The sequence below is a fragment of the Lampetra planeri genome, chromosome 19, assembly GCF_965212315.1.
Source record: "Lampetra planeri chromosome 19, kcLamPlan1.2.h2, whole genome shotgun sequence".
Taxonomy (NCBI): Eukaryota; Metazoa; Chordata; class Hyperoartia; order Petromyzontiformes; family Petromyzontidae; genus Lampetra; species Lampetra planeri.
In genome coordinates this window covers 12,504,472-12,569,689 of record NC_136125.1, presented here as the reverse complement: position 1 = coordinate 12,569,689, position 65,218 = coordinate 12,504,472, and the positions used below count along the sequence as shown (strand labels likewise).

The window sequence follows — 65,218 nt, the reverse complement described above, 5'->3', positions numbered from 1 at the left end:
GTGGAGCACTTCTGCTACACACCTATAAAAACACAAATAGAAAGAAAGGAATTAGGTCAAACATACAATATGTTCAATGCAATTATTTTTTTTACTTTGATCTTACTAAACTATTCATGTTTGTATGTGCAAAGGGGGTTAACTGATGAAGAAAAGGAAGTGTTAATTGTATTGAGGAATTATGTGAAGGAAGTTTTTACCTCGATTTCCATCTCTATGAACTCCTTGTATAGTCCAAAGTGCTGTGCGTGGTACTGCACTGCAGAGAACCAGGAGTTCCAGCGTGTTGCACAGGGGTTTGGAAGCATGACCGCCTTTTTCTAGGCAGCTTGTTTGACAAGAAGCAGAGGTATCTTCTCTTGCGTGATCCAGCATTGAAGAACATCTGGGAGAAACTTAGCATGAAGCTGTTCAACTGAACAAAAGGTTTGCGGAAGGCATTGCCAATGAGATTCATTATGTGTGCCATGCATGTGATGTGTATCGAGTTGGGGAACAACGACTGCAGGGCTGCTGTGAATGCCTTCTTCATGTAGGCTGCATTATCAGTGTCGAACACAATCACATCCTCGTTGTTAATGCTGTATTCTTGAAGGCACCTTACGACAGACATGGACACAGTGGAATGATTGCATTGCTCAAGGAAAACAGTATCTGCAAGGTAGGCCAAGATCCTCCCAGAATGATCCTTCTCAAGTGGTGCAAGGAGGATATTCAGGACACATCTCCCCTCGACATCTGGAGTCTCATCAAATATCACAGCAAGAGGTTTTCTGGCAAGAAGTGTCTTCAGCTCCTCTTTTTCCTTCTCATATACCGCTCCCAAGTACATATCTTGAAGCTGGTGAAACCCTGGAATGGCGCCGCCATTGATGACTTTCTCATTCAGAAATTTCCTCAGTGCAGGGTGGTCAGTCTTAGACAGTGGGATGTTGATGGCAGTGCAGGTGGCAACCCAGGTTTCACAAATCTACAAACAGAAACATACTTTTGTATCATTGGGCTGTATTACACACACACAAAGTCCAGTGTAACCTACAGAAAACTGCTGTATAAAACTGAATCATTTACAGTAAGCCTTTCACAGAACAGTAGTGTTTCTGCAAATAAAACATAATTCTTTCATGCCAAAATCAATCATCTTGCATGGGAAATTACACTACTGTTAGTCTATCTAACCCTAACGTTAACTTACATCCACACACAACATACTTGGAAATCTCATTCACACACACCTCTCTCTGTTTCAATTTAACTATCAGCCTTTCATAATTTTACAAGCTTTAATCTAATAGGCTACTGACCTTGATTCTTTCAGCCCTAGCAACTGTTTTGGAAGTTGACGCCTCGGTGTAGGTGAGCTGCTTCATCTTGGCTGATTCCGCTGCTGCTTTAACCATCCTCGAATGTTTGTCGGTTGAAAAGTGACTGTCCAGCGTCGACTTCCGCCTGTGGTCCAACACGCAGTTGCACGGAGTGCAAAATAATTTGCCCCCACTGTCATGTAACACACTGGGAAACTGCTTTGCGCGGTCTTTTGCGCTTATGTTTGTTGGCAAATGAGAAAGATTTGCGGGCTTCATCATGGTTTCATTGGCATCGCGGGGTTTGCAGCTTTTCAATGATGTCGCGTAATGAGTGACGTCACTTCATAACGTTCCCATGGCAACAGGGGAAATGGCTGCGCTTGTGTGAAGTAAACGCAAAATTTTTCAACTTTCTGCTAAGATATATGTGACTTTTTGCAACGAAAATGCGGGGATTATGAAATCATGCAAGCCCGCATATTTTGCGCGCGGAAATCTGCAATTTATGCGGCGAAAGTGCGGCGTATTTGAAAAAACGCGCCCCCCGCATAAATATGCGGACTTTGGCTGATTTTGCATGGAATCATGCGATCGCATAATCGCGTTTTTCTGGAGGGACTGAGCCTTACAACATTTATTGACAATTGCTATTATCTTCTTGGTTCTTTCGGTAAAGTCACGTAGAAGGGAAGTAATAAAATAATAAAAATAAAACATAATAAAATCAAATAATTCTCACGACGTTTCGGCTACAACGCAAGCAGCCGTCTTCAGGTGAAGAATGAGACACTGCCAAGCTAGGAGCTTATATATAAGCTGAGTTGGAGGTGGAAGAAGAAGAGAGCCTTAACAAAAGAATGTGCATATCAAGAGGAATTTAGCATATTCATGGGAAATGCATAGGAGGTGGGCGGGGGGGTTTCAAAGTCATATTATGCCCATGCATTATGCAGGATCAGCAGCACCAAAGGGAGGGGGGTAGCATTAACAAAGGGAGGGCATGTTAATAGTATGTAGAAGCAATGAAACATGTGAATGGGAAAACGGTGGCAGGAGATCCGCAGCGGAGCAAATAATGCATTCCCTGTGGAGAACACAAGATACACAGTTAATGCCAGTGAGTGGACTGCGGTCTGAAAGTCAACATAAACGTGAACAACAATCAGTTAAGATCCGAAATGGTTTATTACGTCCTTCCAATGATTGCTGAGCCAGAATCCATCTTCTCGGTTGAAATTGTCTCTGTGTTTGTATATGTGGATCGCCTCATGAACGAATCTCTCATGGTAGCCAGATGGCTTGCAGAGAACCTCTGTCTTGGAGAAGTCAATGTCATGTGAGCCCACTGAATTGTAACAGTGATCTGCCACGGCTGAGGTGTTTGTCCTACCGTGTTTCAGGTCTGCTTTATGTTCACGGATGCGGTCCGAGACATGTCGTTTGGTTTCTCCAATGTAACTGATACCACAGAGGCAACTTAGTTTGTAGACGCAAGGGTACTGCATGTCTGGAACCACGTCCTTCACAGACGGAACCAGATCACGGATCTTATGTACCGCGCTGAATCGTACCTGAATCTTGTGTTTAATCAGGATTTTGGAGATCTTTTTTGTGACCCCAGCAATGTAGGGTAAGGTGATGGTTTTGAAAGGCTCCTCAGCAGGATCCTTCTTGACGGTTGGAGTGATGGCCTTGCGGATTGTGTAGTCGGAGTAACCATTAGCCTTAAGAGCTTGGCGTACGTGTTTGAGTTCACTGCCAATGTGTTCCTGGTCGGAGATGCATTGGGCTCTATGGTATAGAGTCTTGATGAGCGAGTTCTTCTGGGATGGATGGTGGTGGGAATCCGGTTTTAGGTAGGCATCCGTATGGGTGGCTTTCCTGTAGAATTATTTGATTTTATTATGTTTTATTTTAATTATTTTATTACTTCCCTTCTACGTGACTTTACCGAAAGAACCAAGAAGATGAATCCCTGCAGTCACGAAAGCTTTAAATCAAAATTGCTATTATGATTACTCAGTGTACCCGAGACAGCCACACTGAGTCAAACCACTGCTTTTCAAGGAGGGCCCCTTCATTGGGCTGTTTGGCCACAACAAAGTTGACATTGCGGCTCGGGGAGGAAACGGGAGGAAACCCGCGCGGAACAGGCAAACGACACAGCAAGGCGCCCGAATCAGGAATTGAACCCAGGTCCTTCTTGCTGTCAGGCAACATTTGCTACTCCTACACCAACGCTGCCACCCTCTGCTACGCCATGTTGCTGGACTACTCGTCTGCGTGTAAGTTCTTGACAGGGTCTTATAAAACATGTTTCAATTATTATCACACAAGGTTTTTCTTTGAATAAACTTCACTCGGCATGCAATCATTGTCCTGGCAGGGCAATTATGACATCCGAATTTTAGCATTAAATGTGCGAAAGTTTCAGTGACATGGGATAAAACCTCACACTTTACTAAACAAAAAAAGCAATTTTTACTTAAAACTTTCGTGACTGCAGGAATTCTTATTGTTTTGTCCTTTCGGTAAAGTCACATAGATGGAAAATAATAATAATAACAAATAATAAAAATTAAAATAATAAAAATTAAATTCAGAAAAAACAAAAAACTCACGATGTTTCGATCGCAACACAATCGGTCGTCATCAGGCGGAGAGATGACGACCGTCTGATGACGACCGCTTGTGTTGCGATTGAAACGTCGCGAGTTTTTGTTTTTAATGCATTTTTTTTATTTTTTTTATTTTTTATTTTCCATCTACCTGACTTTACCGAATGAACCAAAGAATAAAAAAAGCATTTATTTTTCTTATGTAGGACAGTATATTAGAAGATAAAAGTGTAACATTTAATCATTAACACAAACAATTGTGGTGACATGGCCTAGTTGTAAAGCTGCTTGTTGCAGAGGTTCATGGTTTGGGCAGGCAGGCCACCCTGCTTATTACCGGGAGTGGACATTAAATATTAAAATAATTTGACATCTTTCAAAAAGAGTGAGCAATTTGGTCCCAGTGTTACGGTCCAAATATGCCACATTTGAAAAGTATCCGCAAATTACCCAACTGGGATTACAGTTGGGCAATCTGGGGTTACAGACTACAATCTGGGATTTCAGTTGGATAATCGCGAAACTACTGCAGACTGTGTGAAAGAGACCACCTACATGGAAAGAGACCACCTTCATGAGAGCAGTGTACTATCAGAATTACGCAAATACCAAATATACAAAATTTGAGTTTCATGGCAGTTTCAAAAATGCCTTCGCAAATAAATAAATAAATAAACACACTGTCACGTTATAGCTGTGCAGCTATGTTCTTATATTTTTTCTTACATTTATTTGAACCTGACCTGGTAATTCTTAGTTACTCATGCACCATGAAAGCAATCTCAATTTGAAACCTACACGGCAAATGTTTTTCCAATGTCGTTATACGTGCTCCTTTCAATGCAAGTCGTTCGTGCTGAGAAGAAGCCTTTCACATTCAGCAATAACTTCTTCGGCAAGATCCGCAGCAAAATATCATAAATTCGTTCATTATCTTCACATGAATGCTGGTGCTGCATGATAAAACAAGTGACTGATGTTTTCGACAAAAATCCTTTCAAGGTTCGTCACACACGGAGACACCGTTTCTCTGAGATAATACAAACGTTCGTCTTATTTCTCCTAAATCACTGTTGGCAAAGCGTATAAAATTTGACACACTATGCAGACGTGATTTTTGCCGTCTAGTCGTACAACAGTAACTTATCCATATATAAAACACATTATATTGTGATACTGAGTTAGCGATGGTGCACAAGCACAATCAATATAAACACTCAACACTATGAAGATGGACCATTGCCCGAAACGTGAAATTTAATATTTTCTATTACGTCAGAGAAATTGACGATTTTTTTGGGTGTTGTCAATTGTGCTTACGCAACATTGTCAATGCAGTATCACAAAATAATGTTATAGCTGGTCACAAAGACAGAGATGCCTATGCAGCGATTAACAGACTGCTGGCAAATGCACTTAGCAAGCACCTATGAAGGCCGGCACGGAGTGGGTGGTGTGGTCAAGACCAAGTCTAGCCATCGCTTTCTTCATTTAAAGGCGGAATTGGCCTACATCAGACCCAGGACCAGTTCAGATATTCATCATCCATAAGCAGGAATCAAACTCAGATTCCTAGGTACAGAGTGCATAACAGTAACTACTACACCGCCACTTCCCACCACACAAATATGCACAATATTATGGACGTCTGTCACTCTAAAAGGAAATCGCAAACAAAAGTTGTGCCAATTGTCATTGCTTATATACCCCATAGCTTCTCGACTCCCTAGAGCCCCCTCTCTATATGCACGGCTAAATCCAAGAGATCATCATTCCGCTGAGACGGGAAGGTATAACAAGTTATGTAACACCACAACAACACCACACATTTATTTGTTTACGTTCCTGGCATCCAAATACATTTTCTATATTTGACATTTGATATGACATTTCCAGTTGTACATGGCTCCAGGTGGTTTCCCACACACACACACACACAACAAAGCAATCTTGAATATGTATTTAACGAGAAAACTTCAAATAGCCGCACATCAAGGCACATTTTGGAAAGCGACTTGGTAATGCTCACCGCATTGCAGTACCCTGGAGTCGACAAACTGAGTTGCATTAGTGGTGATTGTTGTATTGGGGAAACGAAACGACACGTATCTGACCGCATTCGCGAGCACAAGTCAGATTTGAAACACGGTACGACGAATTCTTCTGCCGTGGCTGATCACTGCTACAACGCTGTGGGCTCTCACGATATTGTTTTCTCCGATATCAAAGTGCTCTGCAAGCCGTCTGGATACCACCAAAGATTTGTCCATGAAGCCATCCAGATATGCAAACATAAACATAACTTAAACCGAGAGCATGGATTCAAATTGAGCAATCATTGGAAGGATGTTATTAACCAAGTTAAACTTTAGTTTCCTTATAGTTTATATTCATATCCACATCTCCAGTATTTTACTCCCAGCCTTGCACACGACCATCACTAGGAAATTTGACGTGCAGTGTTTCAATCGTGCAAATTTGTCCCCCCCATCCGATGTACATGAGCAGCATGCCCAGGAGCATTAGGTCCACCCTGAGGATTGGCCTCTCCAGCGCACGCCCCGCCCCCACACTCACCCCGCCCTCGTCCCCCCCCCACACTCCTCAGCTATAAACACCCTTGCCAAAGCCATCTCTTTGGCATACCTCAGCAACTGTTTTCGCTGTGGTGGTCCGCACCTGATGATGGACGCTTGTGTTGCGCCCGAAACGTCGTGATTTAATTTAGTTGTTTTCACTTTTTTATTTTATTATTATTATTTTCACCTACGTGACTTTACCGAAAAAACCAAAGAGTATAGGTGTCATCATGTCACTACATATGTGTATCTCACGTGGCATGTGTAAATAGTGTTTAGCACACTGTGGTAAGATCCCTCCCACTGCTTATTGTTGTGTTTAGTTTGTTGTCCTTCCCCGCACGGTTGCCTACGTACGGTGCCAAAGAGGTTCAACATACATACATGACGTCAGCAGTAAACAGCCATCGTACAGCTATTGTATACACCACAACATTAATGCACTGCAATGTCAGGGTGTAGATTTAAAACAGATGCGCTCATAAAAAGTGTACCAAATGTGGCAACGACTTCCCACTGCCTGTTAACATGATGCATATACCACACTAATTGTACGAGCATTACGAATTATGTGCTGTGTTCTTGCTTTCACTAAGAATTTGCTATTACAACTGTGGTTGTCAAAATGTGTACGCTGAACCTAAATAGGTTGTTTAGCGTCTGGGACAGAATGATTTCCTTCACAGGCAAGCTCACTTTCATGCAGTGGCACACAACTCAATTTAACCCTTGCACAAGGTAACAAATGGCTTAACCAATATTTACTGAATACACGTTTCCGAAGTTTGTGAAGCGAAATATATATTAAGGAGGCTGTACCAAATGAATACTCTATATATTGTAACTGTGTGCTCGAATTTCACATCAGTCATATAAAAAGAGGATAATGACACTGCATTGAAACCGGAATATAAATGTAACGTGGGAAATGCTGTGGCTGGCTGCTCTCCATGCGAAGCGATATAGATCTACCAATTTAAATGGCGACTCTACCTTGTAGCTTTGCTTTTAACGCAGTTTCAATTACCTTGCATTCATGGATGAATCGCTCCTCTGCCAGCAAAACCTGACGAGTTCCGCGATAAAGAAGGTCTCTGATGTCGGAACTCTTTGATGTGGTGCATTTAAATGATTTATAACACTCTCATTATAATCTGCAGCTCCATTGCGAGTAATTTCACAGATGGCATCGACAAGCGAATCAATTCTGACGCAGTTCATTGCCGATATATATATTTATTTCCACCGGTGTTTAAAGTTAAGAAACTACAGACAGGGTCAAAGATATACAGCACGACGAACATCTCAAATTGTTGACTGCCTGTGATCAAATTCAGGGTGAAGCATTTTTCCCCCTTTGTTTGCTTGGCCTTACCTGTCTGGCACAGATTTGATCCTCAGCGTGCCCTGTCCAGGGCTATGTAAATCATCAATGTGTCTCCTCTACGACGCTCACACTTTTGCACAAGGTTGGGCCGCACTCGGGATTTCTGTGGCCATGAAAGATCTTTCAAGCTCAGCATGTGAATGTCAGAATTCTTGCAAAAATTGTGTCTAGAGTTTATGTAATTCTCTGTCATGTGCCACTAGAATGTTAAATGCTTCTATAACTTTGGGGAATGTAAACGTATTTTTTGCTTTTACCAAACAAATATGTCCCAAAGGAAGGTCTTAAATTAAGAGACTATATGCAAAAAACATGCACTCTCATGAAAACACATGTTTTATACGCTTGGGAATGTGACATGAATTATGTACAAGTAAAAATAATATAATTAAACTATATTGCCCAAGTGACATCCTCAAATGTGTCGAACAATAATGGATATCCACTATTTTGTGAGTATAAACATCTATACTATACAATACAAAGCAATACCACTGTTCTATTTTTGGCGTATTGATTAAATTGCCATCTGATTCATATGCATATTCACAAGCAGATTGTGAAGTTAACTGTCGATCAAAAATATATTGGAATTTAAGCTGATAACTACATTTATATACAATTCATAACAAATATGTGTTTTTAAGGATGACTTCTCAAACATTAATGGAAACATCTAATATGATTGCTGTGGGTAGTTACTGCATGGGGAGAACAAAATTTTAGCCGCTGAAATTTACATTCTGAAGCTGATTGGTATTAGTCGTAGGGAAAGATGAGTCTAAAGTTCTAAATAGATTAATGCTCATGTTAAAAAGTGTTTGTCTACACGTATATGATCCCCAGCATCAGTGAGCCAAGTACTTCAAACTCCCATGCAGTGCGATGTTAAAAGCTTACTCTTTATAGCCCAGAATGAGGGCCACTAACACAATCATCATACTCTCTATACAGTTAAACGTCAACAATCCGCGGATCCTGTGATCTGTAGCACACCGCGAAATGACTTGTTACAAATTATTCATATTCTTAGGTTTTTTGATCTGACTTGTGCTCGCGGACACGATCAGAAACATGACGTTTCGTTTCTCCAATGTAGCAATCACCACAAATGCAACTCAATTTGTAGACTCCTTCACAGATGGAATCAAAGGATGTCGTTCCTGACTTACAGTATCCTGGAGTCTACAAATTGAGTTGCGTTTGTGGTGATTGCTACATTGGAGAAACGAAACGTCATGTTTCTGATCGTGTCCGCGAGCACAAGTCAGATCTGAAACACGGCAGAACTGATTCTTCGGCCGTTGCCGATCATTGCTACAACTCGGTGGGCTCTCATGAAATTGTATTTTCCGAGACCAAGGTTCTCTGCAAACCTCCTGGCTACCATCAAAGGTTTGTACACGAAGCCATACAAATATACACACACAGACATAATTTCAACCATGATGACGGTTACAAACTGAGTAATCATTGGAAAGATGTGATTAACCATGCAAAAAAGATTTAACTACACTTATTTGCCAATCTTATTTGACAGACAACCATTACTGTTTTACCATGTTTAGTGGTGGCCTTCTTGTTACAGGTTGAGTCACAAACCGCACCTCTCCATAACAAAGGCTCAGCCTTTGTTATGCAGTCTGTTCTTAGTCTCAGACCTCACCTTACCATATTATTAATAAGTATGCGGCCCTTGCCCCACCACCTTCTCCAACCATTATATAAACGCAGTGGTAACTCCTGCAATCTCTCATTTACTTGATACAGCTGTCGTGGCTGTGACGGTACCACCTGAAGACGGAAGCTTGTGTTGCCTCCGAAACGTCGTGATTTTTATTTTTTATTTTATTTTACTTTTTAATGTTTTTACCTACGTGACTTTACCGAAAAAACCTAAGAATATGAATCATTGCAGTCACGAAAGCTTCAAATCTAGAATTGTTACAAATGAATTGTTACAAATGAATAGTTACAAATTCATTGTTACAAATGCATTGTTACAAATGCATTGTTACAAATGCATTGTTACAAATGAATTGTTACAAATGAATTGTTACAAATGCCCGACAACAAAATCGCAGATTTTAGGATTTCCCCACCCCCATGTATTTTGGGAGTTGCTGTGAACCACGTGGGCACTCCTAATCACAGACACCGCAGATCATTGGGGTGCAGGTAGAAAAGTGTCAGTACAATAGTAACGTTAATGTTTAAGCATTTCCTAGAGGACAACATGTGTCGTATTGCAGAATGTACGTCAGACTGAGATGTAAACATTCAAGATTTATACAGAATGATGGTTAATGCCGCATTGTCTCTGACATAGCTCTCTCGTGCCACGAACAATGCCATTTAAATGCTTTGTTATCTCGTTATGAGAACTTCAATGAATGATATGTAGCGCCATGATTCACCTTGAAAGGTGCGTAAATAAATGATTAGGGGACTCGAGTTTTTCCATGTAGTGTGTGTTCTGCAGGAACCCATCGCATACCAATTTGCACAAATAATTATCAAAGGCTCCAAAATATTTTTTCCATGATTACGAATTCATAAGCACAGGTCCTTAACATAACAAAACAAGCCAAATGTCCAAATATAATTCTGAGCTTAATACAATAAAAAAATCAGAGAAAATCTTCACATGACCTGAATTTAACCTCCCAGTTTTTAACCTTGGCAGGATTGTGTACGCATGGTTGCTGTGTGCATGCTCAAGGCATTCCCGTATTTGCTAAATAGTTTAATGGATCATTTACCACAATAAACAAACATTTTCATATACAAGATTAGCTATATAATACATCAGGACTTTTTCAGAGTTATTGATATATATTAGTGCTCATCTATTGGTGCGAAAACAAATACTGTTTTGAATTAAATGCAATACATTATCTACTTTTTCATATTGGTAATACTGAAGCATTAAGATTGATTATAATTTTGAAGCAATGTCACATTTTACGAATGGCATATACTGACAGGAGAATTACTCTTTTGCAGCTGACATTGTAAAAAATAAACGCAATGACCCTAAAAATGAAACGTAAGATGCGCATGTGCCCATAGACGTTCAGAAATATGTTCACGAGGAAAACAAGGGAACGGAGATTTACAAGTGCACAAGTTGTCATGTAGAGAGAGACGCGTGCTTGGAATTACGTTGGGAGACATAAAGTGTTAGACGTGGATTTGAGAGCATGCGCAGGTGAAAGACATGGTTCAGCTCATTCAGAGAAGTAAAAGTGGTCTTGGACAGAGCTTGTTGCTTGCAGGCATGGTGGCTGGTGGTCAGAATGAATCAGAGTGGTAGCCAAGCGATAGGACGCGTCAACCCAGCTCTTGTGCAGGTGCCAGGCGAATAATATGATCACATCGCAGAATTGTGATTAATAAACACGGCCTGTACATTGCTCATGGATCTCATCGTTGTGCTCTATTATGCTCTATTAAGCACCATGCATGAGAAAACTATGATCGATTATCATGCAATTGTCTTGTGTGAAGCGTGCTCAAATTTACACTTTAAAACAGGGAGACGTGAATATGGGTGAAGATGAAATTAAATTCCGCAATGCATTTTTGCTCAATATATGTAGCTGAAGGAAATATGTTGTGCATAACATTTGGGAACAGAGTTCTATTTAGGTTGCCATTCATTTTGTTTGGGATGCATATTCGTGCTTATTTCTGTCCGGTGCTTTTGAAGCAAACTGGATTCCCCATGCCTTGTTTGTGCCTGTAAATTGCAGCACGCTTGTCATGTCCACAACGCCCGCCCGCATCAATCTAGAATACAGCATCCATGCGACTGTGATGCTGGAGGGGACACCCAATCACATGTGAGTAATGATTTAGCTTTTGTATTTTCCAAACCAGCGATACATCATGCTATGTGAGACTGGCAAGCCGAACTGCACGTGCAGCATGTCATTCTTATCAGTCTAGGAAAGAGCCGATTCATGTAAAATACTTGCGTGCGTGTGGTTCGCTGCACATTTCACCACATTGTGTGATTATTACCTCGTTGTAAAGGACAACCGAAGCTGTACATTTTTAAGGTCATCATATTTTTGGATTTTTCACGATTCGTAAGCGACATTATCCTGTCAGTCTGCCATGCTTAAAACGCGGCATTGTTTCTCATCGACAAGCTTCAGTTCTTTTCAGACTAAAGCTGAACCAGTCTACTCAATTCACAAGGCAAATGTTAGCCAGTTCACGGAGCATCATTTACAATTGAGTACGACATTTCGCTGGTGATTACAACCAGCATGATCGGGCGAGTGCCACAACTCTGGCCAATGTTTAATGTTGTGCAGTTGCTCTCAAACACACCGGTGTGCTAAAGCTGTAACAGACTGGCACGTTTTGTTCACGTCCAACCCTTAACCATTGGCTGTGTCGGGTGGAGGTGGGTGCACGACACGTTTACATTCATGCGATCTAATGCAAAAACAACGATATCAATGAATGAAGATTATTGCTTGCACAGGCCTACGTGTTAAATCATCTTCATGTGATGTATGTGCTTAAAACCCCACGATAGATCCAGTATGAAAACAGAAGCAATTAGTTGGAGGTTATTTTTGTTGAAAAGTACCATACATTTAAAAGTACTTCAACAACATTTTGTGGAAGAGCTTCAATTCTGACACAAAGGGTACATTGGCTTGAAATCATCTAAGGGACTTTAAATGTCAGGACTTTTTGCAAAGAAAATGTAAATGTTACTCATTTTGCTACACTTTCGAATGGACGAGCTAGTTGATGGAATTTTTTTTTTAAATCAGGATTTTCGTGCATGGAATTACATTGAGAGATTTAAAGAATGGATATTGAATGAGCTAGGGCAGAGCATGTCGCTGGAAGCGATGAAGGCGATGGTGTTGTATAATAACAGTGGCAACCGAGGATTGGAACGCGTCCGAGAGGACATTTGCTACAGAACTGAAGCAATTAAATTAGCTCAGATGCAGGTAGTCAGTGGATCATTACATGACAGGATTGCGATGTAATATTTACCCTAAACTGACTGAATTATCCACGACTGAATGTACCATACTACGAATTGTGTGGAAGATCACACGAAACATCTATATGAACGTGAACTTAATCAAGAATAATAATTTACAATTTGATCGATCTGCACTTTAATGCTCTTTTGAGTTATTGCTCTGAAAAAAATGTGTATTTGCGAATATTAGTAACTTTTTCAAGGATGTTGCCATATGATTATAAATACAATAATACCCTACGAACGAAACTCTCCATATGCACTTCACTCGTCTGTAATGAGGAAGATGTTAAGTCTATTGTTGCTCAGTTGACTTCCAAACAGTGAAGTTACGGAGTCGGAGTTGCTCGCAGTGCCTCTCGTTAAGACGAACATCCAATGCCAGAGTGATGTACAATGAAGATGCATTCAAGTAAACTAAATAGATTGCAGATATTTTCAGAGAAGGACAAACACACGCGGGAGAGTGCGTGTCGCCACGGACCGGTGGAATGGCCACACACACACAGCTGGTGAAGGTGGCAGCTCTGGCGATGCTGGCTCACGCCACCATTGACGAACCTTCGAGAGAATTTGGCCGACTGTTGGCCAGACACGTTGGAAGAGGTGGAAGTGCCCCACACTTGACCCCGCCACACACGGCCTGCCGGTCGACCGGCTGTGGTGTCGGCACCTCCGATGAGCGCAGTTGGCTACGTGCAGTGGGGGGGAAGTTCAACACACGAACATACAACCCATTTATTACTCTGCTGCGGGATTGAGAAACTTGTTCCGTTGTTTCTGCTGCCACGCCGAAAGATGGAGTCGAAGCAATTGCACCTGTAAGTAAACAATAACAACAAAAACTACTTTCTTTGTAATTCCCAGGGAAGGCCCACTGAGCTAGAAAACTCTTTTTCAGAAATGACCTGGCCACAAAGGATAACTCAACGAAGTGGCTTATCATGTGGAAATATCAACCAAGTCAGTTCGTGCCAGCCCCCATGCACACAGATTAAACGTACTTTAAAGGGCAGAATTGCCTGATTATCATTAATACAATCACATACAGATTAGGTGTTTTATGATGCAGAGCATAGCCTCACAATTCATAATCGATTCGTGTTTATCACTTGAACGTTGACATTTTTATGTTTATAGAAAAAGCATGCCGATGAGTGAGAATAACTTCTTGTTAGTTTAACACGAAGTCTTTCGCGAACAAAATTATCCATAATACAGGTTTTTTTTTGGGTTATATCTCATACATATAAATGTGTCGTTTAACCCACTACCACCCGACACAGCCAGTTAGTAAGGTTGTCACGTCAACAGAACATGCAAATGCGTCACTAGTACAGCACACCGGTGTGTTGGAGAGTAAATCCACAACATTTACAATCTGAGTACGACGTTTTGCCAGTAATTACAACCAGAATCATCAGGCGACCACTGGATGTGTGGAGAAATCCTCCTGTTTCGTTCTTCTGTACGTCTTGTTTGTCACTTGAACATTGAACATGCTGTATCTGGAGAAAGAAATGCTGATGGGTACTTTGTGAGCAGTCAAACAGGAGATTTGTGAACAGTGATCCACCACATAGAGCACGTGACTGCCGTTGACAGCTATTTTCATTCTAAGACGAAATACGTGAATGCGTTATTGAATTTTTACTTTGTATGAAAAGGCCAGAACTAAAAATGTGTCCACGATTTCTAATCTACAGCCAAATTTTAAATAACTCAAAGCCATAATTTGCATGACAAACTTATCTGGTCTTCTGGTGTCTTACAAAGGGCAGCACAACAAAACGTGCGATATTTTAAAGTCAAATAATATAAAACATGCCCGTTATGTAGGCTTGGTGTTAAAATATTCGAAGCTTGGCACATTTTATAATGCCTCTCGCACCCACGCGAGAACGTTTGAAAAGTGATACGAATAGCATTTCCGAACGCCTCGGTTATCAAGAAATGTGGCAGACAATTCGTCAGAAATCAATGTAGGTGCAATGTTTGTAACAGACATTCACACCCCTGCAAACATCGCATGTTGAAGTGCCTCTTCTTTATCAAAGAGGATTAACACTGCACCTCCACACCAACCTGATGGTTTGAAGAACAGAGGGGTACCCTGCGCTACATCACCACAAGCAATCAACATCGACCATGGTCAATACACTGCTTGATGAGTGCTTTCTCAATCCCGATCCTTACTAAACAATTGCCTTAGATAAACATGTTCTCTGGTGGTTTCGCGAGCATGTTGGATATCACTTGTTTTTGCTCATATGTATCGTTAAACTAACCCTGTAGCCTCAAGTTGATTTGAAGCTTTCGTGACTGCTGTTTGTCTCACCTGATGACGATTGCTTGTGTTGCGATCGAAACGTCGTGATCTATTTATTTTCTATCTCCGTGACTTTACCGAAAGAACCAAAGAGTATATACTTCTTTAAGTTATTTATATTTTCTTGAGTTAATCTCCATTGATTTTTAGAATCACGATGTCATCAGAAAATATAATATGGTTCATCTTTTCTCCATTTGTTTCTCTTCACCCAAGCATGTGACAATCTATTTCAATGCTGCTGTGAATAGCCTTGGTGAAAATGTGTAGCCTTGCGTGACTCCCGATTCCTGCCTGTACCCTCTTCATGGGCATCTCCGTGCAGCCCTTTAATCTTCTTGTCGGTTTTGATGATTTCTCGATATTTTTGTGAAGGCTTTGGTAAATGAGATCTTGGATGACTGCATCAGTCTCCACTGAACCAAATAACTGTTCGTAACATAACAAAAGCTAGACATAATGGCATTTGATGTACATGCCTTTTCTTTAATTTGATTGATTGCATGTACGTAGTCAATGACACAAAACATTTTCTATACACAGCTTGCTATGTGCTTAATTGGCCTCTAACATGCCCATTATTAGATTCCCTAAAGCTTTTCGTGAACAATTTATATGAATATCGTCGGAGGCTAACAGCTCTGTAATTCGTCATATATTTTAATAAAAAAAATTACTGAGGCATCATTCCATAACTTGTCGATGTGATTACTATGTCACGAGAAACATTGGGGATTTGGTCACTGGTTGAAATCAAATTGTTTCCCCTGTTCAACAAACTTGTCTCAAACTGAGCATGAAGAAGGGCTTCTTTTTGCGTGAGTCTATACATTTGCCAACAACCGTACGAATATCTGCAGAATGCTAAACGGTTAAAGAATGTGTTGCTCGTGTATTGGAATTGGCAAGAAGGAATAACGCTACGTTGTACTCACTTTGCCACACTGTCAACAACTTTCAAGCACAGTTACACGGTGCAGGTTTCCTAATAATGTGCAGTATAAAGCTGTAAGTTACACATACCCTCATTAAAAGTGGACATAAATATTGTAAACTCAAGGTCTTGGAGGTTTAAAAGTTAAACTCCGATTATGCAGATCAGGATTTGAGAAAATTTAGAGGAATACTGACAGCTTAATAAGAACATAATCTCGTGCTATTATAATCAGCGGGCATATGCGATATGAAGTATAGTGCATGTACGACGAGGTTCTCATATTTCCTTGAAACTCAAGTGCATTAGCTTTTCTCCTGTTCAGGAGTGTCCTGACCCGATTTCCATATCCACTCTATATCTCGAGGAGTGAACACACACCATTAAGTGTGGAGTTAAGTGGTGGGCAGCAGAGGCTAGTGCAGCAAAATCAAGCATTGTGCTGTACTATACTCAAATGTCTGCGCTCCCTGCCATCGCAAATCCACACTGACGAACGTGAATTGTGGTTGAATAACCATTTTGACTGGCACGGCATGGCAGGCCTCCATCCAGCAATGTATTGAAAGAGGGGGGGGGGGTATACTTATACACGCTGGCAAACACTAAGGCATGTCGAACAGTCGTGTCGAACACATGTCTTTGATTTAAGTTTCTACCGATCCAGTTTGTCAGTTTAACATTGATATGTCCATGCGATCTAACACACAAAATCACCTCTTTCATGGCAATCCAGTTCGGTGGCTCGGCGGTCGAGCACAGCGGCTCGCCATGGGAAGGTTGCGAGTTCAAAGCTCGGTTCGGGGTTGACTCTGCTCGTCACCCCTCCGGGAATGATACAGCGAGAGCTCCTCTGCGGAGACGTCGGCGGAGGTTGTGCTATGGATAGACTCGCCCCACCATGGCAATGTGCCATTTCCACCACTGGCTCATGGCTGTAAGCCGGAGACTAGCACCGCCTCAATGCACATTTGAGCAGGAAATCACTTAGACTTTTTTTCTATTCGTAACTTTGACCTTCAAAATGATGCTCAATGACGCCAAGGCAAGATGAAATTACCAACAGCATGGGACACATTATTTAGCCTTTTCTTGTCAAAACCGGCCGTGTAGAATTAATAGAAGCCTCAGTCGTCATCCTTCACTGCAAATGACTCCCAAAACTGAACGTTCCCATGTTCGCCAATGTTTTTTTTACAAGACGGAAATTTGATTTTAAATAGTGTATGAATACTGCCAAACATTAGTGATTCTTATTCAAATGTAATTTTACAAGAGCGTAGGCTATACACAAGTGGATTTAAGAAATGTGGCAGGGAGTGCACGTGTGTTTTTTTTACCAAAGCTGGTTTGCAAAATCATAGTAAGTGGAGATTCATAACAAAAGGGATCACCGTGGACCCAATACTCTGCTAACATCACTAGATAGCATTTGACTTTTTTAAATGTAAAAACCTCGGGTAAAAACCTGGGGTAAAAACCTTTTGAAAACGCACTTTGTAATTTCAGGTAGGACATTTGCAGCTCCATTTTCATTTAAAAAATGAAATGACAGAAACTTTAAAAGCTCACAGCCATCAAATGCGCACCAAATAACCTTAATTCATTCAACAATGATGAGCAATTTTTCAATAATTTTAGAAAATTATGACCATGCTTTCAATATCGGACATTGTAATTTCACAATGTGAACATAATTATAATTTTCCCCACACATTGCACCTTGTGTTAAACCAATAATGGAAATAATACGATAAATTATTTAATGTTCATGCGGTGGCTAAAGATAGCCGAGTTAATTTTTGTTGTAGGTATTGTTACTGCTGATCCTGTATGAATACGTATGCAGATGCTGCAGTTTGAGAACAGAATGTTACAGAAAAAAGAAAGAAAGTGTGATTCGGGGCACAGTGGCATGGTTGAGTATATAATGCCATCCTTTTAAGTTATAAAAAAAATTCCCCAACTACTTCAGCTAGGTAACACTTGCACATTACACGCTACTTTTGCAATGATTTACTCTGGGTGGTTTATGACGAAAAAACATTATCTGCACTGCTTTGTTGTATTCCAAATCCCACAGCGATATCACACACGGCGAAACAATGTCATTTTTAGTAAGCGAGCTGGATTGCTGTGTCATATAATACCAATGGGTATTGGACAATAATGTTTCAATAATAATGTCTTGAATTTCCTCAAAATCCAATTTAACATTCGAAAAATCCACGTTAACAAAACACGCGTCTTCAATATATCTTTCCTATATTTTTGAAAAGAGAAATGGTTACACCAAATCAAAAAATGTTCTCTCAACTATGCAGCCTAAAGCACACGTTTGAATGGGCTGCAATATAAGTTCAACACGTTTGACTGAAGCATAGGGCACAGATCATGTGAAGTGTCCAATACCGTAAGAACAAATGCATCTGAGTAAATGCGCTCGACGTGTACATTATTGCCTGCCTAAATCATATTCCTAACTGGAAGAATTCTTCGCCTGCCACTTTAACACTTGTTAACTTTGCATCTATTGTCTTCCAGCTCATCTGGTACCTAATAGGCTGTCTCATATCTTCATGGCAATTTAGGTGTCCTTACACGGATGATTATCATGACATCCACAAATTATTTATTTCATGGTCCACTGTCCACATTTTAGAGGCTGTACATGTGCAGCCCTGTTGTCAATCCACCGGTGAATCACGGCCACATGACACCAGGAAAGTCGTGATTATTCATTTCCCCCACACTTCACTGTGCTACTCTGCAAATTGGTGAAGACGAAGAACATGAAATGTATGAGGAATAAGTACTATTTTTAAAAACTTTTTTTTAAAACAAGCTTTGTTGAAATGTACCGTACTAGTCATGAAAAAACTCCACGACTCCAGGAAGTGGCCCCGAAGCTTGCCATAACGTAAGGTGGTGATTTACAGCCAACGTTAGTTGAGCGTGGATAATTAGACCCAAGTCGAAACATAACATATAAAAAATAATGTTTACAAATATATATATATTATTATAGAATATAGTATTGTCATCAGTATGACATAAGTATACCAAGTTTGCAGTTGATACCACATTGGGAAGTGGGTAAAAATTGAGTTACAAGATTTGAGGAGACAACAGACAGTGAGAGTTAAATAAAAGCGTGTAAAATTGAGTAGAAACAATGGATTGTGTGGCACTGCTCTCTGCTGCCCACAACACGGAAGGATGTAAAGCCCAGAAAATCCTCATGGTTGCTAGCATTGCGCTTCACTGTAATACCGGGTGGCTGATGGCCTCGGTCCATACAAATGCTGCAAAGCACACTTTAAGTACACACTTTAGGTTTAAAAGTACAGCACCAATGCAGTGGTAATAAGTCGAAGATATTCCGAGGAGGTTTTTATTGTGGTTCTGCATAGCACTCCGCATGTTATTCAGCGCAATGTAAAATGTTTCGCTCTTAGTGCTGGAAGCTTTCTCATTCAGGAATACCTTACAAAATACTCTAATTGATTTCAATAATATTTGCTTTCTCAATAAGCTCCCAGCACATAAAGAGAAGCATCCGACAGTACCGAACAATGTGCAATGCAATTCAAAAACTCATTGGAGAGTTACATGGACGATGTCCTTTCTAAAGTAAAATGAAAAGCAGGCCTTCAGGGTCAATATATTGTATGAGCAATTGTAAAACATTTCATAAATGGTAAGGTCACGTGTCAATAAAAGTGATTGGCCTTCCTCTAACAAGGAGAGTCTGAATCGTTCTTAGAAACTGGTCGAATAAGTTATACAGAACATTTGTCTCCACTGCCAGTTTTTTTTATAGAATTGATTTTACTCAAACAATTTTTAGTTCTTGTTGGAAATAGGCAATTTTAGAGAACTCTCAAGAGATGTAACTGAATAGCAGATGAAATAAACAGTTGTTCTGGATTGTAAGTTAAACTGAAACTAAACTAAATTAAGTGTACAGCCTGAGCTGTATTCCCCTATACGGTTAACATAAACAGTGAAATCTGAACCGGTGGTGAACCACACCGTGATCAACTCGCATTGACCGGCATCGTGAAGTGCGGTCAAACAAACCCCGATGAGTTTCGTGGCATGATGGGGGGGGAGGCCTTTGTCGAGCAGTGGGTTGAAAAAATCAGCTATGAAAATGACGGCAAGCGTAACGTATTCACGTGAATTGTGCAGCATGTCAAATAAACAGAGGCGGCCCAACTGCGCTTGTGATTGTTATACGAGATTGTTGTCACTTGTTCGGCTTTGACTTTTGGCCTGATAGAGCCACTTATAAATTGCATCAATATCTCAATGCAGGCCAAGGGGCTTATTAAAATAAAATGAAAAGATGTGCACTCCATTTATGTAAGATGATAAAGTAACATTATAACTCCGACTAATGCAGGTAATTTATGTAATCCCATTGAGAACTTCATTTAATAACGTGCACATTAGGCGAATTGGAACATTTAGCCGAGTGATGCCACAACTGGAGGGCAATCATTTCTGTGCTTTTAGTGTTAAACGATTCGATGAACATTTGGCCAAATAGGATATTTCACGTTTAAGAGTGTGAACCACGGACATGGCAAATGTTCCTGATTCTCCACTTTGTCATGAACAGCATGGCGAAGCCTCTGTCGCGAAACGTCGGGCGATTCGCCAAGGTCATGTGCTTAAGTCACGTCCATTTGACTCTCACAGATTTGTTTGTTTGTTTGTTTTTAAGGACAGCTCATTATGCGTTACAGAAAGCAGTAATGACATAATGGAGGAGAGGCTCAACAACATCGTAACAATGAAGAGAACGTGAAAGTGATGTATGTATGTAGTCGAACAGTGGACAAAATGTATCCATTTGAAGACGACGATGAATGATACAATTACATAAGGCAGCCTGATTGTGGCTTGTTTCACTTCAGGGAGGCACAGTAAAAAACATAAATGATGGATGACTAAAATGCATTGTCCTGGGATAACACATCCAATGCTTTATCATTTTCCTCGAGGACCCTAAATGCAAAGAGCTGTACGTTGTGTGACACATGTCCCTTCACAATCGCTCGAGACTCTTCAATCCATCATGTTACTATTGAGACGTTTATGTTTACGTCTGCCAGGAGCCTCACATGACACATTATTGCAATAATTGTACCATTTGATCCGATTTATTCCCAACTAGCTTTGCTACCCGGCTTCGCCCGAGACTTGGATTCTTGTCTTGGATTAATAGACGTCCTACGTGGAGGGTGGGGGGGCAATGTGTGACGTCAGCAGGCACACTGCGTGACGCTGCCGAATGCGGGTGACATCACAGATGTGACGTCACCGCTCACTTGCCGTGAAATATATTACATCCATTATTGCCCCCCCCCCCCCCCCCAAAATACAAAAGTCTATTTTCATACTTTTTGCATTGTGTACAGTCTGGAAGCTACCCACATGCCACATTTCAATGTTGCATGTTGGGAAGTATGCTAAACATTTCGAACAGACACACATATTCACAATTTTACCTTTTATATATAGAGAGATATAAATATTTAAACATAAAACCTTTACAACATACATAGTCGGATACTGAATGCTGCTCAAATAACCACGCATGTATATATGTTTCTTAACAGCGATTTCAGATTGTCCCACTAAACAATATACATTTTTAGGACGTGTTAAAGATCTTAGTCATTTAAAAATGCACATTCTGATGTCTTGACAACCATTTTACAAGATCCCGAGGAACAATTGTTTGAAAAATGGTTCTCCATAAAATATTGAGCATTTTTAATAGTAATTCGAAGCCACTTTCTTCAACGCCTAACCCAATATGCCAAGTATTATACTTTAAGTATTCGTTTAATAATACTAATAAATTAAAGGTTATTAGATAAGTGATGCATAGACGAAACAGCTTTAATCAGGATTAGTAATCATGCAATAAAGGTGCCTTTCTATAGTTGAGAGCATTAATAGCACATCTACGCTGTGAAATACACTGCGAATGAGGAGTCACTTTAGCCACTGCTTGTGACCATGAGAGGTCAAAGTGAGTGCCTCCAGTGACAATGGAAGTTTCACTGTATGTGGCATGTACAGAATTAGCACACTTCTGGTGCCAACAGAGGACATTAAGCATCACTCGTGACAACTATTTTCCAGATTATAAGATACTCTGGAAAGTAAAACACACCTCAAATCTGTGCCTGGTGACAATAAAGTTAAACCAATCTTGTCTCACACAGAGACACCCAATCGCCCAATTATACAACGCACCCCCCCCAACTTTTGCTTAAAATCCAGATACAATAACTACAATATATTATCATTATACAAGTTCCTCTTATTAAGTTGGGTGCGTTTTGTAAATTGGTAAAAGGTTTTCAACATAACATTTAAAATGTAGAGGCCAACCACATGAACAAGCTGGGTTTGGTTAAGGTTTCCTCTCCCATCGAAAACAGAGATATCATTATCACTTTTACCATTATTATTATTATAATATTATCATGCTGCAAAATACAAATGAATAGCATACTCCATATTATAGTTAACCATTGTATACTATGTAAAGACATATGACTCAATGTAAATGTATTTCATCATAAAAGTTCTCACATTCCTAGGCCTAAATAAATATTTAAGTAAAATTAGTGACAATAAAACATATTTACACTGTGATTACATGAAGAAATTACCAACATATATATTATAAGGGGAGTTATGCAAGTAGACATGCTCTTGCATATATTCCAGCTAGACTGGAGAAATAAAGGTGTACAAACTAATGGAAACATATTAACAATCTGAGGTTTGCTGATAAAAGCTGGAAAGTGGGGGCTCAAGATGAATATGACCGGAGAAAAATTAATGCGCAGCAAATTCACGAAAGAATTGAATGTGACTTTACCGAAAAAAACAGAGTATGGACCCTTGAAGTCACGAAAACTTCAAATCTAGAATTGAATGTTTGTTAGGAAACACACGACTGGAAAACACATGAGATCATGAGTTACCATGCCAAAGCCCACATTCACTCGAGTGGCCTTGCCAACAATATGTGTGGAATGCTATAATTCCGTATGCTGGATCATGGCTCGTGATTTGTAGAGAAATTCCACAGTTCTTTATCTCCACTCCAGTTGCATTATATCCTCATCCATTCTTACCAAATCCACTTTGCCGACTGATGCATTGTGGAATTATTCCCAACTGTAATCGAATAGGACACTTCATGAATTATCATTTGCGAAACTAGGCTTACTTTCCACAAATTTAGCAGCTGTCATTTGTCCAAAAATCTGGCAGTATGATAACCAAAAGCATTTTATAAATTGGGCTCAGAGTTCTTTTAAAAGCTGGCAGTGAAGCACACTGCCAGTGATGAACATGAGACATACAACGTTGTCCCAATACAGGTTTGTCACTTTCATACGCAGGCAACGGTAAATATTTCAAATAAATGTACACGACTCAGACCAGGTTAAGCAGGGAGTGAATGCATTACGCAATAACAAGCAGCGTATTGCCCGGGGCTGAGGGTGATTGGGGCGAGATTGGGAGGCAATGAATGTACTCGAATATAAAAACACGGTAAATGTACCATATGATCGATATGACACTTGTGCTAGGGATACACATTGCCTATGTGTTTGTGTTCAGTGGCTTTGCGAAATTGGTGCTCAGTGCAATGATGCATATGCTGCCTACAATGGTGAAAGCATCATATCTCCAAACCAATTTCTTAAAATGCCATTTATAATGATAGGAGAAAGGCATTCACAACGCCTACATTCAATTTTTATTACAATCTAGATATTTAGTGACTCCATTATGCACGTGAAATATACTGTCATTCATATATAATATCAATCACCTTGCAGTATTAATGTATGTGGTTCATGTGAAATAGGCTTAGCACAACAAGAAGCAAGCAATTTAATTTTGCACCAACCATACTTGGCACGGACATTAAATATATATATACACCCAAGAGGCGTTCAAAATTTAATGTGATCAAATTCCCAAATCATAAAAACAGGAACCAAAATAGCTACAGTTCCGCATCTTACCCTTCCACAAGCTTTTAGTTGGCATGTTGTGTTCTAAACACAGCGGGCAATGAGGCATTAAATGGATTCTAAAAATGGATTGCACTCTTGAACACACGTGTGGTCATTTGAAAGTTGTTGTTTTCTTTTGTATGCATACTTTCTACAATATTAATAGAAGCCATACCAACCACAACTTATTCTTTGGTTTTTTTGGTAAAGTCACGTATAAAGATAAAATAATAAATTAAATAACAGCATACGACGTTTCGATTGCAACACAAGCAATCATCATCAGGTATAATGAAATAGCGACATAAAATCTAACCAGAAAACTATAGACAGACATATAAGCAGACAGATATCACCAAGATACATAGAGCGAGCAACACAGGTACAGAGAGGGGTGATCGTCTCTGTGGGGTGGCCTTAAATAGACAGAGGGCGGCGGAGGCAGCGAGAGGGAGGGGTTAGAGACAAAATTTACATGTCAATGAGTACGAGGAGACGCGTAGAGAAGTACGCAGGCTTAGAGGGAGAAAGAAACACACTAAAATTAAATAACCTAGCAAAGTATCGAAATGTTATGTAAAACGACACAGAGAGTCGGTCAACACACAATTAACGCATAGCCTGGTCGATTACGTATTTCAAAGATTGCTAAGTTAGAATTTAAGTGTGAAAATTCCAAAGAAAGACAAGATAAAAACAAGAGGAACCGAGACACACAGACAGAGCAGAACCTAAGACCGACAAAAAACGAGTGTAGACAGAAAAAATTACACTAAATATACAGGCAGAGAGAGAGAACAAAAAACACAGAGAGAGAGAAAAAAGGTAAACTTGGAACTTCCCCGTAGAAGTGGTTCAATCTTAATTTTGGAGCTTTCGTGACTGCAGGAATTATTCTTTGGTTCTTTCGTACTTCTCTACGGGGAAGTTCCAAGTTTACCTTTTTTCTCTCTCTCTGGGTTTTTTGTTCTCTCTCTCTGCCTGTATATTTAGTGTGATTTTTTCTGTCTACACTCGTTTTTTGTCGGTCTTAGGTTCTGCTCTGTCTGTGTGTCTCCGTTCCTCTTGTTTTTATCTTTTGTCTTTCTTTGGAATTTTCACACTTAAATTCTAACTTAGCAATCTTTGAAATACGTAATCGACCAGGCTATGCGTTAATTGTGTGTTGACCGACTCTCTGTGTCGTTTTACATAACATTTCGATACTTTGCTAGGTTATTTAATTTTAGTGTGTTTCTTTCTCCCTCTAAGCCTGCGTACTTCTCTATGCGTCTCCTCGTACTCATTGACATGTAAATTGTGTCTCTAACCCATCCCTCTCGCTGCCTCCGCCCCCCTCTGTCTATTTAAGGCCACCCCACAGAGACGATCACCCCTCTCTGTACCTGTGTTGCTCGCTCTATGTATCTTGGTGATATCTGTCTGCTTATATGTCTGTCTATAGTTTTCTGGTTAGATTTTATGTCGCTATTTCATTATACCTGATGATGATTGCTTGTGTTGCAATCGAAACGTCGTATGCTGTTATTTAATTTATTATTTTATCTTTATACGTGACTTTACCGAAAGAACCAAAGAATAATTCCTGCAGCCACGAAAGCTCCAAAATTAAGATTCAACCACAACTTTTTAAATAATACAGCAGTCATGTAGATGCTGTTTGAAGCAGTGTGATAACAATGACCTCCAGGGCAGGAAGTCTACAACACACTAGCCTCTCCCTCGTGATTGGTGATCACTCAATTAAACTGTATAGTGGTCAGAGTTATGTTTTGTGTTATTAAAGTGTAAATGTTACATTGTAAATATTGAATTAATTGCTACGACGTTATGAAGTGTTCACTAAGTGTATTGTGTGCTTAATGTAGATATAATTAATGTCGTAATTACTTGCAGTGTGTCAATAATGGGTAAACAACTCTGATTTGTTTAAACTATAAAACCGACATTGCTAGGAGGCAGCACGCGGGGACAGTCGGTAGGCCTACGAGTTGGAGCTCCACAACAAGCCAAAGGCTGGGGACCGATGCTCGCGTTACCACGCTTTCTATCCCCCTTTCGTCGTGGTATGGTAATGCATTTTCCCAACTCAGACTTCATGCAGAGGATAATAAGCGAGAAGTAACCAGGGAGATAAAAGACGAGAGAGAAACGACTCGCGAGAGAGAGGAGGCTTTGTGAAACAGGTGGCGGGGACTTCAAAGTCTGCACCAGCGCGACGAGCTCCTGAGCCCCGAGGGCTGCAGAGGCTGGGCGCCGTGCAGACAGCAGCCCGGGGGGCACCCCAGTGTGGGAGCCTGGGGCGCGGCTACGCTGAGCAGGGCACGATCGGTAGCATCTCAGAGATCTCAGTGGACGAGTGTGTGGATGAATCAGCTCCTGGATGTATCATGAAGGGAGCCCACTTAAATCAGTGGGTGACCGCTCGCGGGTGCAGTTTGTACTCTGAATTTCACAGACGACACAAGTTAGAATGATTATGTCCTGTATTCAAAGCTACTCGTAGCTGGAGAAGAATGGAGCAGGGCGATGAAGCAAGAAGCGTTTGGGGGTATGGAAATACTAGTTTGCTTATCACCTTCCATATTAAATTGTCTGAAGTTTTACACCTCTCCTGAGATTAATATGACTTCTAATTAACCAAATTTCCACTCACATTTCCATTAGACATTTTAATCTCCATTTCTATTGCCTTAAACGTGTTTTGTATTCATCCTTTTATTATCATCAGTTTAAAATTGTCTTCTATGACCAGCTGTGCGGAATTTTGATGCATTTGGTAGCATATGAACAGCACACATTTATAATTTTGTATTTTTTAAGACCCGCACGAATGACTTAATAAGAAACATATGGTTCAGGTCGAATGAAGCCCAGGTGATGGGGTTTGAATATTATCTCAAAAACAATTCGAAAACAATCCCATCCATATTTCTGTGGAACCGATTGGGATCAGTAATTTTATATAATCTGGATCAACTGCCATAACATTTTCATTATTTCGTAATAACTAGGGGTGCACGAAATAACACGTGATTCTGTGAAGCTGAAAATTAATACCACATCCTGACATTCTGCGAATCTGATTTTGAAACCAAACAGCAAAAATAATTGCCTACATCCCTGTGAGTCTGTCTCGCTGCCTGTGTCTCCCTCCGTCTCTCTGTCTCTCGCACTGTCTCTCTGTCTCTCGCACTGTCTCTCTGTCTCTCTCTGTCTCTCGCACTGTCTCTCTCTCTCTCTGTCTCTCGCACTGTCTCTCTGTCTCTCGCACTGTCTCTCTGTCTCTCTCTGTCTCTCGCACTGTCTCTCTGTCTCTCGCACTGTCTCTCTGTCTCTCGCACTGTCTCTCTGTCTCTCTCTGTCTCTCGCACTGTCTCTCTGTCTCTCTCTGTCTCTCTCTCTCTCTCTGTCTCTCGCACTGTCTCTCTGTCTCTCGCACTGTCTCTCTGTCTCTCTCTGTCTCTCTCTGTCTCTCTCTCTCTCTCTGTCTTTCGCACTGTCTCTCTGTCTCTCGCACTGTCTCTCTGTCTCTCTCTGTCTCTCGCACTGTCTCTCTGTCTCTCGCACTGTCTCTCTGTCTCTCGCACTGTCTCTCCGTCTCTCTCTGTCTCTCGCACTGTCTCTCTGTCTCTCGCACTGTCTCTCTGTCTCTCTCTGTCTCTCGCACTGTCTCTCTGTCTCTCGCACTGTCTCTCTGTCTCTCGCACTGTCTCTCCGTCTCTCTCTGTCTCTCGCACTGTCTCTCTGTCTCTCGCACTGTCTCTCTGTCTCTCTCTGTCTCTCTCTCTCTGTCTCTCGCACTGTCTCTCTGTCTCTCGCACTGTCTCTCTGTCTCTCTCTGTCTCTCGCACTGTCTCTCTCTCTCTGTCTCTCGCACTGTCTCTCTGTCTCTCGCACTCTCTCTCTCTCTCTCTGTCTCTCGCACTGTCTCTCTGTCTCTCGCAATGTCTCTCTGTCTCTCTCTCTCACTTCGTTACCTCGGTCTGCATCTGTTTCCATCTCCATATCTATCCCTCGCTGCGTCCCTGTGTTTTCCTGTCTCTTTCTATCTTTTCCTGTCTCTTTGCTTCTCTCTCTTTGTCATTCTGCATTTCTCCCTGCCGACATTGTGTTGAAGGTCAGAGGCTGCAGGGCACAATGTGAAGGTGTTCATGCAGTTGTTCCTGAATGCGCTACGTAGCCATTCCATCTCTGGCCCAGCCGATCCCCAACAAATCTTGTTTCCTATGGCATTCTTGCAATGTGGCCATTGTTACTGAAGTTCATGATTACATTTTGTACAGAATACAGGTAGTCCTCTACTTACGATGGAGATGCGTTACGACGACCCCATCATAAGTCGAAAATATCGTAAGTCGAAGATGGCCTAGCCTTCCCAGGAGTCTTAAAGAATGGTGATAATTTAGCAAGACAGAGCAATTTACAGTACCGTACTGTATACACTATATAGTGTATGTATTTATTAATTACAATACTGTATTGCACAGTAAACTTTAAAGTAAAAAAACAAGGTAAAATCTTAGCCTACCGATATGAACTGCAATTTGATAAAAAGTTGTTTCAGGAAACAATCCTATCTGCTTTAAAAACTTTTAACATGCATTGAACGTATCGTATCATATTGTACTGTACTCACCAAGATTCTGTCCGTCGTCTGCATACTTGAACGATGTTAGGTTGTTTATGGCAACTTTGTCGTATCGCCATCGTAAGATCGAAATATCGTAAGTCGGACCATCGTAACTCGGGGACTACCTGTAGTGTGTTTATATATTACAGGTGCGAGGTGCATTATTATATCGCAGGATTGTGAAATATGCAATTGCCAAGACATTTTTTCTGATATGACCTTTGCTGGGTTTTTTGCAAACAATATTTCATACGGAGAATATCGTAAATGATTTCCTGAAAATACATTTTTTTCCTATTTGGGTAAAGTTTACGTGACCGTTGCGACACATGCTGTTGGAACATATTATGTGGAGATCAGGACATGAAAACAAAACCCTTATGACATGTATAAAACACATTGTGCGTGTAGCTGTGTGCTTGTGTGTATATGGGTATATTTTGTTAGATTCCCGCTCACGGCCAACACCAGTGACGATTAAATGAACCGGTTCTGGGCCTCCCCTAGGTCGACTCAACCTCAAATGAGTATCTGGTGCCGTGTTAAAACATTGACCGCTAGAGAGACAAAGGCGGCCGGGCGTAGTGCTGGCCACCCACCCCTTGTCTGCCGTTCCAGCCTTTCATAGGTGCTCGCAAACAGCACTTGCCCCAAATGGTCTGTTAAGGCTATACAGGGGATCTTTGTCTATATGGGCATATATGCACTGCAGATTGTAATTAATTGTTCTTAACCGTGACACTAAAATATTACTAAGAGTGAAATAAACAAGTTTAGAAATGTGTTGCTTAACAGGAGACATCACAATTACTCTATTTATTTTCCTTCACAACCATCACACGAAATAAAACAGAGCAAGTAAGAAATACCTCAATACTCAATGCAACATTTCCTTCGGGCTGTCCTCTCGACTCGCTTGAGCCAGAGGTGTCCAGCTTCAGCGACCAGTGTGGTCACTCGAAATGCGCCTGCTGACATGAAAGACGATGGCAGATTGTGATTAACTGCCCCCTCAAAAGCACCGCTAGGGCACTACACACCGATCACGTCGTGGGGAAAGATTTCAAAGGTTCAGAGGTTTTATAGATTCTTAACAGTCAAACCTTGTGATTTTTCTTTCCTTTTTAATTGTAAAAAAAAAATATTTTCCCCCCAATTTTATTTCTAATGTGCAATTGGTGTCACAGAAGCAGCCACCACAGCCTCATGATTCTTATTTTATTGAATATCGGCTTCTCTTTACCTTAAAATATTCGGACTTTTTTTCTTTTTGCCACGAATCCCTTACCCCGTTTTCCTTTCTTCGCATGGATCGCTCGCATGATGACCCTCCCCGCGGTTCCCGAAAGGGATGAAGGCACCGTGTTTTTTTTCCTTACGGGTGTCAACTTGAATGCAAGGTGCCTTTACGTGCCGACTCAAAAGAGCACACGCCACACTGTCAGGACAAGAACGAGAGATGGGCTGAGAGCCTGAGGCCCAGTCAGGCGATCCCTCCAAACCTGCAGCTTCCTTTCATTCAAGACCCACTCTCTCCATCCACAACTGTGGTGATGTCGCTGCTCACCCCGAGCTCTCAATGTCCTGATCGTGGCATTGTCTTTGTGCTGTTCGCCTTGTGGCGTCCTCTGGTCTAACACTGCTTGAGACTCGGCTCTAAAGAAAGCTGTCTCTGGTGTGTACCAATCAGTTTCAAAGACAATGCATCATCATATACTACTAGAGCATGTGTTTTATTTACATGTTCACAAGTATACGTGGTGAATGCAGACATTATTCCTTGCAAAAGGTTTCAGTTTGGTGCTTTAACATCTTAACACAACTGTTTGATTGCCAGAAAGGGTAAAACCTAGTCTCGTATTTACGGGGCCTGTTTACTCACTCGGGGAAGGGTTAATAATCTTTAAAAAGTGTAACTAATGTGTGTATCTTTTCTTGCGTTGTCTAATTAAAATGTGTATTAATGTAATATTTTCTACGTTTTGAATGTGTCCATCTGTGAAGCACTCCATGACAATTTTATTGTGAAGGTTACTATCCTGAATAATTTTTGATGGAACACCTGTGGGGAAAGGTTGATTTGATATAGCCCTCCAATGTATACTCAATTTAGTTCCTTAGGAAGCTCCCAGAAACGGAGAGAAACGCCGTACAACCCAAAAACACATCCAACGGAGAGCCAATCAGCACAACCGCAGGCATCTCTTGTTGCATGGATTTGTTTTCTGGATGCAAAGCACCCATGTTCTTTCCAGCCATGAAATATCAGAACATTTTAATAAGGCAAGGACTTCATTATTAATGACCTTTGCAGTGTTTGAAGTATGAAATGAACAAGAGAGCGTTATTGAGATCTAAAGCCTCACTTAATCTTGCCGTCTTGAGACAATGTTTCAGAAAAGTCCTGGGATGTTTGGCCAATTCTATTAATGGGTGTAGTTTGCAAGAACATTGTATCTTATGCATCACCTCTGCCTTTTTAATTTGAGTAGACACTGTTGAGTATGGTGCCACTTGTAGTTTTATTTGATTTGTAAAATGGATTTATAAATGGAAGGAGTATGAACTCACAGATACCATGGCCAAACCTGATGTTAAAGTGTGTGCTTTAGGTACTGGTCACTAAGAAAGATACTCTGTAGCGATGTTTCAATAAAAAAGAAATCCTGATTGGGATATTTTGGAATTTAGCCTGCACCATAACAGCATATTTGGGATAGATTCTGGCCAGTGCAGAAATGAAAGCAAATTTTGTTCTTTCCAGGCTTGTCAAAAGGTACAAAAAATGTGATCAATATGGGATCATGTGACACACATCCTTGGTCCAGTACATTTTACACCCTTACCAATGTCAAAAAAATAAAAAAAATGCGAGAGAGGAATTCTGAGGATTTTTGCGACTCTGGATATTGAATGATAAACTATTTATGCATGTTCCATACAAGACTAAGGCATATACAGAACATATTTAGAGATGTTTACCATCTCTTTCACCAAAATATCTGTGCAACGATTTGCTTATGCCATTGCTGGAAAGAAGGGCCTCTACGAGAGTGAGCCCTGGAGGAACCTTCTAGAGAGAGTTTCTGCTTATTCTTCCACGCTGAGCAGGCGTCTTGTAGAAGCTGGGAAGTGCCCACGTCGCCTTCCACTCAACAAATGTCGTGATTTACCCAATACGTCTGCTGGGTGGAAGGAGATGGAGGGATTTAAGAAATATATCTTGTTTCATCTGCCATGCTAGGAGATCGAATCAAGCAGTGCGTGTGAATATTCGACTCCATATACATTGCAATGGGTGTAATGTGATTATGTGTTTACGATTTTAAATGTTGAGAGCCACTGTTTACCCTTTGAGCATTTTTGGATTATATTACATAACACACAGTAATTTCTTGATAAGAGTATTGTAAGATTCCTTCGAAAGCTTGAAGGCAGCCTAGAGTAGGTGCCAGGATTTGTGCTCATGTGACCTTTATGAAGGATGCTTGCAAATTATTGCAAATTTTCTCATTCCATATGGCTTCCTAGGATCCTCTTCAAATGCAATGTGTATCAGCCAAGGCTTTCAATGTGTCACCACTGTAAAATACCAATTGTGTTCAGATATGAAACATGAAAGTATATATTGTGAGCCTGAAAACTGCACAAAGGAAATGTTTACGCTCAGGAAACTGATGCCCAACTCCTAATGTGTGAATGGTCATTTTGCACAAATTATGCCTGCTATGATTTGCTTAAATGTTCATGATTGAAAATGTTAGATTGCTGATTTGGCAAATTTAACATTGATATTGTCTCATGCACTTGATCTCATTAGATCTTGAATTATAATCAGGTTGGAGTCTGGATAGTGCTTCGATGGGTGACCACCCAAGCATAAAAAAAGGTGTCATAGGCTGCCGCAAAAGCTTTTTGGAATGCGTTACACAATCCATGCAAATGCATTATTGTTATTCCACATTTCTTGCTGTGAGGGACACTTGCGTATTCAAGTGTGACATCTGAAAACAACGCCGTACGTTTATATTGCGCCCATAACGCAAGGAAGGTCATAATGTATGCCATGGTGTGAGTCGCCTCTTGAGCCCTGTGGGATTGACTGAGGCAACGTCACCCACTGCACACGTGGCATTTGGTTGCTCTTGAATTTCGTTTTTTTTCACCTGCTCTCCGATTCATATTGTGATGAGTTTTCTCGTAATTTCCAGGTCGTAAATATATTTTATGATACATTTTTCACGGCTTCATTGGCAATGAATGAGGCAGTGACGTTGGTAGCAAACATGCAGCAATGGATGTACTTCATTCAAATCCATCGATGCAACTGAGCAGATGACATAACCTATTAAATAAGAATACATTTTGAAAAACATTGAAACAAATTTATACAACTCCACAGTCGGTTAATTTGGTCAAAAGAAGCACTGGATTTACATAATTTAAACAAGTTCTCAAATAATGTGTGCATGTGTGAGCAAACGTGTGACCACACACATCAGCTGCGATGTAATGGAGTCCCCCCGTGCTCTCAACTAAGTTCAGAGATCCCAACGATGAAAATCAATGGAGCGAGGTGTCAATAAAAGCCAACGGGGACCCCCAGGAGGGGAGGATGGGCATGTGCTTATTAAACTGCTAAAACTAAACTATTTTTTTTATTTTACCACGCGAGGCCCACATAGCTATACAGCTTTTTCCCAAAGCGGCCAAATGATAGCTCAACGAACTGCCTTGTGTGGAAATGTATAGCAGCCAAATACTCTAAATGTTCAGGGTCGGGGGTATACAGGACGTCGTGGGATCGAACCCACGACGTGCTGTATACCAGGCGAGGGGTCTACATCTCGCAGCCAGCGTTGTGCCCGTACTCATGCGTGTGGAGGGTTCTGCAGCTAATGCAACAAGGTTCAGGGTAGACAATGGTCCCACTGCATGTCATGTTACAGAAAGACGGACAGATCTAATCCACTAATGCTTTCAACACGAGAGTAGAAGGAAAACATTGAAAAGGGAATGCTCCTGCAGAAAATGTTATAACTATGGACATCATCAAAGAAGGGCGACCGGTTGTTGGAACAACATGAATCTACCTAAAAACTAAATGTATACACAGAAACTGAATTAAGTAATTCTCTTGTGCCAATTAAATATGATGTGCGGCAGCCGGAAGCAGGCTTTACTTTCGTTGGACTTCTGCATCTCGCTCTGCGGGAGCGGCGGTGGCACGGTGGAGCTGTAGGGAGCATGTCCTGGTTCGCACTGCGGCTGCTTCACAGCAAAGTTTGAACAAAAAGTTACTTACAAATCACTTTGGTCGGAGGGGGGGAGATCACCATCCCCTGCTGCCTTCACCTCGTGCTGCTCGGGGACTGCTGCCACTGCTGGTACCCTCGGCTAAACTGCAGCAGCGAATTTAAATTTCTATTTAAAGTTTTCGTGACTGCAGGGATTCATCATCTTGGTTCTTTCGAAAAGTCACGTAGAAGGGAAATAATAAAATAATAAAAATAAAACATTATTATTTTATTATGTTTTATTTTAAAAATAAAACATAATTCTTTTATTATGTTTTATTTTTATTATTTTATTATTTCCCTTCTACGTGACTTTACCGAAAGAACCAAGAAGATGCAGCAGCGCAGTGGAATGATTGAGATGACGTGCCCGACCATTTGAGTTGCCGAGGCATGTTAGTGCTCTCTTAATGCAAATCCTTAATGCTGTATAGCTCGTCTCTTTAAGTCGATCCTGCGATATTCGTAAAATCACTACATTTTTGGGTTGTAATTATTTGGAGCCCATTTGGTTTTCAGATGTGTATTGTTATAAGCATAGAATTGGCTATATTCGTGTTGAATCTATCTTCCTCGACATCATAGAACACAATTACGATTTTAACCAGTCACACTCATCTATATACATAAGATTCAAATACACATAATACGGAGGGTGCTCATGAACAACTCTGAAGTCGTAGCTCACAATGTTTACCAAGTCGAGTTTACGCTTTTTACAGCAACCGCAACAAATCAGTGGCCACCTGAAACTGTAAAAGAGATTTGTTGACATTTCAACACCAGAGCCTCTATGAAATACAGCAGTCAATAACTCCATAATAGAGGTTTTTGGGTTAGATCGCGTAAATAAATGTGTCGTTAACCCCGACACCACCTGACACAGCCAATTAGCAAGGTTTGTCACGTTAACAAAACATGGCAATTCGTTACAAGTACAGCACACCGGTGTGTTGGAGAGCAAAGCCGCAACATTTACAATTCGAGTACGACGTTTCACCAGTAATTACAACGAGCATCATCAAGCGACAGCCAGATTTGCGGAGAAATCCTCCTGTTTCTGTCTGGAAATGGAGAATTAGCGAGTAGTTAAATCGTCGGGCAACCACTGCTGACGAAGGGGTGGATGTCTTGCGGCCCAGGACCCACGACTGGAGGTGATCCTTCAAACAACGACCAGAGAGTTTACGCCGTTAGTCTCCATTCTCCAGGGGCCGCTGCCTTGGTGAATAACGCGGTACGCACGATCTGCTGAGATGGGCTGGGGCTCACAGCAGAGTAAGGAAAAGAAAACAATGGCAAGGTCGATGCTTCAAACCCCATTGGGAACAGACATCTAATGGAAAAAAGGTCATTAGGTTGACATCGCTTGAAACTACATGTCTCTCCGCATTTGTGCGTGAAACTTATTTGTTTGCAGCTTTTAGAACTCTTTCATTGGAATGCACAACTGAGATGCAATGCACAATTCCTGATATGGTTCCAAGGGCACCGCAATTTATATTCTTTCAAAATTATCATGCTGAGCACGTGACTTAAACGTAACGTAATGCAGTGATGCATTGTGGTAAATACAAAAAGAACTATTGTGTCCTAAAATAACTGGTGAGCAGCTTGAGGGATATTTTGTACTTTTTTTTTTTAAGACATCATGCAAACCTATTTCCTACCTCATTGTCATTATGAATTGCCTCTTCTGATTAGCATTTCCATATGACACAAACCCAAGTAACAGTTATATTCGTGGGTGTTTCGGTAAAGTCACGTAGATAAGTTCAAAGAAAATAACAAAAAATAACAAAAATGACGTTTCAATCGCAACACAAGCGGTCGTCTTCAGGAAAAGGGGGGTTAGCTTCCAAGGGAAACTGTTTATAAAGGTTTGAAATGGGCGTAGCCCAAATGTCAGCAGCCGATGATAATGTAAATGGTGGGCAGCCACCAATCAAAGGGCTGTCAGGTGAAAATTAGCATGTTAAAGAGAGACTAGCATGTTAATGTGAGATTAGCATGTTAATGTGAGATTAGCATGTTAATGTGAGATTAGCATGTTAAAGAGAGACTAGCATGTTAATGTGAGATTAGCATGTTAATGTGAGATTAGCATGTTAAAGAGAGACTAGCATGTTAATGTGAGATTAGCATGTTAATGTGAGATTAGAATGTTAATGTGAGATTAGCATGTTAAAGAGAGACTAGCATGTTAATGTGAGATTAGCATGTTCATGTGAGATTAGCATGTAAATGTGAGATTAGCATGTTAAAGAGAGACTAGCATGTTAATGTGAGATTAGCATGTTAATGTGAGATTAGCATGTTAATGTGAGATTAGCATGTTAAAGAGAGACTAGCATGTTAATGTGAGATTAGCATGTTAATGTGAGATTGGCATGTTAAAGAGAGACTAGCATGTTAAAGAGAGACTAGCATGTTAATGTGAGATTAGCATGTTAATGTGAGATTAGAATGTTAATGTGAGATTAGCATGTTAAAGAGAGACTAGCATGTTAATGTGAGATTAGCATGTTAATGTGAGATTAGCATGTTAAAGAGAGACTAGCATGTTAAAGAGAGACTAGCATGTTAATGTGAGATTAGCATGTTAATGGAAGATTGCAGAGCCGCAACCGAGGGGTCAGCGCGCGAAGTGGCTGTGTTGGTGTGAACCCTGTGAAAGCGCAAGGTTTTAAATGGCGTGAAGCACACAACTAGCATCGGAAGGTGGCAGGATGGGAACATCACAGCCAGTTATAACTTTGGTAAACAAAGAGACCACATCGAAACTAACGAGCAAATCACCTGGAGATAGTGACATATCCTTAATTAACGATACCAAGTGAGCTGAGTTGAGTACAGCTTGTTTACCAAAGTTCCTGTGCTTGACACCACTGCAATCATGTCCTCGCACGTAACACATCATGACGCCCGTTGCATCCACGACCGAGTGTGAAAGTGGAACAGCTGTGAATGGACCCACGGGCTGGAGGGGTCCAGGAGCTGGCCTGAGAATGGGTTTCGGGAGGGGGGGGAGGTCAGGAATTGGAGAGGGGTGGGTAGGGGTCATTAAGTTGCTTGTGCCAGGGCCCATGCCATCCCTGCTACACCACTGCATTCTCTGTGGTGTTTTGTTCTATGTTTGAGGTCATGTCGCCACGGTGGTGAGAACCGTGAGATGTTGTATGTATGTTGAACTTCTTTCGCACCGTATGTAGCCAACCGTGCTCATTGAATGTGCGGGGGAAGGACAACAAACTAAACACACAAAAGTATGTTAACAACCTCGCCTGGTATACAGGAGGTCGTGAGTTAAATCTCGGCCCTGACGCCTGCTGTATATTTTGAGTTTGCATGTCTCCTCGTAGTTGTGTGGATTTTTCGCCGGGTCCTCCAGTGTGTTCTATTGTGAGACTTGCATATATGTATATGTATGTTGAACTTCCTTCACATCGTACGTAGCCAACCGTGCTTGTCGGAGGTGCGGGAGGGAAGACTTGCACCGTTGCTTTGTACCCCGAATACGAAGTGATTACGTGGTTTGGCAGGCGCTAAACCTTTAAATGAAGGTCACTTCCACAAAACAGTTCCGTTACGAACCAATTAGGAAGGAATTGACGTTTTGGAAGACACGCAAACGTGACGTTGAATCTCAAGCAGTTGGTTCCAGTATTCGTTAAGAACATCGCCAATGCCCCGTTTTCCTTTCACGTATAGCACGATCGGAAATAAAACCACACACATTGCTCCGTGTTTTCGTGACGCATATTTTTGAGTGTTGCTCGTCAGCGCATATATGCATTTATTTTTTTATTAGAGTATGTTGCGTTATAAATCACTTTGGCTTCGGACAATTTACTTGAAAGTAAATCTTAAATATGAATGACCGTGTTTCAGACATGTCCTCTAATGGTTGGTACTTGATATCAGTAAATAAAAAAGGACAAGTTTGTAAGATTGTATAAAAAATATGGTCTTGCTTTGTATCCTTGTTAAAGAGATACAGTACATTAATCAGACCATTATCTTTTATAAGCAATATTTCTTTACATCTCAGAGTTGTACGTTTTAACTGTTAGACACTATTAAGAGGTCATTTGACACCGTTAATGCCTTTTACATTCAACAAAATGTGGTCGGATTAATGTAACATGTACTTTTTAGACCTCTTTTGTGATATTCTTTTTCATGTGGCATGTGCCTTTTTCATCTATTTTGAACCACTATGACCCCAATTATGTCCGTGGTTGTATTGAGCCTCTCTTTGAATTGTATCTTAGGATCCCAAATCCAGAGAATTTCGATTTTTGTTGCATAAGCAAGCCAATCAATACATCTATATCGACTGCTTGACCTTATGTATTTTCCAGCGGTTGTTTAACATTTTCCTTTATTTGCAATTTCCTGTCAAGGTTTGCAGAGACCCGAATGTTTGTGTCTCAGAGAATCTCGCAAATGTTTGAACATGTCCTTCATGAGGTGGGATGCTGCTGTACGCTCGACTTACAATCCAGAGGTCACTCTTTTGATCTTCTGGAGTGGCGGTTGAATCAATGGATGAGTTTATTCAATCCCCCCCACCTCTGTCCACCTAGCAGTATAAATAGGTACACAGTCGACCAGCAGGTCACGTGTGGTCGGTTAAATTGTGGGTACTCCCACCTCTTGCAATACGTCTGGCCAGCGTGGAAGAGTAGGCCTAACACCCTCGAGGGCAGTCCTAGAGTTCCCACTCGTAGAGGCCCTACCACAGGCGGTTGCTGGGCTGCGCTTTCCCCAAACGAGTTGCAATGGCGAACTTTCCCTCTATGCACATTAATGGGCCGTGTGGCTGGTGCGCTGGATATATGCCAGCCACGTCAACGAAAGCCTTTGATGGGAAGTCATTAATGGAGAGCTTGATCTCAGCATCTTTGCTTTTAGAGCTCCCTTGGGAGAGCTGCCAGCCAGTCGGGAATGGGTCAGACACGTGCGTGTTGATTCATGGTGGTGCAGGCCCATTGGGCTAAACAGCCTTTGTCGTTTGAGACATTTTTGTTCACCAATAAAATCACAGCCTGACATATCACTTCATGTTCTCAGGATGTTTGATATCCGGTACAAGTGCCTTGGGCATGGTCCAAAAAAAATGAAAACGTCACATCACAACAAGAATGAGGTTTAGAAATGAGAAGTGGTAACACCATTGGAGGGCAATCTATTTGAACACAAAAGTTTGAAGTGACCAAATAATATAATAAACACATTGTTAAGGATATTTTATCATTGAATATAAACCAAGAGGTCAAATGTTGTACATATGTAATAAACAAATCAAGATTAATACACAGTACTTCTACAACACATATTTTAATAATTCACTGTAAATATCCCCTGTATTGTATTTTTGTTATTATGAAGACCATTACTGGAGAAGTCAAGGGTTGTTGCCCTATGGACAGACACCATCGGGATGTGGATTGTCCACTCCTGGTCCAGGGCGGTAAACAGAAGAACGACAATGCTCATGTAAGCCGGATAACACTTTGACTTGCTTTTCCTTCTTGTGATAAAACTTAACATATGCTGCTGGGTCTGCCTTATGTGCAACTAAGACAGTGGTTATAAGTGTTCAGAGCCGAATACATGCAAAGTACATATACCCCTGAGAACAACACTGTGTGTAAACATTATCACCCAATCTATCAAAGCATAATCCCTGAGACTTTTGGATTATATCCAGAAATAAATGTTCTTAGAGCCCATTCAGGTTTCCCTGCACAGCCTTTTTTATCCCATAAGGAACAATCCACATAGCTCCAGGTCATGATCTGACTCATCGCTCCAGCTCTGTCGTGATTATGCGCTCAGACGTGCGACTCTATCTTTAGAATGACGTCATGGGGTCTTTAACGTCCACTGTGAAGCCCTTGGTTGCATATGTACGGTCAATACAACCCCAGTATTAAGCAAGGCAGACGGACCGCGAAAGTCTACAAGCAAGTGGCAAACGTGATGATACCCTTCGTCCATGTCACCACGCCAATGAGGTTGCCAGCGTCGCGGTTCCATATTGATCGGGCATTACGATGCTTCTTCGTCTCGCTTGTCTGACAACATATCTTTCAAGCCACTGACACACGTCTGTCACGTGGACCTCAACATGGACCACAGCATCTGTCAGGTGGCCGATGCAGCAGGAGACTTTATTTTCCTTCCAAAGCAACGCAATGACTGTGCGCTCCTTGTGCAGCAACCAAAACGTGCTCCTCAAATTGAAGTGCACAATTAGCAAGCACAGCACTTGTGTAATAGCTCAGCCCTCATGTCAATCCCTCCACTTGGAGACATGCAGGCAGATTTGAGCATTTGTGGAATGTTGCACCATTATGATGTAATGGCCGAAAAAAATATCTGCAATCATTCTAAAAATTCAACCGCGTTTTCTTATTTGCTGTGACAGGCATACTCGGAATGCGCCCGACCTCATTAGAAGCTTGGACGCGTAATGCCATGCAGTGGAACAAGTGTCGCAGGCTGCTATGCAGCCACGAAATACATTGTCCTACTGTGCCGTGTCATATAAAGGGTGGCCCTGAAGTCAAATCACGTCGGGTTGATTAATTTACTTAACACTGTCGTTTATTTTTTAAGTTAATATTTTATCAATTATCGTGATAAAGATAAATTCTTCTTCTTCCCGTAGGGTCACCTGAAATCCATCGCTTACAAAACTCGACCAAGAACCCTGAATAAGTTTAGACAAAACACAATTAATGAATGTTCAAAGATTACAACAGTAATCCTAAATAAAAGTCATAAATGAATTTCAAAAGAGAACTCATGCATGCATTAACGCTTATTGAAGTCAGTTTGAACATTTGTTAAAATAAATTAAATTAACCCTACGTGATTTGGTAACATAAATATAATAATCCTATGTGTGCTGACTTTTGGGCAACACTGAAAGTGTTTGCTCCCGACCTTCACCAACCAGCACTGGACATGGTAAAGGTCAAATAACCCCCAATACTTGCACAGGAGTGGATTGACAAAAAATATATACATGATACGTGTATTGTTATGAGTATTGCTACTGTTATTAGTCCTGTGGACGCTCACATTAATCACATTCATATTTACGATCTGCCTCGATGACAAGGCAAGGTTTTTTGGTTTCAAAAATCGAATGACTTCAAGATCTCTTGGGATCAGGAGAGACTGAGTCGTGCTACAAACTGTCTTAGCAAACATACCGATGATTTCCTCAAGTCCATTGAAATGTTTTAAAACACCAAGGCATCATAAGTAGTTAAAAATGGTTTGCATGTTGAATGCAAAAAACATGTAAAATAAAATGGCAGTTACACTACAACACTACAGATATTGAAATAATGTTTTTGTTTTCATTGTGCAGAGATCTCAATTGTGCACATTGTAATCTTTGCTATTAAATGTAATCTTTGATATTAAATTAAATTGATTGCATTCTGTTTATAATGGCTGGAGGATTACTGAAAGCGTGCAATTATGTGGGGATGAAAATCTTGTTTAAAGCCATTGAGATATGATCTAAGATTATTTATTTGTGTGTAAGCATTCTGGGTGGCCCTGGGCACTGATGCCAATGCTCGTGCACCGATGCAACAACGCCAAAGCCTTGGATTTCTTCCCAGAAACAAAGTACTGGAACATTGTCCATGTTTGTTTTGCCTCTTCAGTTCGTCAGAGCAGTGCGTGTGATTGTCTTGACCTCATACTAGTTTCTACTCACAAGATAACCCTTCACAAAATTGGTGATTTTACTTTGGCTGTTTTCACCAGTGGAAATGTGAAAAGCTCAGAGAGAAGGGAGCACTGTTTATTGACCGAGACACTGGGAGAGGTCTTGTGATGTTTTTTTGGGCTGTGTATACCTTGAAGATGATCATATCATCATGGGACCTCCTTTGCCAGTACCAAAATATGAGAATAGGGTTTTCCCCTTTTAAAGAAAGCTGTCGCTGGTGTGGACCAATCAGTTAAAAAGATAATGCATATATTATCAGAGTATGTTTTTTGTTTGCATTTTGACCACAAGTATTGTGGTGAATGCAGACATGATTCCTTGTAAAAGGTTTCAGTTTGGTGTTTTAACAACTTAACACCTGTTTTGTTGCCAGATAAAAGGGGGAACCCATATTCTGATTATCATATCAGTAGGAGACTTCAGTGATGGAAATTAAGGTTCTGTTTTCTAATTTATGCCCAGGGAACATTGGCAGTGGTAAAAAAATCGTTCTGTATTTCAGACAAAATACAGAGTCTATGGTACCTTAAAACCTCAACGGGATTGCGATGTCTGATTTTTATATGTGTGTATACGACATTTCTGGATGATTCAAGGGCAGAAACTAACACACATCACCGCCATACCTCATGATCCTGCAATGCCACAGTCCAACTCGTTCATGCACGTGGGCCGATCTCTTTCCCCATCTCCACAGTGGTCGGCCCCCGTGGGTCTTCCCGTCTTCAGCTGCCAAGTCATCATCAGTCATGCAAATTCGCCTCCATGCCTTGTAGTGATATCTCCTGCCTAAGCCCACATACTTTCACGAGTCGTCAATATGATGTCTCTCCCTTGTGATTGTTCCTCTCATGTATTTCTCTGGGTGACATTTCTAGCATGCATCCATGTCATGGCAGGTAATAGTCACTGAATGAAAACTGAATTCTCTCGGTCAGCGGTCCCCAACCTTTTTTGGCACCAGGGACCGGTTTCGTGGAAGACAATTTTTTCACGGACTGGGGGGGGGTCATCATTGGTTCTTTCCCCCTTTTCAAAGAAGCTCTCCAGCGACGTTTGTTTTTTTACTCATGTTGTCTACTCGGGGTTAGAGCTTGTGGGCTTACCAACACTGCGACTGAGACACTGCGCAGTGCGCGAAAGAGGCGCGGACGGAAGTGGTGAATGATAAAACAACGGGGGCGGGTCCCACGCGGGGACGCACCGCTCTCACCTCCTCGTGCTGCTGCTGCTGCTGCGCGGCCCGGGTCCTAACAGGCCACGGGCCGGTACCGGTCCACGGTCCGGGGGTTGGGGACCCCTGATCTCGGTGCATCTTGTGCTGATTTTCATTATCACATTCATTTTCCAAAATCCCTCCATCCTGTTCTTGTTCACCTCTTTATTTCGTTAGTATAATCCTAGTTTGCTTTCAACAATTTCCCTAGATTTATATATTTCGTTGTGTTTTGCACTTTTGTTCCTCCCAACAAATATGACATTTTTGTTCAGTGAACTTGTTGTTTGTGACATGTTTTTTTCTTGTGCAGTATTTACCTTCAGCCCCACTTTGCAGCCTTCTTCGTTTCTACAAATCATATTGTAATACCTCTTGTTCGTTGACTTCCACAGTTCTATGGGTCCATAAACACATTTTTGTCAACACACAAGAACCTCCTAAATTCTTATGTTTCAGCAGCAGGAGACATCACAATACATGGACGAGTAAACCACGCAAAGTACCCAGACTTTTCGTATCGAGCTACTTTATTGCAATCGGGGTGTTCATCAGGACTGCGGATGGACGCGTGGTACCACGCTTGTCACCTGAACAATAACAAAGATATTCTGATGGAACAATGTGAACACACGCAACGGCACACGCGCCGTAGGCAAGGTTTTGGTGTCAGAGGTCACTTGAGGTGACCGATAGCTTCCATACGTACTTCAGTGTGAATTATTTTTGTTTATAAACCAGACGGCTGCTTCAGTATGTCACCAGCCTTCCACTGTCAACAAACAGAACCACACAAGCGTGAGAGTTCGAAATGCTCACATCTTAACATATATATGATAAGTAATGTGACAACGGGTGGTGTCAGGAGGGTTGGTCCATCCTGGGCATCGGGCACGGTTGGCTACGTACTGTGTGAAAGAAGTTCAACATACGGATAGTGATGAATCAATAATGTGACGACCTCACAGCTCTCTCTCTCACAAACTCCCAGAGCCTATTTTGCAGTTGTACATTTTTAATACAAGTTCAACAACAGCTACAACACAAACACCGGTGTGCAGACTGTGTATCGATTTTTACCCGAACAGAGCACACACTTTAACTGGCTCTGACTCGGGCACATCCAAGTACACAATAGTGCTTTCACTTGCCACTAATTACACGCTTTTGGCTCTAGTCCAGTAGTGGGAGCCACAAACGTGACAAACTTGATATCGCCTTGGCTTCCCATCAATAGGATTGGCTCCTCCCCTGTTCCAGTCAATTTGGTCTGAATGTCAGAAGCGAAGCCAGCGAATCTCCCATGAGTGGCCTATGTGAGAACGCCTTTTGCCAACATGGCTAACGCCACCGACAAGACACAGCTGTCATCAGCAAGACTGAGGTCACCCAGGCTCCAGGACGTTGTGGGCATTCGCCGGCTTCACCAGTATGCTGTTCTCATAGAGATCCTCTCATTGCTCGTTGATGGGCCAGCCCAGCAGCTTTAGCTTTTATGGGTTTGCAAAGACTGAATAAGGCTTCCTTGATTGTTCATTATCCAGCCTCCACTTCTCGACACGTTAGGATCCTGGAGATTCCAAAGCCGTGCCTGCACGACCCTCCACGCCTTCAACGAGTGGCCGTCGAGTGAGCAGAGCTCTTCACTGGCTTGACAGCCAGGCACACCTCCCTCAAACAGCACCTCGTGATAAAACAAATCTAAACATCTGAAAGAGAGCTCGCAACGGGAGGGTACTCGCGAGTGATATTTGCATCGCTGCAGGGTCCTGTTGCCACCATGTACGTTGCATACGCGAGCCAATGATGAACTGCAGGCTGCCCTCCACCACGTGGCCATTGTGACCATGTGCGCCCATCTACCGGCGGCAGAGCCAAGAAATCTGGGAAACCTCTCCAGCTCATGGGCCGCAGTCAGGCAGGGGAAGCACTCGGTGCTCGGGCTACACCAAAGCTGTAGCGCAGGTGACCCGCGGTGTTCATATCGTCTTTGGCATGTCCATTTGACGTCAACTTTTTCTCTTTTTAGGACCAAAATTCCCATCAAGCGGTCGATCCAAAAAAAAGCGGTGTCTGCAAGGTGTTAAGATGCACCTGGCGGCTCGTTGGGCCCTCCTTCAATGACGTCGGTTCCAAGTCTCAAAACGGCGACCTCACGCACACGCCGCGATCGCACCTGGAACTCGCGACGGTCGCAGCTTTGCATAAATTCCTGCCAAAAGATTTGACAACGCACCTTTATCAACTTGGCAAAACGAAGCTATGCTACGTATACTTACGGCAATTCTAATGACCCTCACTTGGCATTTGCTTTGCTACGTTATTCAGCCTGACATTGTGAATGGCACTTCTAATCAAGATCATCTTCGCCGAGCTAGATTGCAATTATTTTAGTTTGCACTGCACAAGTGTTACGAGTATATGAAACGTCCACTACAGTAGCTTGCCATGTACAGTGCACGAAGTAGATCGTTAAATCTTGGATATGCAAGTTTTCGCAGGATGCTCTCACTTAATTATATATCATGCTATTTGAAAAACATTTTAATAACAGTAAGGAATGGGCTATTAAGGGAATCAACAATAAAACCAAGCCATCAACAAAGTTCATAACGGTTTTCGCAGCATTTTGTTACATTTTAGAAAATCATCCACCAAATTGGAACATACAAAGATAACATTTGTAACTGGTCCCCTTTAAAGAATCTATTTTATAGTTGCGGGCATTATCTTATAAAATATCTACGCTTCAGTACACATTTACTATACTTATCGTGGTAATCTAAAATCCAACATAAAACGCCCTTATGATGGAAAATTTAAATAGTGAAAATTTCACAGTAAATTTCTACCAATGGTTCTGAAATTGCTTTCGGACAACACATTTTCATCTAATCTTCTTTAACAATAACAACCGAATGACCTTCAATTTCAATAATTTGCTAAAAGTGCACTGCATGTTTCAGCACACATAAATATTCAACCAACCCAGTAATCTGAAAATGTTGTCATGGGAATACAGCCAACTACCATGAAAGAGAAGCACTCAAAATATGAAGCAGCACACATGAAGAGATCACACACAATGCAACCAGCAAACAATGCTGTAGACGTCGATTTATTTCGAATGCCAAAAAAAAGACAAGTTTCAGGTATACGTAGAGTAGGAGTGCGTTTGTCCTTTGCTTTCTTCTTACTCTTTACAAAATATAAAGTTACGCCAACAGTAAAGTGATCAATTAACATTTCGGCTTATCGTGTCGCAGGATGATAGTGCTGACTTGGGGAGGCCTTCAACTTGTTAATTATTATGAGGAACATTTCAATTCAGATTTAATTTTCCCAAACCATGGCAGTAAAACTCTTATCCACAACCTTCTTATCTGAAACAGGAAGGCTGTATCGACAACAATTGAAGATTATGTTTTGTGTTGTGGATGTTGTTCTCTGTACTGTTTCCTCCAGTGAGTGAAGGTGCTGCTGCTTCCACAAGTAATATACAGGCGTGTCTTGCTTAACGAGCGTTCTTTCTACGAGAATTCGCCACAACGAGCAATTTGAATTTGTTGGCAAAGCGAGCAAATGTTTGCTTGGCGATGGGACGCTGATCGATAAATGTCCGTCTGGTGGTGGCAGGGAGCACACGGTGGTGGGGGCCCGCAGCTGTTTTGTTTCCCCTCTCTCCTGCGATGTGCCAGGGCGTCGAGTTGTATCGTGGAGGGGGCCCTCGGGGTGGCACCGTCATGGGTGGGTGGGTGGGTGAGGGGTAGGTGGGTGGGTGAGGGGTAGGTGGGTGGGTGAGGGGTAGGTGGGTGGGTGAGGGGTAGGTGGGTGGGTGGGTGAGGGGTAGGTGGCGGCACGAATTCATTGCAGCCGCTGAGGACAGGAAGTCGCGCTCTGTCCCGTACCCTCACATCGTGGCTATGAACCCAGCAACCCGTGGTTCGATTCCCAACCACGGCGAACATCAGTGGCGAGTGATATTTGAACCTGCGGTCCTACGTGGTGGTCCCTACTGCTCCCTCCACCCACCAACATCTACCCTTCAAACAACATCAAGGCCAGCCACCTGCAAGCGCTGTGGTTCTTCACGTGTGGTGTTACATTTCATGTTTCATTAATTGATAAAAAAAAATTCACATTTGTATTTCTCACGTTGCCAAAAAGTAGCTCAGCTTTAAACATGGGAGTGAGTCAATGGGAAACGATTATCGTTTAACGAGTCTTTGCTTATCGAGCAAATTTCGTGCAACCTATCTTGCTCAATCAGCGAGACGTGCCTGTACACTGCAGTACATTGCATCGGATTTAAAATGAAGGCTATTATCCACGATTTTCACAGGTTAGCCATAGATAGGACTTTAATACAACTACTTTTAGCCATGAATTTGTCTGAGGGAATTTCCTAACTCCAATCCTGGTAAAGTGGAGTTTTACTGCACCAAGCACTCAAATCGTCAACGTCTGCCAGTCTCTCGTACAACCGGTACTAGAACATAGCATCAAGTGAGAATTACTTAAATGTTCTAACAACACAGCATCATTTGTAGTCGTATAGCTCTCTATAATTTAACATTGAAATACCCTTATTCAGCAGCAGGTAGAGAGCATTGCACAAACAATTTAAAAGCCCTTATTTGATTCCACTGTTGGCCATAGTTTGTGCCTTGCACACACCCTTGCCTGCCACTTCAAAGGGCACACCCTTGTAGGTAGCCACGAACTCAGCATTAGTCAGAAGATCTGGCTGCACTTGTTCCCAAATCTTTTTCTTGGGGTTAAGCTCCTTGTCTGGCTCACCTGCAAAGAAAATGCAAACAATTAGTTATGACGCAGAGGCAAAGACAATGGTTCTTAAATACAGTCAGCAAGGCATGGGGCATATGACTAAAGAAACCAAAATATAAATGTTAAAGCGTGCCAAATAGTTCCAATGTGTACTATTCACTGCTGGATATGAGAGGAGGCCTGCAGAGTCAGATGTTTTTTTTAACCCCATGCATTCAAGCCTCAGTCACAACATTACATGCTAGGATAATGAAATTAATTTGACATGCTCCCACTGGAACATAAATTTTGACTTGGCATACACTCAAATTTGCATGTAATAAGTACAAAATAATGTATAGTTATACAAGTACATACTTTGGCTTTAGCTATTGGGTCATGACCATATCCTTCTTCACCAATATCTCCTTGCAGTGGATTCTCCACTTTTCCCCGTTCGTCACCAATGTTTGAACACTTACTATGCAATATTTTTATGAATACACAAAAGTTTACATGCAATGACTAAATCCCCAATTTTATTAACTCGCAAAAACAGTGAAAGTTATGAACAATTCCTCTTAAAATAAAATGCTGCTTTAAAAAAAAAAGAGTGAATATCAGTGACTCATTTACTTAATTAGGAACATTTACTTAAATTGAGATACATATGCAATAACATCGAACACTTTCCTCGGCAACATTAATGCTGTGATTTCTGAGAGGCGATTACCGTTGTTCGGCCATGTCAGACCGATTAGCTGCGTGTCACGTCGAGGCTCAGTGAGGCCAGGTGGCAATTTAAAACGTCCAATTGTCCATCACACCTGGCTGCGTCAGTTTGAGATCGACACGGGGTCCTCTGCTCCGCAGGCACAGACTTCTATGAGTGACTGGCTGGGACAGACGGTGCTACAACCCTTTGCCAATCAAGTGTAATACTTGCAGTGAGTGTCAGGAAAAAAATCAGCTGCAGATGCTTTAGGTCAGAAGTCGAAAATTAGTTTCTACTGGAGGAATCCGATGAGCTCTAAAGCTCTTTTTTCACAGATGTCCAAGTGACTGGCTGAGACCAACTGCCAGGTTTACCTGTAGGTGAGCTTACCTGGGTACCCTTTGAAGGTGATGCGGTCTCCAGGAACGGCCCCAGCCGGGGGGTCCAGGATCTCTACCTTGTCGGGCGAGCTGGCGCACATCACCATGGCCTGCGACAGCACACCCCGCATCTTGGCCGGCTTGAGGTTACACATCACCACAATCATCCTGTCCTGCATCTGCTCCCAACGACAAAACAACCACATCTCAAAAGCAAAACACATTTCAGAATGTTTGATATATGCGTACAGAACCATTCCTCTGCAACGGAAAAGAAGAGACAGCTGACATTTTCATACTCTTTTCACAATCCTGTACTCAGAGCAATAAAAGGGCTGTGTTTTTTAAATGTAATAAAATTCAAGATGTTACGTACAGGGATCCCCCGCTATGCACAAGGAATGTATTTCTGGAAAATGTTACCAAACTCAAAATTACTTTAAGTGAAATCCAATTTCTCATAGACATGTTAAAATCAGGGGTTGCGTTCCTAGCCAACGTTCCTGGAAAAAAATGTGTGACTAAATGTCATGAAGTGTACAAAAATGCATACGGTTAGAAGTTAACGTACATTTTAAGTAATAATGGGACTAAAGCAGCTCCACCGTGTCTAACGCCTCCACACTGTCAAGTCAAGCTTCCCTCTGCCATGTGGAGGTTTTTGGTGGTACGTGCTAGGCGAGTACAGTACGGCATCACATCGCAAAAGTCCGCTTTCACTGCGTGCTTTCCTAGTTAAAAAATTGCGTGAAAAAATGTTTGTACAATTTTTAAAAAGAATGCATATGCAAAACATTAGAATATGAGGAAATATGTTCCCTCATTAATCAACAACGTGTGTGCAAAAAACGCGTAATGTGGCAATTTACATTGGGGGATTCCTGTATTGTGAGGTTTTTATATTCTAAAGGATTTAAAGAATATTCAGGCAAAAGAATGACATCAATAGGAGCACAAGGTGAGAGCAACGTCTAATTACCCATGTCAGTCTTCTGTATTTGTTAATCCCACCTCTTTGTTGTCGCTATTTTTGTCTTTCGAACTTCTTCTGCCCCGCTTCAATTCAATGTTTATTTGTTAAACACAAAATCTAATTGAGCCAGTTACCCAGCTAATTTCCATAGCAACAGCACACCCCCCACTAATCAATAGTTGTTGTTGGGGTGGTGAGGAGCCCAGGCAGCATCCAGCAAGAAAACTTGAGGCATAGATTATTTTAAATAGTAGTAATGTGTGTCTATAACGAGGGGGAAAAAATACAATTCAATTTAAAAAAGTGACATTTAAATTTCAGTTTGTGAAAGTCATTGTGTTCCACCTCGGTCACAAAATTTAATTAACATTATGACATAAACATCAAAAAAAAGAATCCTCCATGGAACAATTAATTAGTCAGATAGGACTCAACTATGAAGGTCTGTGAAAATTGGAAAATAGCACAAGTGTACTAAATTCTTGAAACCAAAAAATATATATTCAATTTTTTAAGTACACAGTATTAAAATATAATACACACATGCATTTCGGCTTTAATAATTCAACACATCCCGGTGATGCGATGAATTGTCTCTCTTCAGGGTCGCAATTCGTTTCAATAATAATTTTTAAGCAATGCGGTAAATATAGCAGCCACTAAGTTGCTGCAGGGGCCATGTTGAACTCTTAACATACAAAATGACTGAAAGACACATTTGTACGCACACAATTCCATTGCATGTACTTTAGTGGAAGAATCGATATTAGTCGGTGAACCGATGACAGAAGCTGCATATAAGCACAGTTCTAATAAGCAACACATGCTAACATTACACTGGTGAGGGTGAAAGCAAAGAGCAACGTTTGATACGAGCACATTTCAGATAACAACCTTTCAATGTAATCCATAAACAATAACTTTTGTTCTCAACCAGAGCTTACAATGGCTTTAAAACCTTTCCCCATAGTTTTGTGACAAATCATGAAACGGATAACAAAAAGACTAACATTTCACACACACAGAGCAGCGCCCACTGAACAAGGCGCGGCGGCGCACCGGCTCACCTGCTCGAGGGGGATGTGCTTGACGAGGCCGCTGACGACGGTGCGCGCCGCTGCCTCCGCCACGTCCACCTGCTCCACGTACAGCGAGTCGGCGTCTGGGTGCTTCTGTGCCGACACGATGCGTCCCACGCGCAAGTCCAGCCGGGACACGTCCACGGGACGAGCCGCCTCCTCCGCGCCTCCCACCTTCTTCTCCTTGTCCTTCTTTTCACCTGCAGCCAGACATTCGATATTTACAAAGGCCGTCGTTGCACGTGACGTAATTCTCACGAGCTCTCTCGTTTTTTACTGGAGCGGTATCGTTTTTTGGTAACTGCAACTACGGGCAGTCCTCGACTTACGAACGGGTTAAGTTCCTGAGAACCTGTTCGTAAGTCGATTTGTTCAGATCTCAGTACTCAATATTTAATCGTACGTACGGTCAGTGTTATGAAATGTGTTGTGTTTCAAGAAAAATGTTTAAATATTGTTAAACTTGTACATTTGCATGTAATTCTGTAATAAATACTGTATAGTAAATAAAACATGAATAAAGTAACATGCTTAACGTTTTATTTTCACTTGCCCCAAGTCAAACGGTTCACTGTCATTAAGCATAACGCGGGATGCTAGGACTCATTACATCTCACGGAGGATCACTATCAAACCAAATAGTTCTGCGGTTCGGTTCATGAGCACGAGCGAACGTTCGCAAGTTAAATGGTGAAAATAATTACATGTTATGTAATTATTTATTATTAGTTCTTTCGTAAATGCGGATGTTCACAAGTTGGACGTTCGTATCTCAGGGACTGCCTGAATAGAGATTTTTAACCACATTAGTCTGAAGGTGGATATTATAATCTGTTGTGTGTGTCCTTCACAGTGAGTTTATTCGCGCTCAAAAAAAATAAATGGCATTTATATTCAATGGCAATTTTATTTTTGTAAAATAATCATGTCTGGCACAAAATGTGCCGCAAACAGCAATAGATGCCCTGTACAGTTGAACAACCGTAATGATGGAATATTTTTTAAATAAAAGATTGAATAAATGATTTCATTGCAACAACTATTATTTAAAGTTACATAACATCTAAATGCAATCAATCAAGCGTAACAACTTTTTACAACGATTGAAAAAACCCCACCACATCAGGGCAAAAAGGGGGATGTAGAGGACATGACGGCAGGGACACATGGGAGAGAGGACAGACGGCAACACAGCCCACGGTGAAATGACTTGAGCCTGGCGACAGAAAAAATGAGCAGAGACAACCAGGGCAGCAAGCAGCAGAAACACCACTTATCAGTCCCAGGGCATCCAGTTACGTGGCCATTAATGTGACTGCTCAATCATTTCTGACTGCGCATGGGCACGGATAAGGAGTGTGCCAAGGCTGGCCTTCACGACAATGTCCAAGTCCCACAAGCCCTTTCTTCCCTGAACGTCATGGCAGAATCGCAGTAGAAATGAGCCAATGATACACTCAGCAATATATATTAAGGGTGAGCCTGGTTAACTATATTTGGTCATGATTGTGAAGCTAGCAGCTTAGATAAGCTATATTCGCAATAGAATCTCATTCTATTGCATGAGAATCTCATTCAGGATGGAATCCGAGGACTTTAGTAAGATTCATGCAGGAATTGACCAGCACTAGTCATGAACTATATTGCAACCCAAATGTAATATATTTTCTTTTTTTATATATATAAACAAAACAGTGCTTCATATGCATGTGAACATAAAATGAACTGCGATCATAGTGCCCTATAATGTTGTGTTGTGCCTCTGAACAGAAATGCAACGCAATGTAATGTTGTTATACAACACTGTGTCACATGTCATTGGCCCGATGACAACCTCTGCATTTTAACTCTGTGATAATGTGAAGACTAGCAGTCAAATGAAAACATTTTTAGCTTTAGGTAAATACCCACATTTTATGTTTTCAATTGATGCGAACAAGAAGTTATTTGGCTTATCATACAATGCCTTGTTATATTTAAATCCTTTCCTGAAAGTCATTTCAAAACAAAAACATTTTTTAAAATGTGCTCTGTTTCTTTTAGTTTTCACAAATCAATTCAGCCAATATAAATACCTATACATTTATATTGGCTTACTCTTGGGTTTCCTTCAAACAAATATGCAAACTTAATTTCTATGGAAATACTTAGACAAAAATGCCAAATGTAATACTTGGTACGAAAGCATTTTACAAGACAGTGAAACATAAGTTAAGTTTTACAAGAAATGTCTCAATCAATGTTCATTCAGCGATCTTGATTTTAGAATGAATAATGCAATCAATATGGCAAAGGGAATGATAAATTGAATTCAGTATTTTGCAGTTAATTATGTTATATTAAAGAATGTTTTCACTATTTAATTATTAAAGATTCTCAAACAAAGTGTCAATAAAGTGTTCTTTTCTTAATAAATTGTACATTTCATCATGGGACCTCCTTTGCCAGTATCAAATCATGTCTGCATTAACCACTTGTGGTGATTCCTCGCAAAATGTTTCCATTTGGTGTTTTAACAAATTAACACCTGTTTTATTGCCAGAAAGGGGAAACCCAATTGTTAAATTGTACATTGTTAAATCATCTCTCAGTGCAATCCTAAGCATGCACCTCTCTCTCCCTTACAATTTTTTCAACTTTTATTCCATTTTCTGTCCATGTTACGGTAGGTAATACGCACCGATGGAAAACGGTATTCTTTAGGTGCATTAGTCTGTTGCGTTTCATTTTCAAGTTCAGTTTTCAAAATACACCCGCTCTCATCTGCCTCTACATTTCCTAATATTTATTCTGTGTTTTCCCGCTGTGTCCACACAAGATGGGTTAAAATGCCGAATTGTCATATTTATCAAATTTGTAGACTTCCTCATTCAGCACTTCAATAATAATTAATTTCCATTGTTGGTATAATTGCTGTTTAATCAGGAAATCTGACCACAAAGCACAAAATATAGAGGGCACAATACAACATTGATTGAAGATGTCATAACAAGAAATTGGGACATAAAAATAAAAAAGGTGATTAATAATTGGCAATTCAGAAATATCAAACTACATAACATGTTCACTTTGAATGTCCTACAAAAATCGGGACTGTTATTTTCTTTTTTTCAACAAAATGATCAGACATTTACACAAATATTTGCAAATAAATTAATTAATACTAAAAGTTTTTGGGTTAGATTGCCGTTATTTATAAATGTGTTGTAACCCTCCACCACCCGACACGGCCAATCAGTAAAAAAAATGTGTCACGTTGACAAAAGACAAATAGTTCACTACTTTAGGCCACCAGTGTGTTGAAGAGTGAATCCACAACATTTACAATTTTTGAGTACGACGTGTCGCTGGTAATTACATCAACCAGCATCATCGTCGGGCAATTCGCCAGAATAGTGAGGCCCTCCACCTGCTCCCGGACTTAAATACTGATTGGCCATGTCGGTGGTGGAGGGTTACGACACATTTATAAATAACGTGATCTAACCCAAAAACCTTTATTGTGAATAATATTGGTCGCGAAAGCCTACGTGTTAAACTAAAAATAAATTAATGATGGAAAGATGCCTCGGTCATTGCTTAGTTAAAATGGATGATGTAACTGAACTCAAGAATTATAGACCCATTAGTATCTCATCATCATGTGTAGAAATGTTTCACAAAGGTCATTGGGAAAACAAAACTAAATATTTAGAGACCAACCAACAAAATTAGCAAGTCAGGTTTGGGAAGTGTTCTACTACTACCGACATACATACGATCAATCCCATTCTGTGAAGAACTAATACATATCAAATACAATAACGCTTAACCTTTATAGGACACGGCAATGGAACGTGATGCATTCACCCAAGCTCTCAAGACCTAGGTATAATACATTTAAATATAATTAATACCATTATTAAAAATAAAACATTGAAACAAAGACTGCATGCAGAAATCAAAATACATGTTATGTGAAGTATTAGACAGAGATGCACTTCCGCCAAAGTTATTCAAAACCATTTGAATGTTTTCCAAAAACTGTAGTTGAGAAATAAAGGCAAAAACATCAATTATTATTTCTCTATGTCGGTGATTAGCATGAGCCAACATATCACGGAGGGACAATAAAAGCAAACTTGTTTGAATGGAATCCATCTTTACAGCTTCCTCAGCATAGCCAGACCGGTTTTGCAATGGTCAATGTGTGTAAAACGTCCTGTCCCACAAACCACTGAAAACTTAAAAAAGTGAAAACATCTGGCCAGAATATGTGAACTGTAAATGTCTGGACATCACCTTTCTTCTCAGCCTTTTCCTTTTTCTTGTCCCCCGTGGGAGGTGGCTGGGCAGCCGCCTGGGGCGAGTCGACGTCCGAGGGGCTGGAGAGGCTTTGAGACGTCTTCTCTGCGGCAGTCTCGGTGCCAGACTTTGACGGGGGAGTGACACAAGCCGTCTGCTGCGTGGGCAGTGGAATCTGCACCACTGCACGCGTCACCACCATCACGACACAAACAAAACTTCACTCAAAAAAACTCTCTATGCCAATATAATGGTATGGCTGCCAGAACAATAACACATTTATTCTAATCTGTATTTAAATGCGATTTATATTTCAATTTGTTTATCTCAGATGATCAGCATAGTGTTTGACCCTATGATAGCAAAGACACAAGGTAAGAAATGTCATATGGGTAACGGCCTCATGAGAAAATCATTCACTGCATTAGAAACACTTAGTGCTCAATATTTAACAACACATATATTCCAAAACTGGGCAGTGGGGGTATAATAATTCACGACAAATTAAGTGAATTGTTGCAATTCAGCATAACGTTGCAGTTGAAAATTTTATTTTTAACACATCAATGTAGCAGGCTCAGAATCTAGTATGCATGTGCTTCCTCCAGTTACTATGGTTTCCTCCCATGTGTAAAAAAAAATAGAATAACGTAAATTAATTATTGCTTTGGTAATTTCATTGAAAAAAAATCACTTACATCCATTCCTAACTTCAGCCGCAATGAGCTGCTGCTTCACAACTTCAATTTCTTGCTTTAGTGTTTCATTCTCACGCTGCAGCCTCTCTTCTTCATTTTGCGACTGCTGCAACACTGCACAGAGTGGGGAACATCGTGTACAAAGCAGCAATGACCATCCTGGGTGGAAAAAGTGAAGGTCCACCCCTGCAAATGATCACTCACGCCACAGCTGGTGGAAGGGCCTGCACTAAGGGGAGCTCCGTGACGCCGCTAGATGGTCTTTGGCCGGCTCTTCCTCGCTGGCCACACACTCTACCCCCCCCCCACCACATGCGACCCGTCCATGGACTCTAGGTGCACCCATTTAGTCCGGTGTGAAATCCATTTACCCATGGCAGCGTCCCCGGGGCGGAAAACCCAAACAAATTGTAAATACACGCATGGATACAGATCATAAGTAAAACTAAATATAAACTAGAAAGGCCCGTCGGGATTCGATCTTACAAAGAAATATGCACTTGGAAAAATACAAACGCACGTACAAGGGGCATGCACTAGCTTCCACCCAACGTGTTCACTTTTGAGCGCACACACACACACACGTGAACTACGTTGGTCGGAATCATATTATTTTATGTATAAAAGCTTGTAGGAAATATTTTGTTGCCAAAATTGCACCAAAAACTGTGGTCATTGGGATTGATAAGCTGTGTTGCAAGCTGTGTAGTGATTGCCTTTGGACTTTTACAGTTTCCATGAAAGTATGTTAAGTGTCCTCAGATGCATGGACAGACATTTTCTGGGCAGAGCAATAGCCTATTCGCTCCATAAAACATCTAGACTTTTGTTACTTATAAGGTGGACATGCAAGCCAGAAAAACCCAGAAAATCAATACACAAGCAGGTAAGAGAACGCATAAACGCATCTTTCAAAGCACATCCACCGAATATTGAAATAAAATGACTCTTAACTCTAGACTGAAACTACTTTTACATTATTAAATAATATCATTCTTCACAACAGTAAGTTAGATCTATATATGCAGTATAAGAACCTTGGCCACAAATCTGCAAAAGCCTTGGATGCAAAAGCTTTAACATGTTCCATTCAACTGCAATGCGATTAATTCATCAGAAATGTGAAATTAAATGTTTTTACGTCTGAAAAAAATTGATGGGATAGCCAGCTAAATGTTCCTACTGACAATGTGTTGCTAACGGATAATGTTCTCGCCACTCTTTGTATTGGCAGCTTGTCCTCTATAATATATAATATTGCATCCCGACAGACAAACCAAATTATAAAACTCTTGAATATACCTCACCTATTTATATAGTTAATACTTAACAAAACATTTAAATATAAAAGGGCCAATTTCTTTATTTCTAATGCTATTACAATTGAAGCATGCCACAGAATATGCTTTAATAAATTACCTTGTCCCAATTATTCTTAATAAATTATTTATTTGCTCACTGCTAAATATGCATACATCTCATTGTACCTACAAATTCCCATTTCCCTTGGACTTTATTTTAAATCAGATAAGTAAAACCTACTATAATCACCCAGGAATGTCTGTCCTTAACGCTCGTGACGTCACTCCACATCGAACAGCCCCCCTCATTAATAATCATTAAAAGGTGACGTCCTCCAAATGGACACCCCCCCCCCCCCCCATTAATAATAATTATCGGGTGACGTCACTCCACATGGGGGGCCGAGGCGCCTCCTCCCCCCTCCTCGCGTCAACTTACAACCCTCACTACAAAGCCAGAACCCTCACGTCACGTGATCTCCGTAACGCAATTAAGACAAAGTAAAAAGGACGTCATGATGAACAAGGGATTATAACCTTTAAATGAAATAAGTCTGTGTCACCGCGCCCTTAAAAACTGCACACGCATTGCTTTTCGCTTGCAAGTTTCAGATTCACTGCAATAGACCCGTCCTTGGATGGGCAAAAGGCTAATGTCTAATAACTGTGCAAAACAATAACTCTGATGTTCGAGCTCAAACCACTAAGACTCCTTTCACAGCAATAAAATGTAAAAATGTGTGTGTTTTTTTTAGCAAGTTCCTGGGACACATTGTCTGCATTTTAATGCACATCAATAGAAAAGATGAAGGTTTTCTTTCGAAAAAATACTGTGTGAATGTTCTGAAATTCTTGGCATGGCTAGCTAATATTCTAATGCAATTCAAGGTTGGTTAATTGCACTGCAGCCTGTGCCCAAGAGGCAGAATCCTTCTTTGTAAGCTGGCAACACAAATAGAAGCATGAACGGCCTTTAAATCCACAAGGAAGTCAACTTTCTTCATTGACCCTGAAAGAAATCTTGGTTCAGTACGAACCTCAGAAATGTTTGGAATTCACAACATTTTCTTCTTTGTGCCAGATTTTTTATTTATTTTCCCAACATCAACCCCATGTCATAATTTTTCGTTGCATGCGGAATCAAATTTTGATTCATATTAAATTCATTGGCAATATTAAAATCTGATAGCCCAACTTAGATATCAGGGTGCAATTCACATCTTGGCAAAGGACAATTTAAACCTGGCAAAGCACCGTTTTGTCACGAAGCTGAAAGAGGCTGAAGGAATGCAAGTTAGCCTTGTGCCCAAAAACACAATTCATAATTTGGACAGATCCACCACGGATTGAGCCTTTTTGTATGATTTTCCATCTCTGGGGAACGTGGCAAGTGGTATATGTCCTTGCTGTGACCATTTTTATCCAGGCACACCGAATGACTCAATTTGAGGTGAGTAGCAATTTACACAACCAGGGAATCTGCCAGACCTGGTGGCAGGTATGATGTCAAGACTTTAATTTTAGTGCCTTAGAAGGTCAGACTGAGGCAGTCAGGATTCAAACAGTCTTAAGTAAATGTATCAGTATCATACAAGACTGTAACGTTGTGAATTTAAATCGCCTTATTAGGCACACACCATGGCTTAACGTGATGAGCTTTTGGCACTTCTGATGTCACGATGCCAATGCTGTACCCACATTGCTTGGCACTACTTTGGCAGATCTTTGACATTTGCTCAATCTGCTTGAATAATAACTCTCTGACATGAATGGGATTAAGAAGCCTTGGCAGAAATCTAATTACATCAAGTGTTTTTTGCAGATCCGTCAAAGACTGCCAGAGTATGTGTATCATGCCTGAAGACTAATCTGTTTACATAAATTATCTACTCTTTGCATATTACAGCATTTGGTGGTGAGACGTTAAAATATGAATGATAGCGTAAAGGTACATCCCTGCAATTGCTTGCTTACATCACTGCTGGTAGAAGAACCTCCACTCGAGGGAGCTTTAGAGCACTCCTCAGTTATAACTGTGGTTCTTTCGGTAAAGTCATGTAGAAATAAATTAAATTCAAAACGTCGTATTCTATTATTATTTTATTTCTCTCTACGTGACTTTACCAAAAGAACCAGAGTATTTCCTGCAGTCACAAAAATGCTTCAAATCGAGTTTTTGCTCTCCGTTATATTTTGGCCTACTATTTCACACTGCCCAGACATCTCAGAAGAGGCACGAGTATCCACACTTCACCCTACCCATGCAACCTGCCAATCATCTAAGTGGTATATCCATCAAAACTGCTGGGAGAACAAAAACGGGAGGATTTTAAAAATGTGCACTATTATTTCACCTGCCGCCCCACAACATCAAACCAGCGAGCACTCGATTGTCAATCCAGCATGCTTATTACACCACATATACATCCCTTTATCTTACCAATACAATAATACACAACTCGATGTCAACCACAGGCCAAAATATGACATTTTTAGTTAAACAGTAGCAACCCACACATCTATTGAACATGACTCTCCGTCTGTCGCTCAGTCAGCCAGAAAACCTTTTAATATTATATAGAGCCCCAGTCTCTCTCCACATTTCTCTTGCCTTCTCTGGAATGTACATCCACATTCATCTCAATCTCTCACTGTCTGTTTCTATCCAATTCTGTAATCCTGTCCCCTCTTCTATCTCTCCCTCCATCCATCTACATTCCTCTCCTCCGTCCACTGGATCTCACCCACTTCCCTCCCCCAATCTCTCTCCCCATTTCTCTCTTACCTCAGCCTCGCTCTCGTTATTCCCACCCCTCCCTTTCCCGTTTCAACCTCTTGCCTCTCCTTAATCCTTCCTCCCACCGCTTGTTGCTATCCCTCACCGTACTCTTTCCATTTTGCTCTCTTTCATCTCCGTTTCATGCCCTTTCACTCTCTCTCCCTATTCCTTTCCATTGCTCCCCATCTCTTCCTCCCTCTCCCATCTCACTCCCTCACCTCCATCCTCGATCTCTCTCCTCTATCGCGTTTGGCGTGAAGTCAGCACACACGAACCCGTCTCGAGCCCGTGGGATGAGACCGACGTCATCGCACTAATATGCGAGGAAGATGTCACTACCGATAAGAATCCAGGCAGGAATACAGCCGGCAAAACATGTTCTCATACAGTATGAAACACACAGCAATGTTTCCATGTGATACCACTGTGTGTAAAAGCCTCACCAGCTCTGTCCTTGAGTAGAGCCACCTGCTGCTTCAGGTAGGCAATGATCTGGTCGGCCTCAGCAGCCCGCTGCTCCAATCTTCCAATCACCGCGCTTTGCTGGGACATTTTGACAAATGGCCGCAACACAAACCTGGCTGCAGCACACAGGGAGCTCAGAGTGAGAGAGTCCGCCAGTTTCACAGTACACAAACATGGGGGCTCAGAAATCGATGTCATTCCATTGTTGAATAAGGGCCTCACTAACTCTGGTCTGTGTGGGTTGAAGGTGGGCAGTAAGGATGAGAGAGCATACATGTATGTATGTACAACGATTTTAAAGCACTGCTGTCTGCAGGCCCCGAACGTAGCCCCGCATCAATCAATAAAACGTGGTTAATGCATGATCATCGCTCATCCAAGGATTATCCAGGCTCAATGCTGCTTAGCTTCTGGAATATGACAAGATCAGGAATACTGGGACATTTAATGTTTACTGCAATCAATATTGTGGATTAATTGTATGCATTACATTTATCATTGGGAAAAAAACACATCTCGTGACTAACAGAAACAAATAAGTGACACATTGTGAAACGACTGTATACAGATAAATTTGAGTGTGTGAAACTACTGCATACTGATGTATTTATGCATTTAAAAATGTGTAGTTATTTGCACATGTCTGGATTTACAAAACATGCCTACATCTGCACTGTAGTGTACAAAATTATGTAAACCATACAGTACGGTGTGAAAGTGCAGCACTTGCAAGTTTATTTTTGCCATGCTTTTGCTATGCCAAGAACTTTCTAATTTAAATTACCTTTGCCTCATACTGCATGCTACTGAATACATCGTCACAATGTTATAACTACATGAGCATCATGTCACACCACATGGTAGCATTACCTATCAAAAAGCAGCTGTAGTCATCTGGGCCCCTTCACTAAACTGCACCAAACCAATAGGATAATTAAAGTCCTGCACCTCCGATTAGCGCGGTTGGCTACGTACGGTGCGAAAGGTCAACATACATAATGAAGCAAGTTACACGAAGTACGATTTTACTGACACATGTATTTTTCTCATTGGCATAGAAATGAGATTTCTCATTTACATTGCACTACAGGGTTTATCTGTAATGCACGGGCACATGTCTGTCAACTTGTAAGGACTTGGAGGCCAAAGGAGGGATATGCGTTAACAGTTACTTACAAAAGGTACATGTTGGGAGGTGCAGTGGTGGGTACTACTCTATGGTTTAAAGATCACCAAATTACTATAAGCACAAACTCTGAAGAGCAAGAGTTCCTGATTCTTAAACTGCACATCATTTACTGGCAAATGCAGCCGTTGCAGTAATTTGTGGGTGTGGTGGCACACGCCTTACCTACCATTCAGCCAACCGGAATAAAACCTTGGTGGTGAATGTGCAATGAGAATAAACTCCATGAAAAACACAAACTCTCTACAAGAAGCATAGAGGCAGCAGGTTCGGCAGGTTGGTTGCTAAACTGCCCTCGTGGAGTGTTGGCATCCCCACACACGTGTGCGTGTTTTCCTGCTACTCCCGTTTCATGCCATTCGTACTTACATCCCCCGAAAATACTTGAGGTGGCGTCCGTTTCAAGTCGTCAATTGTAGAGCCGGTTTACGTCGGGGATGCGGTCCTGAAAAGTGCGACAGCGAATATCGAAACAACGTAAACCAAAGACAATTTACAGGGTAGGTGGAGGCGAAGGCTGAGAGGCGACGGACACGAGGAGGGACGATGATGATGATGCTGCTGCTGTCACCGCCGTGTGGGTTGAGGCGACGCAAATCGGGTGTTGGTATTAATAACGAGACGACGTAGGGCGGGACGACGTAAAGGGGGGAGACGTCAATGGGGGTGTTTTGCTGCAATTATAGAACCAGGTGAGAACGAGAGAGCAGGTTGAGTGACGTGGATCACCGCAATGTCAAGAGAAAAACTAAATAATAATGTTCACTGTATGTTGAACTGCTGTCACACCTCGTGAAATGAAGCAAATAAAAAAGGCAAAACCCACTGCCAACGTGAGAGGTTGAAACTAAATGATCATGCGTCTGTGTTAAATGATTAATTTACCGTAACGCAAGTCGACGCAGACAGAATAATTTTAGACCGATCCTCGTACAATTACAATTAGTTCATCACAAAAACACGTTCGTCAAAAACATCTCCCTCAGATGGATAAAGTGAACATGCAACTCGAGATACCACGACCAATTCTCGTGCGTTAAATGCAAACTTTGGCTGTGTCCTGGGCTGTGTTTTTAATGGGATTAAAGATTGTTGATAAGCGAGCGAGGCAGTGTCGGGGTTCGATCTGTGAACGCCACGCGCCAATAATCATGACGCAATCACTGAAACAGCAACAAAATAACTTCACACCCGAACGAAGTTGATCCAATTCATAACCAGATGAAAAACAAATTGACTCATGAGATATGTTTTTTCCACGGAGTCAAAGTGTCGCCCCTTATCAAACTGCAGTCACGATGGAAATTCCACATTCCCGTGCCCAGGGGCCAGTATATCCATAGCACCACCGTTAATTTTGCACTAAGTGGTACTGCTCGCTTTATCGACCGCCTTACTAGCAGGGGGGTGATGAGGGGCCGCCTCGATCTCCAAACGTGCAGCCTTCGCAATATCACACGACCGTACCTAGCCCCGCCACATGAACGTAGAATGCCCAGGGCCACCAAAGGAAACGGCTGTCGCCTCAATGCTCACTGAGGCAAGCAGCCAGCGTGATAGAAACGTGTTAACAATGATGTTGTTAACAACACGCGGTCTCGCGTGTATCTTAAATCCTTGTAGAGTTGACTGGTAACGAAGTGTTCACCCAAGACACGCGATATCGGCCCGGCAATAGTCGCGCCGCTGTCAAAGGCAACCAACGCTACTCGATACCCACATCGCCGGCGTGTGTTTAGACGCGCACCCCCTCCCACTGTGTTGAACGCGCACGTCTTTTACTTTAACTTCGCGACGTTCACTCGCGCGAACACCGCGCAACAACACGCGGTCACTGCGCGCCGGGCGGGCCGAGACTCACGCGGAAGCCTGTCTCGTGTAGGCCTCGCCGCCGGTGACGTCACGGCAGGAGGGTTTTTTTGTGGGGGGGGGGGCGTTTGGAGCTGACCACCCACCACCACCACTACACCCCTACCCCACCACCACCACCCCTACCCCACCACCACCACCCCCACCACCACACCACCCCACCACACCACCACCACCACTCCACCACCTCTACCACCAGCATCACCACCACCCCTACACCACCACCACCCCTACACCACCACCACCTCTGGGGCGGTTTTTCGTTTCTCACCAATTCATGGGCAATGCCAACTGCCGTGGTGGGGGCGTTGTGCCCGTGGGATGACATTCACATGTTTTTTTCCTGGAAGACTTTGCTGTTGTTTCCAGGATTTTTCTGTTGCGTGTAGTCACTTTAAGATGTTTCTTGTTCATGTTTTTGTTTTGTTGCGGTTGCACCCGAGTCGAGAGCCGCATGTCTCACAGGGTTATCTTCTTATTCTCTACATAAAAGGGAAATTTGTGAATATGTGTGTCTGTTCAAAATGTTTAGCATACTTCCCGACATGCAACAAACTAGAAATTTGCCATGTGGGTACTTTCAAGACTGTACATCATGGGGTGACATCAGCAGTGTGCCTGCTGATGTCCCCCCCCCCCCATACAAATGTGTTGCAGGTCTAAGGCGTTCTTCGCGCAGCATTCGTTTGTTATTTCAGTCGTTTACTGCCGTGCGCACCCTGAAAGTCGTGTCTGTCTGCAGCAAGCGCGTGTATGTGTACCTGTGGACGCGCGCGCGAGTTCGATTACCGCTCACGGCCACCACCGGTGACGATAATTTGAACCGGTCCTGGGCCTCCCCTAGGTAGACTCAGCCTCAAACGAGTAACTGGTGTGGTGTGTGAACATCGCCACTGGGGAGACAAAGGAGGCCGGCCGTGGTGAATCCAAGTCCCGGGCGAATTCGGGTAGTCAAGCTCGTACCTAAGAAATGAAACTGAAAAACAACCTGTCACTCTCGAGCAAAGGTGCCAACGTTGAGGGCAACCCCCCCCCCCCCTCCACAAGTAGCTAAAGGTTGGCCCCCGGAATCAATGAGATTAAAAAGTCATGAGATTAAAACAACACGTGGAAGTGATGTCGTGCTCAAGTGGAGCCCATCATCACGACGTTTACCAGCCGTGAACCGGTGGTGGGAATTCTGCATTCCCACGACGGGTGGCGAGTCTGTCCACACAGATGATTGTATGGCGCGGTGTGTCAAAACGTCAGCAAGTGGGAAGACAAAGGTGCCCGGGTATTGTTCTGGCCATACCAGTCCCTCGTGTGCCAAGCTGGTCTTTAATAGTGGCTGGCTAACAGCACTGTCCCCGACAGCCTGTGTCGAGGATTGGTGTCTGTGTGTGGGTAGGTCGGGGTGTGGTCTCGTGTCCCGGGATCAGTGACCTAAATCTGGCCCGACTGCAGCTATTGACATAGAACCATGCCAGCAGGCAAGTGGTCACCTAGTCCAGTGGGTCCCAACGCGTATGGCAGAGTGGTTTTTCTGAGATCAGGGTGAAATGGAATGCATACTTTTTAAATCATTTATATTAAGT

General features: G+C 41.6%; 1 protein-coding gene across 10 annotated transcripts; it reads right to left on the bottom strand.

Moving 5' to 3' along the window:
- Nucleotides 1-47,441: 47,441 nt before the first annotated feature.
- AIMP1 (aminoacyl tRNA synthetase complex interacting multifunctional protein 1) lies at nucleotides 47,442-63,715 on the bottom strand. Of its 10 annotated transcripts, none has more exons than XM_078603060.1 (8): nucleotides 63,634-63,715; nucleotides 62,142-62,217; nucleotides 60,565-60,702; nucleotides 56,042-56,155; nucleotides 55,341-55,526; nucleotides 51,048-51,259; nucleotides 49,018-49,186; nucleotides 47,442-47,945 (listed from the first exon to the last, which is right to left on the bottom strand). In XM_078603060.1, exons 3-8 carry the CDS (start codon nucleotides 60,671-60,673, stop codon nucleotides 47,779-47,781), a joined length of 957 nt encoding a protein of 318 aa, XP_078459186.1. In that variant the 5' UTR covers nucleotides 60,674-60,702; nucleotides 62,142-62,217; nucleotides 63,634-63,715; the 3' UTR covers nucleotides 47,442-47,778. The 10 variants fall into 10 exon arrangements, with proteins under 10 accessions (XP_078459186.1, XP_078459183.1, XP_078459187.1 ...); XM_078603057.1 differs by having other exon boundaries at nucleotides 60,565-60,698; XM_078603061.1 differs by having other exon boundaries at nucleotides 63,493-63,665.
- Nucleotides 63,716-65,218: the final 1,503 nt, after the last annotated feature.

What these genes read in the sequence shown, in the direction of transcription:
- AIMP1 (XM_078603057.1), bottom strand. An exon ending in TCTACTCAAGGACAGAGCTG is followed by an intron (nt 56,156 to 60,564) that starts GTGAGGCTTTTA and finishes CACTCTGTGCAG; the next exon opens with TGTTGCAGCAGTCGCAAAAT. An exon ending in GGCTGAAGTTAGGAATGGAT is followed by an intron (nt 55,527 to 56,041) that starts GTAAGTGATTTT and finishes TGACGCGTGCAG; the next exon opens with TGGTGCAGATTCCACTGCCC.